The 70723-nt window shown below is 43.3% G+C and overlaps 5 protein-coding genes, 1 long non-coding RNA gene and 4 other non-coding genes across 11 annotated transcripts; 7 read left to right on the top strand and 3 right to left on the bottom strand.

Moving 5' to 3' along the window:
- The first annotated feature begins 15015 nt into the window (after nt 1-15015).
- Nucleotides 15016-15901, top strand: LOC115553672 (uncharacterized). Its single transcript, XR_003978476.1, has 2 exons — nt 15016-15395; nt 15510-15901. It is a non-coding gene; the product is annotated as an uncharacterized LOC115553672 (long non-coding RNA).
- Nucleotides 15902-39325: 23424 nt separating this feature from the next.
- Nucleotides 39326-42786, bottom strand: LOC115546843 (zinc finger and SCAN domain-containing protein 21). The gene is made up of 2 exons (XM_030360617.1): nt 42488-42786; nt 39326-41916 (listed from the first exon to the last, which is right to left on the bottom strand). Exons 1-2 carry the CDS (start codon nt 42666-42668, stop codon nt 40970-40972), a joined length of 1128 nt encoding a protein of 375 aa, XP_030216477.1. The 5' UTR covers nt 42669-42786; the 3' UTR covers nt 39326-40969.
- A 1163-nt stretch (nt 42787-43949) lies between these two features.
- Nucleotides 43950-49069, top strand: gnl3 (G protein nucleolar 3). The gene is made up of 15 exons (XM_030353077.1): nt 43950-44045; nt 44252-44310; nt 44598-44738; nt 44939-45058; nt 45572-45652; nt 45820-45955; nt 46046-46149; nt 46546-46687; nt 46805-46892; nt 47243-47420; nt 47492-47634; nt 47820-47953; nt 48190-48314; nt 48641-48710; nt 48813-49069. The coding sequence occupies exons 1-15, from the start codon at nt 44033-44035 to the stop codon at nt 48899-48901; spliced, it is 1623 nt and encodes a 540-aa protein (XP_030208937.1). The 5' UTR covers nt 43950-44032; the 3' UTR covers nt 48902-49069.
- On the top strand, nt 45090-45176 carry LOC115553825 (small nucleolar RNA SNORA47). Its single transcript, XR_003978519.1, has one exon. It is a non-coding gene; the product is annotated as a small nucleolar RNA SNORA47 (small nucleolar RNA).
- On the top strand, nt 47051-47124 carry LOC115553810 (small nucleolar RNA SNORD19). Its single transcript, XR_003978515.1, has one exon. It is a non-coding gene; the product is annotated as a small nucleolar RNA SNORD19 (small nucleolar RNA).
- LOC115553817 (small nucleolar RNA SNORD19) lies at nt 47674-47751 on the top strand. The gene has a single exon (XR_003978516.1). It is a non-coding gene; the product is annotated as a small nucleolar RNA SNORD19 (small nucleolar RNA).
- Nucleotides 48500-48569, top strand: LOC115553820 (small nucleolar RNA SNORD19). The gene has a single exon (XR_003978517.1). It is a non-coding gene; the product is annotated as a small nucleolar RNA SNORD19 (small nucleolar RNA).
- A 74-nt stretch (nt 49070-49143) lies between the features above and the next one.
- On the bottom strand, nt 49144-53994 carry glt8d1 (glycosyltransferase 8 domain containing 1). The gene is made up of 9 exons (XM_030353092.1): nt 53669-53994; nt 53364-53462; nt 52996-53212; nt 52730-52847; nt 52563-52647; nt 52221-52333; nt 51974-52140; nt 51074-51186; nt 49144-50422 (listed from the first exon to the last, which is right to left on the bottom strand). The coding sequence occupies exons 1-9, from the start codon at nt 53682-53684 to the stop codon at nt 50241-50243; spliced, it is 1110 nt and encodes a 369-aa protein (XP_030208952.1). The 5' UTR covers nt 53685-53994; the 3' UTR covers nt 49144-50240.
- A 248-nt stretch (nt 53995-54242) lies between these two features.
- Nucleotides 54243-55616, top strand: spcs1 (signal peptidase complex subunit 1). The gene is made up of 4 exons (XM_030353104.1): nt 54243-54465; nt 54951-55010; nt 55095-55181; nt 55341-55616. The coding sequence occupies exons 1-4, from the start codon at nt 54430-54432 to the stop codon at nt 55461-55463; spliced, it is 306 nt and encodes a 101-aa protein (XP_030208964.1). The 5' UTR covers nt 54243-54429; the 3' UTR covers nt 55464-55616.
- Nucleotides 55617-56245: 629 nt separating this feature from the next.
- Nucleotides 56246-70405, bottom strand: nek4 (NIMA-related kinase 4). 2 transcript variants are annotated; one of them, XM_030353060.1, is made up of 17 exons: nt 70135-70405; nt 69342-69608; nt 68932-69129; nt 68634-68741; nt 68235-68389; nt 67766-67904; nt 66611-67144; nt 66479-66535; nt 65342-65410; nt 61064-61222; nt 60468-60635; nt 60325-60391; nt 59890-59999; nt 59688-59779; nt 57735-57940; nt 57028-57161; nt 56246-56725 (listed from the first exon to the last, which is right to left on the bottom strand). In XM_030353060.1, the coding sequence occupies exons 1-17, from the start codon at nt 70219-70221 to the stop codon at nt 56627-56629; spliced, it is 2649 nt and encodes an 882-aa protein (XP_030208920.1). In that variant the 5' UTR covers nt 70222-70405; the 3' UTR covers nt 56246-56626. The 2 variants fall into 2 exon arrangements, with proteins under 2 accessions (XP_030208920.1, XP_030208927.1); XM_030353067.1 differs by lacking the exon at nt 65342-65410 and having other exon boundaries at nt 57735-57943.
- Nucleotides 70406-70723: the final 318 nt, after the last annotated feature.

The following is a 70723-nucleotide window of genomic DNA, read 5'->3' as shown; positions in this document are numbered from 1 at the left end:
GCCTGGTCGAGTCCAGTCGTCCTCGTGCCCAAACCTGACGGGAGTTACAGGTTCTGTAATGACTTCCGACGACTGAACGAGGTCTCCGACTTCGACGCCTATCCCATGCCCAGGGTGGACGACCTGATCGAGCGACTGGGGCCGGCCCGGTATCTCACCACCCTGGACTTGACCAAGGGATATTGGCAGGTACCTTTGACCAAGTCCGCCAGGGAGAAGACGGCGTTCGCGACCCCGGGGGGTCTGTTCCAGTACACCGTTCTCCCCTTCGGAGTCCATGGAGCCCCAGCAACCTTTCAACGGATGATGGACCAGATCCTGCGGCCGCACCAGGCCTACGCCGCCGCCTACATAGATGACATCATCATCCACAGCGACAGCTGGGATGTCCACATCCAACAGCTGAGGGCCGTACTGGGCGAGCTTCGGAAGGCGGGTCTCACCGCCAATCCGGCCAAATGTCGCCTCGGGTTGGAGGAGACGTCCTACCTGGGCTTTCAGGTGGGTCGGGGAAACGTCAGGCCCCAGGAGAGCAAGGTGGCTGCCATCAGGGACTGGCCCCGACCGACCTCCAAAAAGCAGGTAAAGTCGTTCTTAGGGCTGGTCGGGTACTATCAGCGGTTCATACCCGGCTTCGCCACCCTGGCCAGTCCTATTAACGACCTGACCCGAAAGACATTGCCAGACCGGATCCGGTGGACGGAGGCGGCCGAGAAGGCCTTCGAGTCGCTCCGGGGAGCCTTGTGCTCCGAACCGGTGCTCATAACCCCAGACTTTACTTCTCCCCTCATAGTGCACACCGACGCCTCGGAGGTGGGGCTGGGGGGAGTCCTGTCCCAGGTCCGGGCTGGAGAGGAGCACCCCGTCATCTATATCAGCCGGAAGCTCCTTCCCAACGAGAGGAATTACTCGACCGTGGAGAAAGAGACCCTGGCCATCAAATGGTCGCTGACTAAACTCCGATACTACCTCCTAGGTCGGGAGTTCACCTTGGTCACCGATCACGCCCCGCTGAAATGGATGGCCGGCGCCAAGGACTCCAACGCCAGGGTGACGCGGTGGTTCCTGGCCCTCCAGGACTTCCGTTTCAGGGTGGACCACCGACCTGGCAAAGAGCACGCGAATGCCGACGCCTTGTCACGCCGGGATGCCTGACTGGGCTGGGTTCCCGGGGACCGGAGGCCTCATCTAACGGGGAAGGGATGTGACAACCCGCTCCCCACCCGGGGGAACCGCGGGGTAGTGGTCGACGGGGTATACCGCCTTCACCCTCCAGTCTGCAGCAGAGCGTGCGTCGGCACCCGGCGCAATCACCGGGATGCAACGCACCTGGCCGGGGGGGGGAGAGTCGGCATAAAAGACGGTCGTGGACGCACACCGGGGGGAACAAGAAGGACCAGCAAAGAACCAGTCGATAGCTGAGAGTCTCACGGAGGCCACCATTGACAGTATTTGCATTGCCTTGTACCCTTTCACCGAGTAAACGCCGACTTCGGCTTACCCTGGAAACTGAGTGTGCTGCATTCCGTGTGAGTTAGAAACATTCGTGAACCGGGATGCCACAATAGTACACACACTAATACATACGTATACATACTCAGACATACGTACACATAAGTACACATACATAAATATACATATGTTTAAATACTAATACATAAATAGATAAATAAACATAAGTACCCATTCAAAGTATGCATACATACACATACATGGTACACATATGTTTAAATGCTAATACATGGATAGATAAGCAACCATAAATACACATACATATACATGAGTACAGACATACATAAACAAACATACATATACATAAGTACGCATACATACGTATTCATAGTAAACATATGTAAAGATACTCATAAAAACATACATATGCACTACATGCCTACACATAGCTAAACATACGTTTAAATACTCATACATACGTATGCATAATCATACAATCATGCATATATATACATATATCCATCTATACATAAATGTAAAAATACATACACACACAAACAAATATACCAATATACGCACAGATAAACATGTAATGGCAGTGATAGTACAATTTCTTCAGGAATTTTACGATTTCTAGTTTGGTTTATTGTTTAAACAATAAATTAAGCTAACCTTCAAGCAACATTTGCATTAATTATGTAGGACGACCAACTCTCACAGTCACAAACACAAACAGTAAGCATTGCTTACATACGTTTCAAGAAGGTGAAGTGAATTCCCAAAGGGGCGCAGAAAATGTGTTTTTATCCCCTGTGCCCAAGGGGCACAGGGAATGTGTGTTTATCCCCTGTGCCCAAGGGGCACGGGAAATGTGTGTTTATCCCACTTCCTCTGCAATTATTCTATCTTTGATCTGTTGATACATACAAGTTACATTACAGTTGTAACAATAAGCACTGGTAACCTTTTTGTGTTTTTGCATTTCCTCCTGTGAGAAAGGAGTTGAGTTAGTTATAGTTTGAAATAAATCGTTGTCACTTTATTCTGCTTTTGGGTTCGGATTTCACACACACCTGACATTACCGACCATCAAAGATATACTCCCTGACATATCAAAAGCCAATGTCTTTACGGTGTGTGATGGAAATCCTGCAACCTGGCAACGCTATTCACTCCATTTGGACGGTACCTTTGGCTGAGTATGCAAATAGGGATACGCCCTGTTCCTGAGACTTTCCAAGGAAAGCAAACAAAAAAAAGGGTTGTGTGATCTTCTTTAAGAGAAAATATCCCATCCAGCTTGTTTAATTATGTCGCAAAGATGGTATTCTCTGCACTGGCTGGCAAAGAGGAACTATTTCTGCCGAAGTTAATAAACATATAGCCAGTTGACTTGACATGATCAATTCTGTGGTCTTGGTCTAAGTAACTATTCCTGCCATATTCAAACAATCAATGGTTGACTACAATTGCCTATACTGTACCACTGCCAATAAACTGTCTAGCAATCATTGTCATTGGTTTCCTAACTTATGAGCTATTTCAACTCAATCTTCCAACCATGAAATATGAAATATCCCGAAAAACTATGACTGAAAAAGCAATCCACATGCTGTCGTCCCCCAACCCCCCCCCAACCCCCCTCTCATTTACACGTCTGCTGGCCAATCCTTTGGGCTCCATTGTATTGTGATCTGTGTTGTATCATCCAAGCGTGATAATTTAGGGGGTGAATGTGCTCTCCCTTCTAACCTCTCCTGCTTTGGATAAATGGAGGGGATTGTTGAGACACTTTAGTGCTGCAACGGTGATCTCAGTGCAGGAGCTAACCTATTAGCCGCCTGCGCTACAGTATGGAATACGTGCCGCCCTGCGCCTTGCTACCCGTCTGCTGGCAGGGGAGTCCAACTCTTTGCTTGTTGTGCACAACCTGACAAACTAACTGGCAATGTACCTACTTAGTGTAGTTCAGTCCAGTCCAGTTTTTAGACTAGTTTACTCAAGTTCAGTCAACTCCAGCTGAATCCAGTTGAGTCCAATCCAGTCTAATCCAGTACGATGTTGAGGATACTTTGGTCAACTTCAGTACAGTCAACTTTTGTCTAGTTCAGTCCAATCCAATCTAGTCCAGTATGATAACGGTATGAAGATTTAAAAAACAATAGGGTTACAATGGTAAGTCTTGTCTCTTTATTGCACACAAGGCTCGTTGAAGTAGGCCTACCACATAGTCCTACATACATGTGGCCCTGTTTCCGGACCAACCTTTGATTGGACTATGTGGTACTTCAACAAGCCTCGTGTGCAATAAAGAGACAAGATAAAGTGCCCTCAGTTCCACAGAGGGCACGTTTTCACCACAACCAAAAGATCAAATACTAAATACTGTACAATGCAGTACTGTACATTACAGTGCAGTAAATAGTTTGAGCAAAAATAAAACAAAAATAAACCCGACTGTAAACACAGAAAAACATGGCAATTGTGCGTAGGTGGGCTTATGGGGCCGTCTGTTGGGGTCTGGCCATAGGATCTCATCAACAACTCAAGCAATGTTTTCTCCCGCTAAGCATCCGGGAAAATATTGCCTTGTGTGCCGAATCCATCCATGGATTGACCCTATGTTGATGTCTCCGCAGGCCTGTTCCATTGTCTGCAGAAGAGGCATGCGAGCATGTGGTTCGCGGTCATATACGCGCCATCTCCAAGCCGAAAAAATAAATAAATAAATAAGTTTAGAAATGGTGTGTAAGGGGGGAAGTATAGGACTTCAAATTGATGATGGTTGGTGAACCAGTTGCGGACCAGAGCAGCCCGATGGAAACTAACATTATCCCAGACAACAACAAACCTGGGCTGCTCTGGTCTGTCCTGTACAGCTGCATCGTGAAGTGCATCCAGAATTGTTATTATATGTTCGGTATTGAAGGGACCTAGTTTTGCTTGATGGTGCAGTAGCCCTTGAAGGCTTATGGCAGCACACAATGAGATATTTCCCCCGCGCTGCCCCGGGACTTGCACAATTGCCCTTTGGCCAATTATGTTACGACCCCGTCGTCTTGTTTTGCTGAGGTTGAATCCAGCCTCATCAATGTAAATAAATTCATGAGGCTGTGCAGCTCCATCCATCTCCAAGATGCTCTGTAACAAAACAAAGTACATGTAATACATATTTTGGATGGCATTACTCAAAACACTCAACTACAATACTACACATACAATACCCCCACCCCATCAAACAGGTATCTGGTACCTCTCTGAATGTATCTATCTGGTACTGATACAATGGCACATATTCAGCTGTAACTGGATGACACCAATACTGTATTGCAAATGTAAAGGACTTTAACACTTACCTGTACATATTCACTTCGAAATATTTTGACCCTGACACTGTTCCTCTCAAATGGGACCCTGCACAATTGCTTCATGGTAATTTGGTGCTTTACCAAGATGCGTCTGATAGTGGAACTGCTTACTTGCTCTATGTTATTGAATACTCCTCTATCTGCAAGTATTTGTTGCTGTAGCTGGTTGAGACTGATGGCATTGTTTGCTCTGACCAGGTCCACAATGGCAAGTTCCTGCTGTACCCAGAAGGTCTCCTAGTCATTTTATAGAAAAAAGCAACCACAAATTGTTACTGTATTGGTTTGCTTATTTTTTACAGTACTGTATATACTGTACTTTACTGTATATACCATAAAAAGTACTGAAACATCTCAATGTAGGTAATCACAGAGTATGTCACAAAACGACCACTTTCGTTCAAAAAGGAGCATTAGCCACCCTGCAATACAGTACATGTGATATGGTACAGTACTGCAAATACTCTAGATACAGTCTGAGTAGAGTAGAAAGTAGAGAGTTGAAGACATACCTGTTTTCCAGTCGGAATGTCCTTATTATGGATGAAACTGCGAAACGGTTTAGATTAGGGTGGACTCTCTGCCCAGCTCCCCTCATAGTCAGACCATGGTTTATGACATGGTCCACCAAAGTTGCTCTTATGTCATCGGAAATAATGTTCCGTGCACGGCCTCTTCCACCACGTCCTCCTCTATGTCTCTGTCCTCCTGTTCCTCCTCTACCTCTGCCTCTTGCTGCATCCATGCTTGCAAAGTTCTCAAAAGTTTTGTAGATATGTAGATTTGGGGAGTGGAGATGCAGCGACCACAGGAGATCTGTTAATTACCTGTTCGGGTTTCACACCTGTCTTGTCAGCAGCACAAGAGACACAGACTTGGAAAAAAAAAGCAACAACTGCTGTTCAGAATGACCTTCTGAACAGGGGTGGACTGGGACAAAAATTCAGCCCTCGCATTTTCTGTCTAGACCAGCCCACTACATTATCAGCACTGGGGGTGGGACGAGACGAATGGGAAGAACCCTGTATGTACTTGATTAGAACAATTTAATCAAGTACATACATCCGAATAATAGTACAGCACTGTAAATAGCAGTTGTTGCTTTTTTTTTCTTCAAGTTTGTGTCTCTTGTGCTGCTGAGGAAATTAACAGAACTCCTTTGGTCGCTGCATCTCCACCCCCCATATCTACATATCTACAAAACCCTTGTTTTTTCAATTGCTTGAACACTATAGACATATGCTTAGACCAAAGTAACACAACTTGAAGTACATGGCTGTCTGAAAACAAGCTGTCCCTCCATTTAGGTCAAACTGAATCAATACTCTTTGGATCAAATCCAAAATTGAGGAAGTCACCTGGATTCAAGCTGGTAGTGGGTGATTCTGAGATCACAGCCAAACAAACTGTGACATACTTAGGTTGCATTCTGGGCAATAAATTAACTAATAATAATAATAATAATAAATGACATTTATATAGCGCTTAATATGGTACTCTAAGACGCTTTACATATTGCCCTATCAAAACTATGTAAGACAGACTAGGAATAAAAGAAAAACAGAGGTTAAACATGAAGAATAAGGTGGGAGTTAGGTGGGGAAGGCTAGTGTGAAAAGGTATGTTTTGAGGGTAGATTTGAAAGAAGAGAGGGTTGGAGAGACTGATGTGGGAGGGGAGTGAATTCCAAAGGGTGGGGGCAGCAACTGAGAAGGCCCGATCACCCCAAGTCCGTCGCTCAGTCCGTGGAACTTGTAGCAGGTTGGCAGAATTGGACCTGAGGAATCGGGAGGGGGCGTGGTGATGGAGGAGGTCAGCAAGGTAGGGGGGGGGGGCTAGGCTGTTGAGGGCCTTGTAGGTGATGAGTACGATTTTGTAGTTGATTCTGTGTTTAATTGGAAGCCAATGGAGTTCACGGAGGACAGGTGTGATGTGTTCTCTGGAGCGGGTACCAGTGAGGAGGCGTGCAGCTGAGTTCTGGACATATTGAAGTTTTTTGAGGACTTTGTTGGTGGTGCCGTAGAGAAGACCATTGCAGTAGTCAAGCCTGGATGAAATGAAAGCGTGGATGAGTGTCGCAGCAGCGGTAGTTGACAGGTTGGGGCGGAGGCGGGCGATGTTTCGGAGGTGGAAAAAGGCAGTTTTGGTAATATGGTTAACATGGGGGAGGAAGGAGAGAGTGGGGTCCAGGATAACTCCAAGGTTACGCATTTTGGTGGAGGGGGTGATGGTGGAGCCGTCAATGTTAAGGGTGAAGTTCAGAGTGGAGTGAGTGAGGGTGTCAGGACCAATGATGAGGATTTCGGATTTGTTGGAGTTGAGTTTGAGAAAGCTGTTTTGCATCCAGGTCTTGATGTCAGTCAAACAGTTGGAGAGGGTTGAGAGGGTGGAAGGACTGATGGTTTTGGAGGGGAGGTAAAGCTGTGTGTCATCGGCGTAACAATAGAACCGGAGTCCATGGTGACGAAGGATCTAACCAAGAGGAAGCTTGTACAGAATGTAGAGGAGTGGACCAAGCACAGAACCCTGGGGGACACCGTGGATGAGAGGAGTAGTGGCTGATTGACAGTTGTTGATGGCGATGAATTGATGTCTGTCGGAGAGATAGGATCCAAGCCAGGAGAGGGCGGTGCCAGTGATGCCAAGGGTGGATTGGAGACGGGAGAGGAGAATGGAGTGATTGATCGTGTCAAAGGCAGCACTGAGGTCAAGGAGGATGAGGATATTTAGGGAGCCAGTGTCAGAGGATAGCAGAAGGTCATTGGTCACTTTGAGGAGGGCAGTTTCTGTACTGTGTTTGGAGCGGAAACCGGGAGGGTTTAACTGGGGAGGGTATGGCTGTGAAGGTTATTTCCAAAATAAATCAGAATAAAATTTCTGGCTAGAATATCCCACCTAATTGATAGGAAAGCTCTGGAGATACTGGCTGGTGTCATGATCCGCCTCTGGTTTTCTCATTCACCTGCCTGCCTTCCTGATCACTCCCAATTAACCCAACCACCTTCACCTGTGTTTCCCCTATATCAGTCCTTTCCTCCCAAACATTCCCTGCCAGGTAGTCTCTTGTGTTTCACAGTGCTTTCCCGCGATTCAGATCCTGACCTACCACCGATCCTGCCTGTTCTCTGATCCCTGCCTGTCTGACTCTTCTGCCGGTTCCTGATCCCTGCCTGTCTGACTCTTCTCCCGGTTCCTGATCCCCGCCTGTCTATTCTCCCGGTTCCTGATCCCTGCCTGTCTGACTATTCTCCCGGTTCCTGATCCCTGCCTGTCTGACTATTCTGCCGGTTCCTGATCCCCGCCTGTCTGACTATTCTGCCGGTTCCTGATCCCCGCCTGTCTGACTATTCTGCCGGTTCCTGATCCCTGCCTGTCTGACTATCCTGCCTGCCGATCCTGTATCCGAATAACCTATTGACACTGTTCCACGCTCGTCGTCAGTCTGTGCACCTGGGTCCTGCTAAACGCCCCCGTTACAGCTGGGGCCCTAGTACAAGGCCACTTTGATTATGCATGCACTTCATGGTTTACAAATCTACCAAAAATCCTCAAAAATAAGTTACAAACATTTCAAAATAAACTAGCAAGGCTGATTCTTAAGCTACAACCTCTCACTCATCTCACTCCTGCTCATTTTAGTAGCCTGAAGTGGTTGAAATTAGAGGATAGAGTAAACTATATACAACTGTGTATGGTGTATAGAATTATTAAAAACGAGGTACCTAAATATTTATGCAATTATTTCTCTAGGATACGAAACACGCATAGCTACTCGACAAGGAGAAGTGCAACTGATCTGGTGTTCAGATTTAGAAGTTGTATGGGAAAGGGCTCTTTCTTATATTCAGCTGCAGTTTTATGGAATGGGTTACCTGCTAGTATGAAGACAATTTTTTCTCTTGTCAGTTTTAAAACAGCCTTAAAGAAATGGTTGCGCAACGGACAGTCACAGGGATATTTATTATGGTGTCTCTTTTACAGATTGTTATGAAATGTATATTGATATGAATTTTGAATGTGTGATTGGAATGTCATGTTTTATGAATTGTGGATGTGCGATTGGAATGTCATTTTTTGCTTTGTTCCCACACTTTCATGTACATTACATTCAACACACACATTACACCTATCCACATGCTGACGCTACAAAGGGACCATAATGGAAATATGCCCATGGGCTTTTTTGTGTCATCCTTTTGACCTGATGTACATTTGTGCACTTGCCTTTGTACATGTGTGTCAATAAAGAATTTCAATCAATCAATCAATCAATCAATCAATCAATCAATCAATCAAGGAGATGCTGTCAAAGAGGGGGATTGATCAAAAAAAGGTTGTCTCAGTCACTACAGATGGGGTACCTGTTTTGCTTACTTGAAATGTAGGCCTAGTGTACCTGTTTTGCTTACTTGAAATGAAGGCCTAATGCTCTTTTTGTGTTTATTTGAAATGTAGGCCTGGTGTACCTGTTTTGCTAACTTGAAATGAAGGCCTAATGCACTGTGTTTATTTGAAGTGTAGGCCTAGTGTATCTGTTTTGCTTACTTGAAATGAAGGCCTAATGCACTTTTTATGTTTACTTGAAATGCTAGGCCTAATGTACCTGTTTTGTTTACTTGAAATGTTAATCTGCGTTACTTTGTCGTAATTGTTTTTCATTGTTAAAAGTAAGCTATTCGGAAATTGAAAATAAATACATCTGAAATTATAAGGAAATATGCCGTGTTGATTGTATTTGACAAAAGTAGGTTAGTAGGAGGTGGTAGGTTAGAGGTTCTGACCTTTCTTGGAAGGAATTTTTAGCAACTAGACCTTGTTCAATTTTAGTTGAGGACCCCTGATATAGAGCTACATACAGTTATTTTTGTGATGTGGTTGTGCTTGACAGTCGCAAAATAGCACAACCTACCTCTGCCTTGGGACCACTATGATCTGTCCTTCTGGAATGTATGAAATACCCTGCTTTAGATCGTCACCAGAATGATTATCAACAATTGTTGACTTTAATGGACTGTTTTTAGCCAATGCAAACCAAATTAACTTGGTTAACTGTGTCTACCAATGTAGAATTAATGTCAGAAATCTTGTGGTAAGACTTCCCAGATCCCTTTTTTATAGTGTTGACCTTCTGAGCAGATGTAAATAGCAGAAGTAGAGGAGGGAACCGAAGTCTGAAAGTAGGGTAACATCAGAGATAAGATGTCCATGGACACAGTAAACTACTGCTAAGCCCTTTACTTCTCTTGGGTGCATAGGCCGCTCTAGAATATCCTCCATTTCACTCTGTTGATGGCTTTTCGCTCAAGTTCTCCCCAGTTGAGCCTACTCAGTTGACCTATTTTCCTTTCCCCGAGAGGGTATAACCCCCTACCGATATAGCCTTCAGAGTCACGGAGGCACGCAAGCAACCCCATCAGGACAAGGTAGCAGCACAGGGGTTGACATTAAAGACACTATTTCTGTTTGTGTTTTAAACATCTGCACTGTAAATAATTTAATAATTTAAGTAGGACAGAAGCTAAACAGCTCTAAGGTCTTGACTCGATGTTGGTATGAAGCTTGTTTGGCAGACTCACTTGGTAAACTAAACAAAACTGATAATCTTTGTTTCATGGGAAAAACACTGTGAAAAATAAGTGATAAGAGGGGGAAATAGTCTTCATTCAGACGTAAATGTTGGTTCACTTCAGAATGTTGCAAGTGGCACCACAATACTTGTAGTAAGTTACATTGGTAGGATTCCACTTTGGGATAATCTTCTATGTGGTGAGAAAACAAACGTGCATTAGGGTCGTTTCTAGGTTTCATATAAACTTCCGGGGCTTAGCCCAGAGGGAGAAGAAAGATGTGCGTGAAGCGCATCACCCTTGTGTACACTCGATTATTACTTTTTCTGTCATAACAATAGCATTTTCTACATTGATGTACACGTTGATTGATATCATGGGATCAATATGCTAATCCAGCCCGATATCATGTGATGAGAGAGAGAGAGAGAGAGAGAGAGAGAGAGAGAGAGAGAGAGAGAGAGAGAGAGAGAGAGAGAGAGAGAGAGGGAGAGAGGGAGAGAGAGAGAGAGAGAGAGAGAGAGAGAGAGAGGGGTGTGCGCAGAAGGGGTGTGCGCAGATAGTACAGTGCACCCTCTAGTTATGTATGTGTCAAAACAACAAATACAACGAAGTGGAAATGCAGTGTATTAGGGATACTCATATTTTTCCGTTTTTTACAGCATACCTCCTCGAAACCCATACCACCATATATATATACATATATATACGGTATATATACGGTATATCTATCTGTCTGTCTGTCCGTCCGTCCGTCCGTCCGTCCGTCCGTCTGTCTGTCTGTCTATCTATCTATCTACATTAATGGTTGGTTTCTGTGTGAAGTGTGGGTGTGTAACGTCATGATTGTATTTATTTACGCTACATTAATGTTATACTGTTTTCATGTTAGAATGTTAAACTGTTTATGATGGGACCGTGACATTGCTTCACTGTGCTTGCTGCTGCATCTAATTCCGCCAACATCAAAGGGACACAAAAGGTCTGCCAAAACCAGTGGCCTCCCATCAGAGGATTACCTGGTGAGGTATCTGCAGGTATGTTCTGGATGTTAACAGTTCTTATGAGGAGATATGATTCAGAGATGCTGCCCTCTCAACACCTCAAGAGATGCAGACCTTACAAAATAGTAATTAGTTATTTACAAGTAACAATCTGTCTGAAACTAAACCTTCTCCTGGTGCGTGGTATTTCAGTGGACTGTATTTGCCACATGTCTGCTTCCTCTTGAACTCAATAAGTCTTCATAAAAAGAAACATAAGGGATTTTCCATTAATCTACATGGGCCTTACAGAATTTATTGATTTGAAGGGAGAGAAGTGTGTGTCATAAAAGTAATATAAGTTAAATATTAAGCAATGAAGTTAACATTTTGGGGTAAACATATCTAAATGCATAGGGTGTATTGTATTCATAGATTCCTTCTAAAGCAGCTAACATTTTTTATTCTTTTGCTTTATTTTTGTTTAACAGGTTGGTGCAAGTATTCCTATCTTCTTGTCCAGTCTCGAACCTACTCAGCCCTTCCTGCTCTGCGTAGGCCAACAGAGAAACAAGATCCAGAAGTTCTACGTCATTGTGGATGGCAAGGCAATACCTTGCAGAGCACAAACATCAGTCGCTGCATTTGACAAGCTGTTTAAGACACACTTTGTTTTTGTTTAGTGAGGCACTTGATGGTTTCTACACATTTGTACAAACAGCTGTCTACAACATAGCTGTTGGTATGATCAGACAAAAGCCAAGAGATAGGGAGCTTAGGGCTAGGCTTCTTAATTTGAAGAAGTAACCTGCTGTACAATTATGTTTACTTGTTATGTTTGTAAACCATCACATCCAAATTCATATTCCATTTGTCGGCATTAGAAATTTCATCAAAGCCTTTATCCTGGAAAATACTTGCACTTGAATTGTGCAGAGAGTGGATGTTCATCAGTGTTTGGAACTTACTCTGGCCTTAAAAAACGTTTAGTTCAGGTTCATGTAAATAAGGTTCCGTCCGGTTCTAGTGACCTAAATGAAGGGAGAAGAGGGAAAGGGGGTCCCTCGGAGTGGCACAGTGGATGTGATGCTGAGGTTCCACACACCTATGAAAATGGGTTAGAAAATCAGTGCTCGTCTGAGTCTGCGATTAATTTGAATGATATGTGCGGGTCTTTAGTTGCACAGTAGTACAGTTCAAGCGGTAGTGGAGGCAATTGAGGAATTGGTTGACAAATCAAAACGAAGGAGACCCTTCTTAGTAATGTTCCATCAGAGCTTTCTGAGACAGTTGAGAGATGTTATCCATCAGTTGAAAATCCACTAAAAAATGTAATACAGGAGCTAAACATCAAAGATACTTTGGAGACAAGTGGAGAATTGTGCAACCAGTAGTAACATGTTCTAGGTGTGAGATTTGAAGGCAGACATGACAAAAAAACTGGGATGTACAGCCAGGTCCCTGTTACAGATAAGTTCATCTATGTCCTAGTTTTACGGGTGCGCGTGTGTGCATGTGTAAAAGAATTAATGAATGCGGGCGCGCGTGTGTGCGTCCATCTGTTTAAACACACGCAAACTAAACACGTAACGCATAATACAGTCCATGGCAATGTATATTAACGGGGGGACACATACATATTAGGAACAGTGTTCAAGATGATTATAATGTATTGCGTATATCATTAAATAGAACCACAGTTACCACATATCATGTTATATCATATAAGATTTCTTTGCCGAAATTTATTTGAGGACTCAGAGGTTGTGGAAGAAAACCTTATTCCATGTGTGAATAAGGCCATATTATTTGGCCATTAACTGAGCCATTTGAAGTTTGAAATGCATGTGCATCTGTCTCATCGGAGAAGCGCTGTCAAAATATCAACTCGTCAGATTCAAAAAAATCCGACCGATTTCCAATTCAATCAATCATAAATATTGTGTTTTACATTTATTTGTCTCGAGGGCTTATGATATCCTCCACGCTAGGCATTTGAACATATACAATTGCTGATCACTACTTTCATTGAATTTTAAGTTGTTTAGTCAACTTTGTAACACCTGTGGTGTTCCCGGTCAAAAATGACCACCAGAGGAAATGAACGGGTGATCCTAGATTGTGTTCATCCATCAGATAGTACACAACCACAAATCCACCACCGCCACCACACGCACACAAACACACACCTACAAACACACACACACACACACAGGGCCGTCGGACTGCGGGGACAAAGGGGACAGTTGTGGGGGGGCCCAAGGCAGAGGGGGGGCCCATGACCAAAAAAAACAAAAAACAATCAACAATCGCTTCACCCTCCCCCCCCCCCCCCCCCCCCCCCCGTCAACAATCGCTTCAGGATTTGGGGCCCAGGATTTGGTGCTACGGCCCTGCACACACACACACACACACACACACACACACACACACACACACACACACACACACACACACACACACACACACACACACACACACACACACACACACTTTCACGCACACACACACACCTACATGCACACGCACACACATACACGTTCAGGCACGCACTCACACACACACACACACACACTCCACCCCACGTGAACCCCTTTCAGACTGAACAATTAGGTGTCCTCTCTTTCCCGTGCTTATGTACCTATCCCCCCACGTGAACCACACTTTCAATACAAAATTGATGATATCTTCACAGATCCCCTATAGATAGCTTGCTTGTGCATTGCTCTTATTTTACTCTGAACACAATGAGTCGGCGCCCAATCAGACGATTTTCTGTCAGAGCTATTTTTTCAAACTGATGAAGAGGGGATTGAAGTTGAACCAGAAATAGAGGAGGAAGTCTCAGAAATAGAAGACAACGATCCAAGATTTTGATCCAGACCATGATGAGACCGAACAGTCAACAGATGGCGAGGAAGAGGCCCCTGAGGAAGAGGCCCCTGAGGAAGAGGCCCCTGGGGAAGAGGCACCTGGGGAGGGGGCACCTGGGGAAAAGGCCCCTGGGGAAGACACACCTGAGGTGGAATTCCAGTCCAAGGATGGCAACTTGCCCAGGACAGAGGAGGCAGAGCAAGAGGGGAAAATATCATTAGGATGACGCCAGGGCCAACACGGTATGCAACATCTGGTGTCGATGACATCAAGTCCAGCTTCCAACTCTTTTTACCAGAGTCCATTGTGGAAATTATACTGGCGATGACAAACCTGGAAGGGGGGCGTGTGTTTGCGGACACATGGAAGGCATTGGACCAGGTAGACCTCCAAGCCTACATGGCTCTGTTGATTCTAGTAGGAGTACATCGGTCCAACAATGAGTCTACAAAAAGTCTGTGGGATGCAGTGTCAGGGAGGCCTATATTCCGGTCAACTATGTCCATGCAGCAGTTTCATGTCCTCTCAAGAGTTATCAGATTTGATGACAGAGCTACACAACCTTTCCGCTGGCGAGACGACAAACTGGCTGCCATCAGGAACGTTTGGGACGGGTGGTTGGAGCGCCTACCACGGATGTACAATCCAGGCCCTGAGATGACAGTGGACGAGCGCCTGGTCCCTTTCAGAGGTCGCTGTCCATTCAAACAGTACATCCCAAGCAAACCAGGCAAGTATATATGCAGGTTTACACAGGGAAACCTGTTACTGGAAGGCCAGAAAAAAAACAAGGCATGCGTGTTGTGTTGGACATGACAGTCGGTCTCAAGGGGCATAATATCACATGTGATAACTTTTTCACATCACATGGGCTCAGGAGCTGCTGAAAAGAAAGCTCACCATGGCGGGGACAGTGAGGAAGAATAAGCCTTAACTTCCCCCTGCACTGGTTTCGACCAGAGGGAGAAATGCACTCTCATCCAAATTTGCTTTCACTGAAACACAGTCTTGTCATATTTGCCCAAGAAAATTAAGAATGTCATCCTGATGAGCACTCTACACAAATACGCCGCTGTCAGCAAAGCAGAGCACAGGAAACCCCAGATCATCCTGGACTACAACAGAAAAAAGGCATTGACTGCCTTGATAAGGTAATGTATATTTTCATCTGTCATGCATTTGATTTACTTGTATCCATGTAAAACATTTTGTGTAAGACAGATTCAATATTGTTTCAAATCTAGTCATTGTTTCTTTCATTGCAGCTTACTGGTACATACACCTGCAAGTGAATGACAGCTCGTTGGCCTGTGGCAGTGTTCCACAACATCCTTGATGTGTCTGCATGTAATGCATATGTGGTGTGGACAGCGATTGACCCAGCCTGGAATCAGGGGAAATGTTTCAAGAGGAGACTCTTCCTGGCAGAGCTTGGGAAAGCTTTAGTGACTCCTCTAATTCAACGGCGCCAGCACCTTCCCCGCACACCAGCCTATGGCAGTCTGGTGAGGAGTCTGCAAGCCCCAGCCACTGCCCTGGCCGCTCTGCGCCCAAAACAGGGGCAGAAACAGAAGAGTTCATGTTGATGTTCTGTGAATTTGGTCTGTTTTGATTTTTCTGTCCTTTTTTTACAATAAATGTTAATTTTGGAACACAACTTTCAATTAGTGTGTCTATTCACTGCAGTTATTCATGTAAACCAGTAGTCTGAGACATTGTTTACAGGTTAAAAGGGCGCTCAATAAAATTTGGTAATGAGGAGGGAGAGATACGAACACGACACAAAGATAAACTGATGGCATGATAAGTGATCTCAAACATTTAATTGTGGATCACCATAGCCTCTTCAAGATGACATTCCCGACCAAGAGATTAATACCCAAGGATCTTTTTATGGTCATTACCCGCGTTGTTTAAGACAAATAGGCCCTCTCCTTCATGTTTGGTGCATGAGGTTTGAGGCCAAACACAATTTTTTCAAATGCTCAGTTAAGAACTTCAAAAATGTTACCAAAACATTGGTGAAAGCACATCAATCACACATGGCCTTTTACTGGGAAACATTTAACTTCCAAAGGTTTGAACATGGACCAATATGTCTAGAGATAGTTTCTTATTTAGAGGGATGTGAAATAATATGTGACTGTCTTGAGCTTAGTGACCATAATGATGCTCATACTACTAATTGGGTTAAATGTTTTGGAAATAAATATCACATGTGTTTATTTGTCTGCTGTGCCTTTGAATCTGATATGCCAGTGTTTAAAAAAATTATTAACATAGTCTTAAAAGATGGCTGTGCATACTTTCTTCTTGGTGAAGTTTTGACATTGGGATTTCATGACCATTTCAGTGCATATTGTATCCAGGAGAGACCTAGTCCATTTGTTATTGTAAGCGTTAAGAGTTGGTTTTACTATGAAGCTTTTGATAAGCAATATGCTTACAATTCTGATGGAAACATGTATTTGATCCCTCACTGTCACCTTTTCTAATTCTGTGCTATATTGGAACCTTCATTTTCCAAAAAATAAGGATAAAGCTAAACTTGTATGTTGTGTCTTTTAAGAGCTAACTAACAATTATTTCCATTAAACGTTGTATTAATTATTTTTGGCTCATTGCAAGCTTTTGGTGGAAAGCATGACACTATTTAGAGTTCAATTAACACTAAATTTGATTTGAAGTTTAACTCTGCAGACTAGTGCAATGAGTTAAACCAACTTTTTCTTTTGCTAGTTTGTAACTCTGCACATATTCATTTTTAACACTATTTAGAGTTAAATTAACACTGAATGTGATTTGAAGTTTAACTCTGCACACTCGTGCAATGAGTTAAACGAATACTTCGTTTTGTTAGTTTGTAACTCTGAACAGATAGATTTTTAACACTATGTCAGAGTTACTTTGTTAATAAACTCCAGGATAGAGTTAAAATTGACTCGGACAGATTCAATTTAACACTATGGATTTTGCTGTGTATGTATCAATACGCACTTGTTTACGACCTATTTAATTTTCTGTAACATCCACACATATATCCTACATATATATGTACATGTTATGTGCACAATATTCTGAACAACCCCCGAACATATTGATTCTAGATTCCTGTGATAGAAGCGGGACGCTGCTGTGATGAGGAACATTAATGTACACAATGTATGCAACATTCACGTTGCAAACGACTTCATGAGCACGAGCAAGCTCCAAACCACATTAACCACGTTAAGTGCGGCAACTGAGCTGCCGTCAATTGTGTTGTTTTTGTCGTAAACTAGGGTCCGCTGGCTAGGAAATCGACAGATATTCCAAGGTGTCCTTCAAAAAATATATCAATGGCATATCTTTCTATTTTCTGCAGTTCAGACTTGTAATTAATAAGTTACTTTTGTAATGAACATTTTTTTTAATTGGTGAGTGGTGGCTAGTTACGTCACTCTGAGAGATGTGCATGGACAGATTTCTTAGTGACACAGCCTATAACCTATTTGTGAAAGCAAAACACCCAGCTCATTTATTTAACGAGGCAGGGTTGTTTGAAACAATTAAGTTATCATGTGTGAGAGGTAATTCCTCCTCCTGAGTGTGCTTCCTATTTATGTCTAGTGTATCCCTACTGTCCACAAACACCCCACAGCAAGTGTTGCCACTTCCCAGTGGTCGTGGTGTCATATGTATGAAAGAGGGCATTCAAATATACTACAATGATCAATTAGGCGGCCGAAGCCCTAAAGGAAGTGATGCAATAGGTGACTCAGTCGAGGACATTAACAAGTAAGCTATAGACCTGGGATCTCTTTTATATCAAAGAGGGTCTCAAAGGACGCATACGATTATCAACTTGGGGGCTCGAGCCCTAAAGGAAAGGCTCACACAGCATCATCAAATGCTCCATTGTAACGCATTGGCAAAAAGCCGTTTCTTGTTGCCAAAAAATAAACTAAATTAGTTGACAAGAGATAGAAACTTGGCAATGAGACATTCAACCAGTCTTGGGATTACTCTGTGAAAATTGTGGGTCTCTGGAAAAAAGCCGGCCCCAACCCAAACCCTAACCCGAAACCTCAGACCCCCCTCCCTGCCCTTGGGGTCCGAGAGGGCCAAGTTTCGGTGTGGGGTTCCCAGTTAGGCCTTAGATTAAGGAAGTCAATTTTCAGGGCGGAAGGACCTTCGTATCTCAAAAACTTTCCACCACATTCTGATCCACTAGATTTTGCAGGGAACACTCCTGAGAGGCTTTGTCCAAAAAACAGTCCATTTGGGAAAACATTTTTTCTGTCGTTCTCGGGACCCCGGGAAACGTGCATTTACATTTTGGTGTCTCTAGCTATCTCGAAAAGGCGGGAAAAGGGGCGTGAGCTCCAACAGTTGAGTAAATGTGCTAGACAGAGTGAGTCCCAATTTTTTGTCGGATGGAGGTGTACATTTGTGCCTTAGGATGTGTAGACACAGCTGGCCTGTGGACAAGTTTTTGAAGTCTGGGGTCAAAAGGTAAAAAAGTGCCGGCACCACTTATGGGATAACAAAAAGTTAATGTGCATTTCTCTTGTAACTTTTTGTCATTATTAAGAGTTCTGTTATTCAGATATGCATGTTTGATCACTAGGGTGTAGGTCTGGGAAGAACTTCAGGCCAAACTCTTGCAAGCGAGCCACTGGGTGAGGTGCAACGAGGTGCGTTTTATGCAGTGGTTCAACGTAGTTATACTACAATCTGGTGTGAGACTGGATTAAGGGGCGTGGTTAGTTTCAGTTTTTTATAAATCGGATGGTCGTTTTGACAAATCAATAACTGGGCATGCACTGCGCAGCAGGCCCGCTTTAGAAGTTGAAAAAGATCTCACGATTGAAATGCATTTGTTTAGTATTGAATTAAAATACATATTTAAATATAAAAATATCTAGTTATAATATTATAATAGGCCATATAGCTTTTATTAAATTATCGTTATAACTAGATTTGTATCTGACCATTGACCATCCACTTCTACCAATCCAATCAACAAAGTACACCAACCAACCCGGTGTACTCTAGGTATAACCAGACAATATTAAAATATTTATAAGGCTATGCGTACAGCATATCATACATTTGACATGTATATAGAGTTAGACTAGATGTATGTATAAGGTTAAAGGCCGGATTTGGTTCAAATTCAGCCTCCGCTGGCCCACAATAGATCGTCTCGTTGTCTCTGTGAGAAAGCGGTATTGAACCCCCAACTCACATGCGGGACGGGACGCAACCAAGGAGTCGACTTGTCGAAAGCAGGAGTTGGCTCGGAGAGTTTAAGGCTTCAAAAGGGTTGCCGGTTTTTTTACAGTGCCGAAAAAGTGCAAAAGTCCAACAAAAGAATACCTCTCAGCAAGCACATTGGGATAGGTGACACATAAATACAACAATGATCAATCATCAAACGCCATCGAAAAATAGCCCCAACACTATGTCTTCATTACACAATGCATACAATTATATACACACACACACACACACACACACACACACACACACACACACACACACACACACACACACACACACACACACGCACACACATACACACACAACACAGTCTTTGACATAAATCACACCAACCATAAAACCGACGTTTGGAAGCACGAGCACCACCCCACCACCCTCGCCATCAGCAAACCAAATGAACTGTCCTGCAACAGGAAATAAAGCTCTGGTTCCCATGCAGCATACGTTTGCCATGGACCAGTTTGCCGGACGGACGGCAATAAGGGTAGTTGAATCGTGAGCGTTATGTTTTGACAAACAAATGAATGCATGGTTAACTGTGTGAAATATGTATCATGTTGAGTAAATAAATGAAGTGGATTAAACTGTGGTGTGTGGTTGTTGTTTGTAGTGTGGTGCTATGTGTGTATGCAAACGGTAAACGGGGCTAAACGGTAGGCCCGTTTAGCCCCGTCACCTTGAAATGTGACCCTCTCTTTTCACAGTCTCATCACACTTTATAAGTTAATTATATTTAAATTGTTATAACCATGTAGCCTTTATTTTCTTGCCGTTATCATTACTTCCTTTCGCGTTATATCGATATCAATTCTCGTTATAACGAGATCTGTATCCGAACATTGACCATCCTCTCTCATTCTATGAATGAAATTCATATTGAAGGTCTGGTACTACTGTATATCCCTTTTCTCGTCCACCCATCTTGAATTTAATGGACCACTTTTTGGTGCAAAAATCTTAAACCCTGGCCAAAACACAGTGGAAAGGAGAAAGAGGGAGCCAAAGAGAGAGACACTGATGCACTACGGAGCCTAGTAGGACTAACTGATGGGCCTCTCTGTATATAATATATGACTATATACATACAATTTATATAAATATGTATATATCGTGAGCATGAGTACGAAATGTTTTTGGGGAGGTCTGCTGTAAAAAACTGGGAAATCAGAGTATCCCTTACCCTTTGATGCACTTGTTGTTTTGACAAATTCATAACTAGAGGGTGCATTGTACTATCTGCGCAAACCCCTTCTGAAGCTCTCTCTCTCTCTCTCTCTCTCTCTCTCTCTCTCTCTCTCTCTCTCACTCTCTCTCTCTCTCCCCCCCTCCCTCTCTCTCTCTCTCTCTCTCTCTCTCTCTCTCTCTCCCCCTCCCTCTCTCTCTTTCTCTCTCTCTCCATTCGTTAAGTAGAGCACAAAAATTGTCTGCGAAACGCTCCCATTCAAAATGCATGGATTTACATTTAATCTTTGTAGCATGAACGATTTGTTTCCGTTTTTGAGGTCTGCTGAAAAATAGAAAATATTGACATTTATATAACTAGAGGGTGCACTGTACTGTCTGCGCAATCCCCTTCTGAAGCCTCTCTCTCTCTCTCTCTCTCTCTCTCTCTCTCTCTCTCTCTCTCTCTCTCTCTCTCTCTCTCTCTCTCTCTCTCTCTGTGTCTCTCTCTCTCTCAAAGTCGGACAATCGTACTCTGGGACACAATTCAATATATTAGCGTTTGCGCGCATGAGCACAGAATCGTGTGATACCGGGTTGGCTAATCCTGAGTCTCTGCTATTCTTCAAACAATGGTAGCCAGGAATTTATTGGGGAAGAGCGGAGCAATATTGGTTGCTTTCATCCTATTGCGTTGGGACGACGTTGGAAACCCAACAATTTATTTGCATAGCATTATCAGGAAATAAGCTATGACATGGGCTATTCAAAGTAGTTGGTCCCTTTCTGCACTGTTGAAACTGTTGAAATCTGCTTGTGATCTGCTTGCATCCAAACAACATCTGTCTTGGCGCCGTGTTTGATGCATTCTGAGGAATTGCACAGCCAGGAATCCATTTTGTATACAAATTAGGCATCAATCCTTGTGTTAGGACATATGTGTTAGGACATACTTGTCTGAGGTTGTTCAATTGGACTTTGTATTTGAAATGATCATGCGTTTCTTCTTTGAAAGATGTAGCCTAGAAGGAAGTGAAATATGGAAAATGTTCACTTGCAACTTTTGCATTCAACTTCCTCTTATATTTCGACGCACCAGTTGGATTTGTTTAACACATATCGGTGGCTCATGGTGTTTGGATGTAGAAAGACTGCCACTATTGTCAATAAAATGTGATTAATTCTCGTAATACAGGGCAAATAAAATAATTCTTCAATTGGTTTGGATCTCAGATCTCTGGCGAGGTCATCTCCATATTATTTATTTTGAAAGGTCCCAGTGGTTGTTTATTTATTTTTTCCAAGTTATCAAGGATTTAGTGCTAATGAGTTTAACCATAGAATTTTGCCGTCTGTCATACTATTACCACCATCAATGGGCGCTTCTGTTTTCTGTGTACCTTTTTTTGTAAACCAATGAGTTACGTAACAGATGCTAATTCCTTTTTTTTCCATATAAATCTATGGGCTCTATGTGTATCACAAACCCTTCTGCAACGCTGGCACACCAAAGCATTATATTCATGGATTTCTTGTGAAATGCTACACTCCTTCTTAATAACAATGGAGCCAGTTCTCCAGAATAGGAAGGTAAGCATTTAGTCAACGCCATTGGAGATAACATTCCAGAGTGCTTTTTCACCTGGGCCACAAAGCTAATGCCATAAATAGAATTTGTCGACATGCCAAAACAGAGACTCAAAAATGCCAAAGGCAATTTGCATATTAGTTGTATAGGTCATTGAATAAACAAGCTAGTATTGGTGCGTTCGAGAAGCATCGTACATGACCTGCACAAGTTGCTCTTGTGACGTAATTACCTGGCTTTTAGCACTTAGAGTATAGCATAGAGTTCCTGTTTGTTTTTGAGGGCATTGCTACATGGCGAGTCAGGAATGAACATCGTCATTGGCTAGTCATTGTTATTGTGAGCTACATTAGCCTCTTTAGCAATCAAGCTCGAAAACAAATAACAAAACTTAACATGTATTGCACGCACAGCTAGACCGGGTTGAAGCTGCAATGTGATGTATAAAATAAAAAGTTTGTAATATTATTTGAAATCGTGATTAAAACGACCAACGTGGGGGGCGCTAGCGAGCCGCAATGGAGTAAGTCGCACTTTTGTGAGCTCCTCCAGAATCTCAATTACAAAGATATATTATTTGACATCTATGCTCGAAAATACAAATTAAATGTGGTAACTGTATAATCAACACTACCCGGCAAAATCAGTGAAGAAGAACCGACGCCAATGGCAGCAAATCTCCGGAAATACAACTACGAAGCACGGGCCAACACAAGGCCCCAAACCTCCTCGGCTAAAAGTCCAGATAAATCCGCCTTGACCCCACCTGTACCTGGAGTAAATACAAGCATGAATACCGCAACAATCAAAGCCGACATCCTTTCCTCATTGAGAAAAGAAATATCGTCAGTTATCAGAGAAGAATTGAAGAATGCGCTGGCGAATGATTTTGAATCGCTGAAGAAAGAAATGATTGATGTGAAAACTGAGATAGCTAAAAACACAGCAGCTATCCGCACAGAGGTTGAGCAGGCGCAAGCTAATGTGAAGGCCGTCGAGGATGGATTGTCAGCGTGGTCGGATGAAGTTGTATCGGTGCAAACTACGGTATCGGACCTCAAGAAGCAAGTCGAAGATTTAAAAGAAAAATGTGAGGACATGGAGGGCAGGATGAGGAGGGGAAACATTCGCATCACGGGAGTGACTGAAGAACCGGGGTCGAGCTCTCCCACCGCGGTCTCCAAACTTCTCAAAGAGGTGTTACACCTGGACAGAGAGGTACTAATCCAACGCTCACACCGCAGCCTGACACAAAGGAGACCCGGAGACAAGCCCCGTGTAATTATTGCGAAGCTACACAACGAGGGAGATGCCTTGGATATTCTAAGGAAAGCCAGAGACCGAGGCGGCCAACTCAACTACAAGGGAAACCCGATCGCTATATTCCCGGACTACACCGCGAATGTCGCCAGAGCCCGGGCAGCGTTTACACCCGCCAGGAAGATGCTTCAGGGGAAACCTGGGGTCCGCTACGGCCTGCTGTATCCGGCCAGGCTCCGCATCACCAACAACAACGATGAGCGGGAGTTCGCGGATGCTACTAAGGCAATGGACTATATAAAGAAACACATCCTTCCAGCTGATGGACCGGAGCACTAAGCGACAGTATCCCTTACTGTCATCAGGTTTGAGAAAAAGAGAAAAAAAAAAAAAAAAGTCTGATACGCTAAATCCGCGACCTTTATGGCAATTTGATTATGAATATGCGATCTATTACGCCAGCTGTTTGAATGAGGGATTGTCACCTGCACATTGTGTAAGTAACGAATAAGTGAGAGATTATCAGCATACTCAAAAGTACATGGCTGCCTGCCGTTTTGGCTAAAGTAATTACTACAGTTACATTTGAAATTTAAGTTATTGAGTTCAAGATGTCTTTATTTTATATGAGGTTCTGGGGCAGCTCGATGTGCACATCTACTGACTGAATAGCCTATAGTTTGGCTTCTGCCCAAACCAAAGCGAACTCTGACTGTTCGCACAGCTGCAAGTTCGAGATGCAGCCTGAAACTGTGCCCCACAGGACCAACCGGACACTTATGTCAGCCGTGTTCTCGGCTATTGTAGTTCTATGTTCAGCTCTGTTTGTGTTGATTCCCATGTTCCCCAGGGATCTAAGAAGAGCAACAGTGAACTTTTCCATCCACATACTCTTTCAGGATAAGAATAATTTGTCAAAGTTGAAATGCTACAAAACATATAATGCTGTTATCTTAGTAATTCTTAGATATCTTTCATGTAGTCTCCAGTCTTTACTTGTACACCTGCTTTATTATTTGCTTGATTTTATTTTCTACAACTTTTTTATCAGTGTATTTTATATTATTTTACTCTTTCTTTTATTTCAATTACATTTGACCCTGCTTTTGAGATATGGGATCTCTTAAGGTAATAAGTTACAATGTTAAAGGTCTCCACAGCCCAATCAAGAGAAAGAAAATTATTAATCAGTTAAAGAGAAATAGTTGCCAGATTGCATTCCTGCAAGAAACTCACCTTTCAGATAAGGAACACGAAAAATTAAAGAAGTCCTGGGCAGATAAGGTATTTTACTCATCACACCCATCTGGTCGGAAAAGAGGTGTAGCTATTTTGATACACAGACAGGTCAATTTTACATCAACCAAAATTCATAAAGACTCGACAGGGAGATTTATAATGATAAATGGATTGATTGATGGAGTGGAAGTTTGTCTTATGAATATATATGCTCCAAACGAGGATGATCCTAGCTTTATTCGTACAATCTTCTCCATAATATTACAGCATAGCTCTGGTATTTTATTGTTAGGAGGAGATTTTAATTGCGTCATGTCCCAACATTTAGATAGACAACCTATGTCTAGCACTTCTACTTCTAGGATGAGCAATATGCTTAGGCATTTATCGACAGAATCTGGCCTGGTGGACATTTGGAGAAACAAACACCCTAAAGGCAAAGACTTTACCTTTTTTTCGCATAGGCACTCCTCATACTCCAGAATAGACCTCTTTTTTACTCCCAAGGCAGAATCTTATAGAGTAGTTGACATAAAGATCCTCCCAATTACATTATCCGATCACGCTCCTCTCGTATTGTCGTGGAACATTGGTAACAGGCCAGCAACTAAACAATGGCGATTAAATGCGTCGCTCCTCAATGATAAAGAATTCATTGCATTTATAAAAACTGAACTAAAAAATTATCTTGACACTAATACTTCACCTGAAATATCACCTCTTACTCTATGGGACTGTGCAAAGGCATATATTAGAGGCCGAATCATTTCTTTTACAAGTGCCAGAAAAAGAAAAAGGGAAGAAAAACAGCGAGAGCTAGAAGACAAAATAAGGCAGCTTGAACAGCAACACAAAAGAAACTCAACCTCAAGCTTATTAAATAATTTGAAAGAAGCACGCAGAGACCTAAACAGCTTAATTAATGAAAAAATAGAGGGCAATTTAAGATTCACTAACCAAAAATACTACGAAAATGGCAATAGGGCAAGTAGGCTATTAGCATTTAGACTTATAAAAACAACAATCATCAAACATAGTACAGAAATTAAAGGAAAATAATTCAACTCTCACAAAGCCGGATGAAATATCCAAGTCCTTCGCAGAATTTTACAAGAATCTATACAAAAATACAGACACCTGCACAAATGATGAGGAATTGGCACAATTTTTAAAAGACATCAAATTGAAAGAGTTACCTGAATCTATGGCAAGAGAACTGGATGAGCCAATTAAGGACCTGGAAATACGTCAGATAATCTCCACACTGAAAAGTAATAAAAGCCCTGGCCCGGATGGGTATATTAACGAATTTTATAAAGTTTTCATAGAGAGTATATCACCTTTATTGCTAGACGCTTACCATCATGCATTAAAATCTGGAACCATGGCCCCCTCTTGGAGAGAGGCTACTATAGTAGTGATACATAAAGATGGCAAAGATCCCACCAAATGCCAATCATACAGACCTATCTCATTATTGAATACAGATCTACGAATCCTAACTGCTATTCTGGCAAGACGTGTCAATAAAATGACTACAGAAATTATCCATCCCGATCAGACAGGGTTTATAAAGGGGAGATACTATGGAGACAACATCAGAAGGTTATTCAATTTAATGACACACCCAAAAGTTAAAGAAGAGGAGTCAATGATATTATCCCTAGATGCCATGAAAGCATTTGACCGAGTATCCTGGCAATACCTTATTCAAACTCTGAAACGATTCCAATTTGGCCCGAACTTCATCAAATGGATACAAACCTTGTATTCGGATCCACAATCCGCAGTTAAGGTGAATGGATTTCTCTCAGACCGTTTCACTCTGGAACGTGGATGTAGACAAGGTTGTTCACTATCTCCTCTGTTATTTGATATCAGTATTGAACCATTAGCACAGCTGATTAGGGATAATGATAATATTAGGGGAGTTACGATAAACGGAGAACAGCATAAAATCTCAATGTATGCTGACGATGTATTGCTGTACCTTACAAAACCTGTAACAACAATACCATGTTTAAAGGACATCATTTTAACTTATGGATACTTCTCGGGCTACAAATTAAACGTGGACAAAACAATGGCCATGGATATAGGCGGCAACATCTCAGATACAACTAAATTGCAGAGTGGGTTCAATTGGCCAATAAATGGCATCAAATATTTAGGAATTCATATACCACTGTCATTAGAAAGACTATACGATTTCAATTACAAAAGTTTAATTCATAACATTAGTAAGGACTTAGACCGATGGTCAATATTGCCCCTATCTCTGCTGGGCCGCATTGAGAGTGTCCGTATGAATGTGCTGCCTAAATTACTATATCTGTTTCAAATGTTACCTATTGACATCCCCAAAACTACATTTGACAAATTGGACAAACTTATTTCAATATTTATCTGGCAGAGAAAGCGACCAAGAATTAGACTAAAAGTGTTACAGTTATCTAAAGCAAAGGGAGGGCTCAAACTACCTAATTTGAGATACTACTTTTGGGCTGCGCAACTAAAACCGCTAATAATATGGCTTCAGGACTTATCATACACACGCTGGCTCAATATTGAAAAGAGTTTATGTGAAAGACCTATACAGGCCTTGCCATTCTTAGATGTCCATCCAAGTAAAATAAGTATGGGTGTCTGGACCAAAATTACATTAAAAATATGGAAGACAATAATATCTACATTCGGGCTACCTAAAACAATTTCAGCACTTACAAATATTGGATATATGAATGATTTTGTGCCCTCTAAATTGGATACAGGCTTCAGGAAATGGTCTGAGTATGGACTCACCAATTTACATGAACTCCACAATGCTGGCAATTTTAAATCATTTACACAGCTGTCGGAGGAATTTAAGATACCAAGAACAGATTTCTTCAGATACTTACAGTTAAGGGATTTCTTATTAAAACACAAAGACTGGGACAAAGTTACTAAACCAACGCTAATTGAAGAGTTATTGATTAAAGTACAAACAAAAAAATGGGATAAGAAAATAATAAGCTATTGTTACCAAATATTCCTGAGCATGAATTTGAATAATACTGCACAGGTTAAGGAGAGATGGGAAATTGAAATTAATTCCAACATATCACATGATATGTGGGAAGAAATTTGTACTGAAGTACATATGGTAACTAATTCAAATGTATGGAGAGAATTTAAATGGAAGGTAGTCATGAGATTCTTTCGGACACCTGAAATTACAGCTAAATTTAGCACAACACACTCAAATAAATGCTGGAGAAACTGTGGGCCACACATTGGTAATCAGACCCATATACTCTGGCTATGCCCAAAACTGGAAGCATTCTGGAAGGAAGTGTTTGAAACACTTAATAAAATATTTGATGGAAATATTACAATGGACCCAATGGTGGCCCTACTAGGTCTATTACCAAGAGGCATGGAAGGAAGAGCCAAAAAATATCTCTTACAGATACTACTAGCAACAGCAATTAAATGTATTACAGTAAGGTGGTTGAAGCCTGACCCTCCAACACACAATATGTGGACTGAAAAAATAAAGGAAATATATCAAATGGAACAAATAACATATTCCCTGAGGCTCCAAAAACATATATTCACTAAAAGGTGGAGCCCTGCTATGGGTATACTGATATAATTTTATTTCATCTTGTTTTATTCTATTCTGTTTTATTTTATATTTTTCTTTGTCACTGTGTCTCCGTTTCCTTTGTTGTACCATAACTGTTACCTTGTGTATGAAACAGCAGATATGAGGAGTAAGATTCTGTTTGATTTTGTATGAAACTCAAATAAAAATTAAGTTCAAAAAAAAAAAAAAAAAAAAAAAAAAAAAAACGACCAACGTGATACAAATGCAAAGAAAATACAACTCATTACGGGCGCAGCCATCTTTGTTGTTCGAGTCATAAGGTTAACCTCGCTGAACTCTCAGGAGCCCGAGCAGATGCGACCAAAAGGAGGCATGTCGCCGTGAAATATCGCAGGAAAGCTGGGAGGTTTCCCACTTTGCAACTCGTGCGGGTGGTGTATGATGCATATCAAACGAACCATAACTAGTTTCACTGGGGTGAGACGACACTTTAACAGCACAGAGGACTTTTGGTTTGCGGCCGTTGATAACACATGTAGAGGAAATTTTTACAAGACATGTTCATAAGACAATTTTACCCCTTAGTTATATCTATAGTAACCACATCCCTGTTTATACTATTATCACCCTTGAGGGGAACTGAGGAAGCATGAGTGACTCAGACGCAGCAATTCCCCTGAGCTACTTCCTGAGATGGCCCAATGGAGAAGTGGCATGGCTATCGCTATCCCTATGTGCCCTCAAGGACGTTTCCCAACACTCGAGTGTGCCTAGTGTTCGGGGAACACTACAGTGTTTCAACCTTTATATCGTCACCCTCTTAAAGTAATGGCCTAAGTCATATTTTCAAGTTGTTCAGAAAACAGAAAAAACTGAACCATATATAGAGTATATGATATTTATGAATCATTTCAAACACAAAGGTTATGACAATAGATTACTATTGATATAAAAATAATGATGTCAGTCAATTGTGTAACATAAGAGGATAAGATGACTTAGGCCAATTTATGAACATGCCTTTGTGATTTACTAAATTTTGAACCTGTCTTGGGCCGAATTAATTCTGGAATAAGTGAGGCAAAACAGTGCATTTCTTTTTTTTCCCACTACTGTAACAGACCATGAGGAAGGGTAGGCCTATGTCACTTACCAGTATGGAACGAGTCCTGCATCATGGCAATAACCTCACTAGCTTGGTAGACTTTCTTTTTTTTGGAAGTGGCCGCCATCTTGAAACGCTCATAAAATTGCCTAAGTCACTCTTGTCTAGTGACTTAGGCAAAATAAATTGGCCTAATTCACACTCTTGACATAGGCCATTACACTAAACGGGTAGGATCACATGATCTGTTCAACTGAGGATGTTGGGGATTTTACCAGAGGTGGCTAGCATCACAAAGAGCTGATTTAGGCAAGAAAATCATTTTGGCAAAAAGGTGACTTAGGCCATTACTTTAAGAGGGTGACGATATGCTTGTGATGTTGCCTGGCCTCTCTGCTGAGACACCTTTTTTCTTATACTTGTTGAGTTATTATGTCACGACTCAGAACGGGAATCAATTGCAGATCAAAAAGGATTTATTCACAAACAGTCCAGCAGGCAAATCAGATTCCAGGTACAGGCAGGGTTCGTAAACAGGCAGGCAGGCAGACAGATACAGACGGACAGGTACAGGCAAGAGATCCAAAACCGATAGGCAGAAGACTTAATCAAAAACAGGCAGGGTTCAAAACCGGGAAGAACAGTAAACTATAGCTTCTCTTTAAAGAGCTTCGCGCTAGTCTCACTCACGTGGCAGTCAGGTAGCAAACAGAACATACCGTGACAATCTGACAAAGTGAACAGAAAGGGCAGTGTTTATAAGACCCTTATTATATGCTTCTTAAAATTAATTGGCGTTAATAAGACTATCTATAAGTGTTAATAATAACACAATAAACATTTTTATTTTGAGATTACAAGACTTTTATAAGCACTTACTAAGAAATAAGAAATAAGAAACTTGTGAACCATTTATTGATAGCGTAATAACATTAATAATAGTCTTATGAGTTTTTAATAGTTGTTAATAAAAACATTACTAACCCATTTATTGAGCCAGCAACGGTGAGGATAAGGGAGGTTCACACCAAATACACTCACAATTAATTACAAAAATAATTTAGAGAACGTGCCTAAACCACTGACAGGCACTAATGCAAAGTTTGATGTTATTGCATGGCGAAAAATGTTTTCTCTGATGATTGACAAACAGTGTGCAGAATTTTTTGTTGGCTCCGGGGGCCACTGAGTCACTAATAATGTCTGTCATGCTGCCAACCAAGCCTAAAATGAGTGGTCACAGCACTGTCGTAATTACTGCGGTGGGTAACATTATCAAATAATGTTAAACATCACCATTGGCATGTGAGAATGATTACAGTGGATCTCTTAAACACAGTTTCCTGTATTCACCTCACTGCCAGGTCAATTTGATGAAGATTGAATGTGTAAATTGTGCATCTGTCTGGTATGAACTCCAGATTAACTAATCATCCAAAGGTACTCTGATTGCCAAATCACCATACTTAACATTGTTTCACCATACTATGGTGAAACAAAGCCCTGGGACATCATTGTATATTTGTCAATGAAACCTTGTCCCAACCACCGCCCCCCCCCCCCCCCCCCCCCCCCCCCATCAACAAAACTCTAGTTGAACGCGTTCAGGCACTAACTACATGCTAGAAACAGATGCATAGGACACTACAGCACTTCAACCTTTCTATGCTTGTAGTGTTGCATGGCCTCTCTGCAGAGACTACTTTTTTCTGATACTATCTTTACCCTTTTATATGATAAACACTTTCTATGTTTCATGACATTGTCATTACAGATTAAAGAAATGTCTCCACACACCCCTTGGAAAATGCTACCTCAAATGGCTCTGCGGAGCGCGTAGTCCAGACATTCGAGCCAATGATGAAGAAGGCAGGTGACGGGAACCTCAACACTAAGGTGTTAAGAGTGCTGTTTAGCTATTGCATTACACAGTCCACCACAGGGTTGTCACGTGCTGAAGGTTGCAAGGCATGAGGTTATGATCAACATTGGACCAAATTCATCCAGACCGCCGAACAAGGGTGGAACGAAAACAAATCATCCAAAAGAAAGATCATGACAAGAAAGTTTCAGAGAGGAGTTTCCAGGACGGAGACGCAGTGATCAGAAAAAAAATCAGTCATGGACCTAGGTGGACTCCCCGGGTCATTACCAAAATCACAGCGCCTGTGTCCTATAAGGTATTGCTGGGAGATGGCAGCACAGGAAATGTCGTCGGGGAGATGCTGTGCCGGGGGATTTTTAAGGAGGCCCACCACTCTGGATGCTGTTGAATTTCCGAGAGCAGAAACAACGCACTAGTACTTTGTATCAACAGAGATTGTTGTGTGGTCATTGCTAGCTGAAAATGTATAACCTATATCTTTTAAATGTTGTGTACTAGTGTGCAGTATATATGAAAGACACCTAAGCACACATTCTACAGCCTGAGACAAAGTCAGACACACAAAAATCTAAACGAAATCTTAGAATCAGATCATTCTATTTCAGTCTCAAATGCTACACAGCAAAGATTCTTTGGAGTTGAATGAGCCTTACACAAAATATATTTTTTTAACCAAGCGTCCGCCTGTCCACAACCTTTCCGCTAATGGTTAAGTCCATTAACATTTGACACTTGCTGATGTATTAAGCTTGGCGACTGATTTGATATGGGTTCTGAAGTGCAGGAATAAGGAGCTGTAGGGGTTAAGGATCCCTGTCCCAGCATATCTATCTCAGCCAGCAAGCTAGAAATCTTTGTCCTATTCACACATGCGCACACACACACTTACACAATCACTCGCACACGCTCGCATGCACGCACACACAGACACACACACAGTCTTGCAGTTATGTGATAGGATTTGTTTGAGCAAATAAATCAACAATAACCGAGTAATACTCTTACTCCCAAAAATACTCTGATACCCCGGGCCTTTACCCTTCCCTTTCCAAAGAAAAAACATTTAATAGTTGCAAGAGGTCATTAGAGGTCGAGTCATGGATGCAAACAGTCTCGCTATTGAATCTTCATGGAGGCCTAAACATGACATCAATTCCTATTGCAACACTCTCTAATCTATATTTGAATTTATTTTGAGATGCTAACAATTAAAGTTGCAAGTTGCAATGTAGGCGGGAGACTTCCAGAATTGATAAAACTCAATAACTGTGTTGTGTCTTCTCTAATTGGTTGTGTAACTGGGACAGGAATAGTTCCTGTCCCATGTACCCAACCAGTTTCATCTTGCTGGGTGGGTGGGTGGGTGAGTTGGAGGGCTTTTGGCAGTTTCGATAGTAAGATTCTTGTCACCAAAGTGAGGTACAGGCTGGCCAGCACATTTTTTTTGTAATTGTAAGATCTGATGTTATTGATACGATTCTTAAAATCAATATCGATCAGCATCTAAACTTCCCTCTCCCGGGCCAAATTGATCAGCTCTGACGGGGGGATCCCAAGGCGTTCCGAGGCCAGTGTTGAGATATAATCTCTCCACCTAGTCCTGGCTCTTCCCCGAGGTCCCCTCCCAGTGGGCATCCCTACGAGATGCCCGAACCACCTCAACTGACTCCTTTCTAAGCAGAGGAGCAGCGGCTCTACGCTGAGTTCCTCACGGATGGCTGAGCTTCTCACCCTATCCCTAAGGGAGACGCCAGCCACCCTCCTGAGAAAACCCATCTCGGCCTGCTTGTTTCCGCAATCTCGTCCTTTGGGTCATCACCCATCCCTCATGACCATAGATGAGGATAGGAACGAAGATCAACCGCTAGATCGAAAGCGTTGCCTAGCGGCAAAGCTCCCTTTTCGTCGCAACGGTGGGGTAAATCGAACGCAATACCGCCCCCGCTACTTAGATTCTCTGGGCGATCTCACGCTCCATCGTACCCTCACTTGCTAACAAGACCCCGAGGTACTTGAACTCCTTCATTTGGGCTAAGGACTCATTTCCTACCCGGAGTAGGCAATCCACCGGTTTCCTGCTGAGTCATGGCCTCCCATTTAGCGGTGCTGATCCTCATCCCAGCAGCTTCACACTTGGCTGCGAGCCGATCCAGTGAGTGCTGAAGGTCACAGGTCGATGATGCCATCAGGACCACATCATCTGCAAAAGGCATTGATGAGATCTTTTGACCACTTAACTGCAACCCCTCCCTACCACGACTAAGCCTCGATATCCTGTCCATGAAAATCACAAACAGGATTGGTAAAGTGCAGCCCTGGCAGAGGCCAACACCCACTGGGAACGAAACTGACTTGCTGCCAAGAACACAGACTCAGCTCTCTCTTTGGGAGGACAGAGATTGGATGGCCCTGAGGAGAGACCCCCTCAGCCCATACTCCCGCAGCACCTGCCAGTTTCTCCCGGAGGACCCGGTCCTACGCCTTCTCCAGATCCACAAAGCACATGTAAACCAGATGGGCATACGCCCAGGCCCCCTCCAGGAACCTTGCGAGAGTGAAGGGCTGGTCCGTAGTTCCACGTCCATGGCAGAAACCGCATTGTACCTCTTCAATATGAGGTTGGACGATCGGCCGAACCCTCCTTCCAAGCACCTTGGAGTAGACTTTACCAGCGAGGCTGAGTAGTGTGTTACCCCAGTAATTAGCACACACTCTCTGGGCCCCCCTTTTTGAACAGGGGAACCACCAACCCGGTTTGCCACTCCTTTGCAATGTTGAATAGTCGTGTCAACCAAGAGAGCCCCTCAACACCCAGAGCTTTCAGCATTACTGGCTGGATCTCATCAATCCCCAGGGGCTTTGCCACTGCGGAAATGTTTGACTAGTGACTTCCACCAGGGAAATTGACGATGAACCGCCATCAGCCTCAAGCTCTGCCTCCATCATAGAGGGAGTGTTAGTCAGATTCAGGAGTTTCTCAAAGTGTTCCTTCCAGCGTTTGACTACCTCCTCAGTTGAGGTCAACGGAGTCCCCTCCTTACTGTACACGGCTTGGATGGTTCCCCGTTTCCTCCTCTTGAAGTGCCGGATGGTCTTCCAGAAACACTTTGGTGCCGACTAAAAGTCCTTCTCCATGGCCTATCCGAACCTCTCCCACACCCGCTGCTTAGCCAACACGGCAGCACCTGCAGCCCTTCAAGCCTGTCTGTCGGTACCCTACAACTGCCTCAGGAGTCCTCCGGGATAACATATGCCGGAAGGCCTCCTTCTTCAGTTGGACGGCTTCCCTGAGCACCGGTGTACACCAAGGTGTCCGAGGGTTACCGCCCCTTGAAGACCTTGAGGCCACAGCTCACCGCCGCAGCTTCAGCAATTGAGGTTATGAACACTTATCCACCTTTATAGAGGGGCTTGTGCATCCGTTGAATGGAGCCATCCAATCGGAAGCCTCTGAGCCATTGAGTCTTAACTCGGGCCAAGGTCTGTGTGTCATCATAGACCTCCATGTACCCCATGTGTCCAGCATGCACCCCATTTGTCCAGCATGCCACTCTTATACGTGAAAGATAGGCTTCCATTCATCTCTATTGTTTTTGTGGTTACAAGCCACCGTGGATCTTAATATGGAGAGACAGACAGAGAAGAGAGAGGCTCTGTTTCATTTGGGAACACGGTAGGATGACCAGGGGTGTGGGAATACCAGACATCCGAGTGTCCAGCAGACTTATGGCTCCCCTAGAGCCTCTGACAAAGGTGGACTCCACTGTAGAACTAGATTGCGTTTCGTCAGCGCTAACGTCAACGCTAGCATCACCACTGCCTGAACGTCATAAAAAGTAGTCAAATTCAGCGGGAAAAAACACCCAATCTGGCAACACTGCCTGCACGTCCTCAACTCTAACCTCAGCGTAAACCAATTAGACCAACCTAAAAATAAGCCGATAAGTAACTTAAACTCTGATTCTGAAAAAAAGTACAAAAGTAATCGAAGGTCGGTTTCAGATTATTGAAGACACAAGTGCGTTGATTTGTTAAATGGTTTGACCGAAGGTTGACCAAGTTACGATGTCTGAAGTAGTTGAAGTGTCAGAGAAGGCTCTACCGTCGGCCCATTGCCATACATTGTAAAAATAAAGCAGAAGATTTTTGATAGTTTAAAAAGTTGAAAGAGTTGAAAAACACATAGATAGCCATCATGTCGTTAAATAGCTGGACGTTTTGATAGTTGAATGGAAGGGAATTAACACAACTTAATAAGACAAGCAGATGGCAAATAGGTAGCAACCACACTAATTAGTAGGCTGGCGTGGGAGTGTGTGTGTGTATGTTCGTGAACGTCCTTGTGTGGATGGAGATGGAGGTTGAGATGTAGAATGATATCAGAGAGAGAGAGAGAGCTGAAAAAAGGTGTAATATCCTGTTATCACTGAAGAGATATACTGATTAAATAGTCAAGTTTAAAGATGTGAAATAGCAGTGAAGATGATTTCAATATAACATGACATGCACATATAATTGTATGTTTTATTTTGTCAATGTCAATATGTTTTGAAGTATGTTTTACCTTAGATGTTGTGGCATCCCTCCACTTAAAACTCGGCCCGGACCAGCCTGAGGGTTGGTCCGGGATGGCCGATACCACCGTCACCAACCAGCCGGCGACGGAGAGCACCAACCGAACCCCAATCAGCGGGATGGGAGACACCTGGCTGGACAGCCAGGGAAAGACTTTAAAAGGCACTCGGGAGCAGACGGAAAGGGCCGACGAGTGACGAGACAGAAAGGGCCGAGCCAGCCCTACCCTAGAGGTCCACGGAGATCCTAGGGGTAGCCGACCTGTCTGATTGCAAACCCTGTTTAAATAAATGCCTTGGATGACTTAACCCTCACTAACAAGCGTGATTTATACGTGGAACCCGGCTCATTGGGGTAGCGGGTTGCAACATATGGTGGAGGATGCAGGCAAGCTGAGCGATCCCACTACGCCACCAACCCACGAATTCGGAATGCAGAACCCGGACGGGACAGACGCTGCCACCGCAATAGACGACGCCGCCGCCGCAATAGACGACGCCGCCGCCGCCGCAAGGGACGCCGCCGCCACCGCAAGGGACGCCGCCGCAAGAGACGCCGCCGCCGCCGCCGCAAGGGACGCCGCTGCCGCCTGCGCCGCAGCCGGCGCAGCAGCGGGAGACGAGGCCGCAGCGCGAGACCGGGACGGGACGGCGCCGCCGGCCTACGCGGACGTGGTGACGGGTCGGCCCTGCATGCTGGGGACCTGCTGGGCGCAGGGGACGTCCGGGAGCCCGACCGTACTGGCGCGGGTGATGAGCAGAGACACGCAGGCCCTTCTGGACACGGGCAGCGTGGTTACCCTCCTTCGCCCCGTCTTGGCGAGTGGGAAGGCGGGGGAGCCCATGGAGGTGGCCTGCGTGCACGGGGGGACCCGGACCTACGAGACATGCCACGTGGTCATCCGGACCCCGCACAGGGTGTTCACGGCTTGGGCGGGGATTGTACCCAACCTCCCGGTGCCGCTCCTGATTGGGAGGGATTGCCCGATATTTCGCCGGCTTTGGGACCCGGCACGAGAATCCCGGGGCAGGAGAGATGCGGTCGCCGTCGCGGCAAGAGATGCGGCCGGGGCCGCTGCAAGGGATGCGGTCGCCGCCGCGGCAAGAGATGCTACCGTCGACGCGGCAGAAGATGCGGTCGCTGTCGACGCTGCGAGAGATGCTGCCGCCGTCGTTGCGAGAGATGCCGCCGCGAGGAACGCAGCCGCCGCCGCAGGAGAGACCCTGTCACGTCGAGATACCTGCCTGGGCGGGTCCCTCGTCTACCCGAGGCTTGGAAAAAGGGTGGAGGAGTGTGGCATCCCGCCACTTAAACCTCGGCCCGGACCAGCCCGAGGGTTGGTCCGGGATGGCCGATACCACCGTCACCCACCAGCCGGCGACGGAGAGCACCAACCGAACCCCAATCAGCGGGATGGGAGACACCTGGCTGGACAGCCAGGGAAAGACTTTAAAAGGCACTCGGGAGCAGACGGAAAGGGCCGACGAGTGACGAGACAGAAAGGGCCGAGCCAGCCCTACCCTAGAGGTCCACGGAGATCCTAGGGGTAGCCGACCTCTCTGATTGCAAACCCTGTTTAAATAAATGCCCTGGATGGCTTAACCCTCACTAACAAGCGTGATTCATACGTGGAACCCGGCTCATTGGGGTAGCGGGCTGCCACAATGTCCTTGTTTGACACTTGTATTGAACCAAAGGAATATAAAGAAAGGGACATAATAGTTAATCACAGACCGTTGGTATTTCTTACTGGATTTACTAATCTTATTTTAGAAGATCTATTCCTTTTGATCCCTATAATGAAACATAAAAAGGATTAAGGAAGGCATAATTACTTAGGCTGGCAATAAGTGTCTTAGCTTTGGAACATTTCGATTGATAAATTGTTTGGTCGTTGGATACGTCATGGTCGTCATGATGCTGACAGACTTGTGGTCCTCATTCTCAAACCTTTAATGCCTCCTGCCCAAACGTTTCCCATACCTCTATAAATTCATGGACAATCTTAATATTTCTTTTGCAATGTTGAAATGTGATGGACAGAGTTTTTCTGGACAGTTTGTTTACACAAGACTATGACTATAGTGGTTACTCAGAGTTGAAGATTGTGCTGGTATGTGTGTTTTGCTCTGATTGCATTTACTGTATGTGGTACAAAGGGGAAGATGTTTCCGGACAAATATGACACAGCTATGTTTGATGGGAAGCTGTGACATTAAGTTATAAACAACACTCTTACTCTCACTTTTGGTGGAAAGTTAGTTGTTCCGCAGGTGATTGTACCATCACAACACATGAGTTTAAGGGACACAAGGTCACAATGAGGTATTTCATCCGGGTATGGAGCAGATACAAACAAATGGCCCATCCCTGGGGTCCCCAACAGGACTGTGGTTGTCGTGGTGTACTTTGTTGTACACTCCGTACTGTACTTTGTAGAAAATAATATATTTTCAACAAAGTATATATTTTCATAGTTTCTACTCTTCACAATCGCCAATCCAGCTTCACACCAATCTTTTTGGATGAAAGCTGTGACAATCTTTACCAAACATAATAGCAACACATACATGTAAAATAGAGAAAACCAAAAGGCTAGAAGCAGGGTTAAATAAATGCCACTCTGCTGTTGACATTTTAAAAAACTTCGGAAGGCAATTACATAAATTGATTTCTTTACAGACACAATAACATTGTCGATTCCTTTGGTTAATCTTAGACGTCCTTTTCAATTACATGAAAAACCTTTGGAAAAGGTGATAATGTTCCTGCGATAATGTTTTAAAATTGAATAGTCTCAAGGAAATCTGTCTTTGATCATTTTTATCAGTATATCCTAGCGCAAAAGCCTATTATTGTAATCATAACACATAAATGTATTTCTGTACAGCACACACTCACTGACTTCTGTTCAACTGGTTTACTGTGCTTCAGTTAGACCTCATTTTATTACATGTTGCTTTGTACTTGTCTTTCACTGTCACACATCCTTTGTTTGATTGCAATCTAATGATGTTCTCTTAAGAGCATGAGCACATGTGACAAACATTAGGCATGTTATCTGAAAAATAAATCAGATTTGATTTCAGTTCATATCAGTTTAACAAACATTAAAACAGCCACTACACCATCTGGTGTTTCCATTTGTTTCTACAACTATCTGGAGCAAAACATTAAGTTTTTAGCGTGTGTTTAGAATTCACAAGTCACTGCCCGCGTAGGAATGTGAACTTTGAATATCCATACATCCTGCATGTTTCATGGTGTCATCGGCATTAAAAATATTGTGAATCTACCAAATGGCAAAAACTCTTCAGCGCAGAGGAGTGAAACAGGTTTGGATTTTGATTAGAATGAGGCAAAATAGTTTCCCTCCTCATCATTTGGTAACCTAGTATAAACACCACTTGATTTATATTCATACTCAATAACTACTTTATTAAAAAATAACATTTAAAACACAATGATACAACACTGTATACAGTAATGTGTGTGTGTGGGTACGAACTGTCTCCCCCAGGTGGACTTAAAAAAGATTGCTGGTCGGCTCGGAAGTTTTGCAGCTCAATCGTGCTGCAGTCAGGAAACAGAGGGGCACTAAAAACCGGACATTGTATTTAAAAAGCTATTCCGTACTCCTCTCATGAATTACTTGGTTGAAATGTTACTTTAAAATGTTTTGACATGCATTGTTTAGTTAATATGCATTCTGAAATTTACAAGAACATCCCTAATTTTTTTTTTTTACTTTGGTTGAAATTGAAACTGGCAAAAAAAACGAGTTATTCAGATTCATTCATGTGTAAGGAGAAATCAGCTATTCCGGTCAAATGTGTTTCACAAATTACCCCCGACCTGACATGAATGCAGCATTAGACCTGAGAGAAGTGAATTCCTTTGTTGAAGAAAGTCGAGTGACGAGTAGACCAGGTACTAGACTTCCTCAAAACCCACCAATTCATTTGGATTGGCCATAAGAACAATTATGTTTGAGAGAAAGGTTGTAGAAACATTGGTGAATACACAATCAGCACAGACTGAGCCTCTAGAAAAACGACCCCACATAGGTAACACTGGATGGTCTGGTTTGAGTACAATTCCTTCATTTTGGAGAAATGCTATTATATAGTGCAGGTTATAAAAACTAGTGGTATTTGACAAGATACAAATATCTTACAAAACGGTATAGATTTTCCATGAATGAGGTGGTAAATATAAAGTGATAATGAGCTATTGGGAGCGCTGCAACAATGCAAAATAAAACACAAAGTCCATAGTTACTAGGGGCTCATGGTTAGCATTGACACGAGTCACCCATCACAACCAAAACGGCGGAAAACTAAACAGAAAACTGTTCAATCAACACATTCAAGACTCTATCTCTCTTCCAAACAGACCATTGACATTGTAACCAGGTCTGAAAAAGACACCTAAATGTTGTTTTTTATAAACCCAATGAATAGTCTTGCAAACCAACCAACGACGACATCATCAAAAGCAAAAGGAAACCAGACCAATACAATAACTTGTATTATTACTGCAAAGTGGATTATTCAACGAATGGATCATCAAGGCGTTTGATTAGTAGTCAATTCTGTCACTTTGACTTCTGCAACCTAAAGGATGCAACCAAAAGTATTTAGTTGGGAAATGGATGAACAAATTATTGAATTAATTTCAGGTTCAAGGCATGTGTGGAAGACTTTATCATGCTAATCATATTACTAATGAAAGACTAAATAATTCAGAAGCCTAGCTAATTACTCAGAATCGAGACTTAGAAGAGTTTATATGTGTGAGAAGTTAAAATGAAAGACGTCTTAAACAGACTAATACACATCCTACAGCAGGGACTATGGCATAGATACCACCGTTAGGTCAAAAAAATAAAACAAGAAAACACTAAGGTTTGTACGTTTCTAGTTCTTTGAAAGTATGAAAAACGTCTCATCCGGCAGCAACTTTAGCTTTTTCTCTTAAAAAGTGTTCAGTTTCAATGTGATTCACAAATTTCAGTTGGTTCCAACAAAAACCACCGTCACCCTGAAAGGGGTCTCATTGTCCTGAGAAGTAGGTCCCCTCGCGGCTGTGGGTCTGGAGGTGGCGCTTGATTTTGTCAGAGCGGCTGAAGCACTTGCCGCACACAGGACAGCTGTAGGGCTTCTCCCCCGTGTGGATCCTCATGTGCACCTTGAGGTGGGCCATCTGGGTGAAGCCCTTCCCGCAGATCTGGCAGCGGAAGGGCTTCTCCCCCGTGTGGCTGCGCTGGTGCTCCTGCAGACGGCCAGACGAGCTGCAGCACTTGCCGCACACGCCACAGCGGTACGGCTTCTCCCGCGTGTGCACCTGCACGTGCACGTGGAGGTGACCCGCGTGGCTGAACGCCTCGCCGCACACCTTGCAGCTGAAGGACGACAGGTGGCCTTGGAGCGGGGACTTCTGGAGAGAACAGTCCGCGTTGGCGCTCGCGCCGCCCTGGCTGCGCATGTGGGAGCCCTGACCTCGGCTCCCCCCGGCGCCTCCCTTGGAGCCCGCCATCTGTCCGCCGTTCTCCGCCCCTTGGATCTCTATGTTGTTCTCATTCGAGCAGTTGGGGTTGACCGGGGCCAGGGGCTGGGGAGCGCTGCTGGAGGGGGTGGCTCCCCTGTGGCCTCCTCCGCCACCAGCACCACCAGCAACGCCCTCTGCCTTCACGTGTCTCGACGAGGCCCTCGGCGCCGGCTCCCTCTCCCGGTTCTCCACCCCTTGGCTCTGGGGGATGCTGGACGTGTGGGGGGCCTCCTGGGGGTACTCGTTGCAGACGCGCGGTGGTGTGAACATGGACTCTGGGGTGCTGCACGACCCGTGGGGGCGGAGTTGTTGGTCGTCTCCCTGGTTGGATCGGAGGTCTCTCTTCTCCTTGATCTGGAGGGGAAGGCGTTCCTCATGCCCCATGCTGGGACTCCACTCCCGCCTCGGGTGCTCACCCTCCTCCTCATCCAACAGGGCCATAGATGGACGGTCTGGGTGCATAACAGCACAGGGGAGTTTGTTAGTTATCATAGGAGTCATCATTTAGACACGTCATATTTTTCTCTAAACATACTCATATTTGGGTTAATAAGAATGTGTTCCGTAAAATTATTTTACGAATGTAAGTTGTTGTAAAACAGCAAAGCTGAACACAACCGCTGATTCACATGCTGAACATGGCCTGCATGGGGCAAATAACAGCACATTATATATTTAATATAATATCACGATATCGTTGCTAACGGTAGCTAGCTAACGAACAAAGGTTGCTACCTAACTAGCTAAGAGGTTAGCGGAGGCTCCACAACAGCTGAAGTTAATTGCTAAAGTGAGCCATCTGTACGTGGAGGCGTGCTAGGAAATGCTAAACGTGAAACCAGCTCTTCAAAACTAAACATTGGCACAACGGTTCACACATTGAATTTGAGCGCCACGCTTCCAATTTAAGCATGGTTTTCATACAGCACGCATGTTACGTTAGCTCTGGGTAGAGAGCTAGCAGCTAACAGTAGGAGCTAACCTGGCGTTAGCTCTGGGCAGTAAGCTAACGGCTAAGCTAACCTGGCCATATCTCGATCCCTGCGTCCCGCAGCCGCCGCCTCAGATGGTCATTCTCCCGCTCTCTCAGCGCGATCTCCTCTTGATACTCCAGGATGGTGTCCTCGACAGATTTGTAGATCTCCTGCGCGGCGAGCATGAGCCGCTCAGTCAAAAACACGTTTAAAAACTGTAATTTGGTCATTTTCAAAGGTTGCAAGGTTCACTTTGTATCATCCAAAATGGACCAAAAAGATGCTTTACGGAGTCACGTGACGCGGAGTGCCTGCTGCTTACCGTAATGATGGGAAAGGAAAGGAAATGGCCCGTAGAAAATAGAACTACCGTAATTATGGTAAAGGTAAGATCCCTTAGAAAATACGACTACCGTAATTATGGTAGAGAAACGGGCCCTTAGAAAATAGGACTGCCGTAATTATGGTAAAGGAGATGTCCCTTGGAAAAATAGGACCGGTGGGAGATTTAGGTTTTCACCAGCAATGGAACAGAAATAAGCAAGAGTGTATGCAATATGTTTACTATTTAAAACTTTTTTACAAATGACGAATTCCGGAAGAATACCAGGAATCGGAACCAATAACTTTCCATTAAAATAATTTGCAATAAGAAATGGCCACAGGTAACATTACTGTGTGACAATATATATATATATATATATATATATATATATATATATATATATATATATATATATATATATATATATATATATATATATATATATAATTATTATTTTTTATTGCATATCTACATAGAATATATTGGCTGAATTAAAAGACAGAAAATAAAACTACAGAACGATGGAAAATAAGAATGTTGTCTTAGCTACATTGAGCGTTTTCAATTCCGGGTTGTATGCTAACTCTGAACATTTGTACTAATGTTAAATGGGTGATATCTTGCTTTTTCCCTTTGCTTTAGACTGCGAAATGATGTATGTATACAAGTTTTAGGTCTGCTGAAATTGACGAATCTAGGTCCAAGCAAGGGGGAGTATTCGCGCCCTCCGAGAACGCCCCTCAATACCTGAAACAGCTGTTAGCGTTCAAACTTTACTTCTTTATTAGTGTCACGTAAAGTGCCGGCTATCCGTAATGTTTACAACTTCTCGGGGTTGGGAATTTGCTGAAGCACGCGCAAAACGTCCGATCAATCGCAACAGACTGGACTACTCGGGAGGGGGGCCTTAAAGCGACATGATACAAATCAGAACCTTTCTGAAATTGTTTTTGAGGAATGAACAGTGTAAGAATAATAGGTATTTCTAAAATACAGGCATGTAACCCTATTCTAGTAGTAAGCCCAAATGCAATTATTAAGACTAAAGAAGCATGATATGGGATCTTTAAGTTAAGGTACTTTGTACAATTCAAACGTTGAAGCATCAAGAGTTGTGCCCTTAGGGACCGGGACTCCCCCGGTCCAATAGGGGCGCCCCACAGACGGTGTTGCCCACTGACCGACTGAAAGAAAGAGATAGAACGGAAGCGGATATGAGGACCGATATGTCGAAGACCTCATTCTACCACGTGCAGAGGTACAGTCAACATGAAGCGTCCCAGTGAGTACAGATAACAGACAATTTTTGTAGTTCAGCGTTGTTTACGGAACATTTAACATTTAGAAATGAATTAAGTCAAAGTCATCAGTTGTTATTTGGTAAACGTGTGGTTTCAACTTGTATTCAGTAACTGCACATGGTGTAGAGGCGTCCATGTGTCGGACGGTACATTACTGACACCAGGCAAACTGTTCTGTTTAATCTAGAGCTGAAGAAGGCGAGTAAGAGGGTCTCCTGTTCCCAACGTTACAAGATCCAGAAGAAGGTGAGACACTAATAGAATAGCTGCGTAAAGATGATTGTGTCAGATTTAAACAGCGTGCTTGTAGTTTGGTGTCGTGTGTGAACAGGCCCACGCTCCGGTTGTGACTGTTCATTCCCCCCCCCCCACATAACCCTTATTGTGCCGGTGCGGGTACACATAAATGCGCATTTAGAGACAGGCAGTGTACTTTAACATAAATTGTATGAATATGTGTTGAATGCACATTATCAAATGTAGACAATATTAATTTTTAATTTTTAAAACTCAACATTTCATTTATCTTCAAGGTTCGAGAACATCACAGAAAACTCAAAAAAGAGGCTGGCAAGAAAGGAGTGGGGAAAAGAGCGAAGAAGGATCTTGGCGTCCCCAATATTGCACCTTTCAAAGAGGAGGTTCTCAGAGAAGCAGAACAGAGGAAGCTGAAGGTAATGTCTCAATCATCATTAAATATAACATCGAAATATATTTAATGATCTAAATGTGTCAGATGTTGGCTTTTTGATGGTCGCATCACACAAGTTGTATTTCTCAGACCGTCAAGGCTGGCGTTACAATAGAACATCGGATACAGTTTACAACTAACTCACTCACATTTTGATGATGGAAACGTTGTTGCTTTTTACAGGTTGAAGAAGAAAAAGAGAAAAGGAAGAAAGAAAAAATAGATGAGCGAGCCAAGAGGAAAAAGGAGAGGGATGCGCCGCGTTCAGAAAGCGAGAATCCAAAGGCCAAGAAGGCTCGAATGGTAAGGGACCAGATATAGATCAGTAAACTAACGGAGGACTGAGAAGGTTACGCAGCCTGTGCCGTGCTGTAATAACTGGTTTATACCTCCAAGAGAAACTAACGGAACGCAACATGGTGGCTCTGGACCCCGAACAGGGCTGCTTGATGCTTCGGTTTTACATTGTGTTTTGGGATCTCTATTCGTCAACTTGCATCTTAAAATTGTACCCACTAGAGAATAGTGAATCTTGGTAGGAGCATATGTCACCTAATGATGTAGGTACAAAGGGTGCCAGATTGCCACTCTGATGCTGAAAAGAAAGGGCTTTCATTTAGATATTGACCCCTATTTTTCTAAAGAGAAATAATGCATTTCCTCATGAAAGGATACGTTGTCCCCTCATACGAGGGGGGAGCCCTAACCGATCATCTCCCCATCAAGCTCTGTTTGACCTGTTAAAAAATAAAAGTACACTAACTCTTGAAGCCTTTCAAAAATATATTGAGCTAATTCTACACTTTCAATTCTTAGGACACGGATGAAAAGGAAGTGTCAAAGAAGAGTGCCATCAAGACATATACAAAGCAGTTTCTTTGTAGTGAAATAAACACGGTAAGTCTGACCTGCTTGTTCTTCCACTCGCTGTGATAAGGCAAAATCAAGAATACTGCTAAAGTGTTTTTTTTACATTGGCTTATCATTTTCTGCCTTTAAGTCTGGGATTGATTAACTTTATTTGAAAGGCTACTGGTTAAGTTTATTTTTTTCCCCCATTTCAGGTAATTGATCAATCTGATGTCATATTAGAAGTGTTGGATGCCAGAGATCCACTGGGCTACCGGTGTCCACAGCTGGAGGAAGCGGTTCTGACGAGGCCTGGCAACAAGAAGCTGCTGCTTGTCCTGACCAAAATAGGTTAATATGTAGAAATGTGGCACATTCTACAGATACCGCAATAGATACATTGGCCTTTTCGTTCTAACTTGGGCAAAAATTTCTATCAAGATTTGGTGCCTCAGGAAAATGTCGAGAAGTGGATCCAGTGTCTTGAGAAGGAGTTTCCAGTTGTGGCGTTCAAGGCGTCTACACAGCTCGTGGACAAAACCGTGGTAAGGATTTTCATACATGAAGTCTGAATATCACAAGGCTGTCTGCATAACACCCAAACTACCGAAACAAGCTATATTTGAAGGAGGACTGAGAAGGTTACGCAGCCTGTGCTGTAATAACTGGTTTATACCTCCAAGAGAAACTAACGGAACGCAACATGGTGGCTCTGGACTACCACAGTGCTGCTTGATGCTTCGGTTTGACATTGGGTTTTGGAATGCCTAGTCCTCCACTTTTATCTTAAAATTGTATTAACAAGAAAATCAAGAATTTTTAACAATTTGTTGAGGACATTGGGCGGTCAGATTGTTTAAATGAATATGCCACTCTGAACTGCTTATGTCAAAACCGTTCCTTTATCATAAAGCTGAAGAAAAGGCTTTATTCTTTTTCAGCAAGAGAAGAAGCGGAGATTTCCTGATTCGCTTGACAAATCCCGAGCTTCCCTGTGTTTCGGTAATGCTTGTCTCTTCGCCCTGCTGGAGAGCTACCAGGCCACCTCCAAACCCGAAGGGACACTCAAAGTAGGCGTAGTCGGTGAGTGGGTGTCATGGCTTTCTTTTGAAACCCATATGGCAGGTTATTCCAGAATATAACTAAATGGTTGGGTGCATGTTTTAGCCTATAATACTCATTTTAAATGCTTTTCCCCAGGCTTCCCTAACGTTGGAAAGAGCAGTCTCGTCAACACGATGAAGGGGATACGAGCGTGCAACGCTGGGGTAAAGAGGGGCATCACAAAGTGAGTAGATCTTATCTTTGGTATGTATCTGTAAGAGGGGGTATTTAACAAGACTAACTTTCCACATTTGGAAGATTTCTTTAGTATAGCTTTGAACCAGCACTTGATGGCGTCCCTTACAATATATGTAGGCCTTAAAAATAATCTGGATTCCAGCAAGGAAATGAGGAAACAAATGCAAGTCTCGATTTACCATGAAGACTACTAATCCAACTCTGATCCTGCTGACATCCCACATCAATGTGACAAAGTCCACCTCGGCATAGCATTGCCCTCTTGTAAATCCAACCCAATGACCTAAGTGCTCTATATTATGTCTAGACCTCACTCCTCTTGTTGCGTCCCACCAGGACCATGCAGGACGTGTTTATCCAGAAGAATCTAAAGTTGTACGACAGCCCGGGCATCGTGGCGTCCCCGTCCAACCCACCGGCCTCCATGGCCCTGCGGAGCCTTCAGGTGGAGGAGGGAGAGGAGAAGGCTCTGGAGGCCGTGAGGACGCTGCTGAAGCAGTGCGACAAGGTCCAGGTAAGCAGGTCAGGAGTAGAGGATTGGCCACATTAAAAGTCGATATGCATTTTGACTTTCTTTTTTTTCAGGTAATGCTCCAGTACAACATACCAGACTACAGAAACTCTTTGGAATTTATAACGTTATTGGCAAAGAAACGTGGCTATCTGATGAAGGGTGGAGTTGCTAACATGGAGCAATCGGCGAACACTTTCCTGGATGATTGGACAGGGTAAGGGCTTATGTTTTTTTAGCAAGTCTAAATGAGTGCGAGGAAATGAGGACAATAACGCAATGTCTTGAATATATTATGAAGACTTCTAATCCAACTCTGATCCTCAATGACGTGTGTTCATGTGAGGAGGAACAAAGGAAGCACATCTTTTAACATTGAATCATTGTTCCAATACTCCACAGGGCCAAGCTGAGTTATCACTGCAGGGTAGAGGGCCTCAGCCTGCCCCCCTACCTCTCTGAGACCGTGGTTACCGAGAACAAGAAGGGCCTGAATCTCCTCAAACTCCAAACAGGAAACGAGGCAACTCTTCAAGGTATGCGTCTCCAACAGATAATTTGAATTGTTGAAATGATGCATCCAGGGTTATTAAGCCTTTAAGGGCTTTCTATAACTGCCTTCAAGCGTCTGTTTTATTGTACATTTAGGCTGGAGTCATTGCCTCTTTTAAAACCAACTAAAGGAGCTCAAAGAGGTGTTCATGGGGTTCTTTATGAAATGACTTTAAACCACATGTTATTTGTATTGCTGATGACCTTTTCTCACCATCAGGTGTTAAATATCCCAACAAGGCCAGTAGCATAAGCCTGATCTCTAAAGGCCCCACAGCCGGTCTGTTGAGTCCCACAAACGTCGTCCAGAAGCCGGTGCCAAAACCGAGGGAAGAGGTGAAAGAGGTAACTTTTATCGCAGTGCATCCAGTCATTGTTCTTTTTAAAACAATCTATAATAATGGAGTGTATATATATATATGCAAGACTCGAGTAGCCACATACTTGATGTCTGTAATGGGGCTGCAACAGACCATAATGACCCTCGCAATTTAGATGTATGCCTCTTTTTTAATGTCTGGATCCCAAAAAGGAAATGAGGACACTAACGCAAGTCTGACTATAATGAAGACTTCTAATCCAACTCTGATCCTGCTGGCCAAGACACCCTGTCAAAAGTCATCTTGAGCCAAATGTGGTTCATGAAACCTAAGTCCTTGTACTCTTTCCAGCTGGAGGTGCTCAACAGAGAATCTGGACCAGTGGAAGATACCAAGGATGTACAGAAAACTGCTAACAAAAGTAAGTTAATATCCAACCAGACTGTGTAAATTACTATCCTACAATACAGTCAAGTAAATTGACGGTTCCTTAAATTTTAATTTTGTGGCATTTATTTTACAGATAAAAACAACAAAGTCCAATTCCAGTCAGTTCCAGTTGGTACCAGCCCAAACAACGACACCTATGACTTTAACACCGATTTCAAATGAGCACCAGTTTTGGTTTCCTTTTGAACCCAAGATCGCCCACCTCTTTACTTGCATACAATCTAATGGATACTGTTCATGGAGTATGTCCTGTGATAAACGTTTTGAGTTGATTTATAAACTTCCTTCAGATTGTGTATATAGCCTACATTTAATAAACACTTAATGGATCTCATGTCTCCAAAAAGCCTGAAACTCCCATCTTTCAGAAGTGTAGGTGGGAGAAAGAATCTATAAAAAAAATATCTAGAAATTGTTACTTTATTGAAGCAAGTAAACAAAATAATGGGTACAACAGTTTTTGATAAATGCTACAAGAACAGAATTGATAGCAATGGTTTGTAAACGAATTCTGTGCACATTTCCTGTTGCTGGTGGTCTGGTTAGTGGTTTGCCTACTTTAAATCCATGAAATGACCACCTGGTTATTCTTTCAAAGAAATGTTCATGAAGGCAGTAAAAAATTCAAGTTACAAAATTCCATTTTTCAGAACAGCCAACTACAAAAGGTATTTCCACTCGTATAACGTTCCAAAAGATTAGGGACATGAGGCTGTATGAAATCAAATGTCAGCTGATACAAGATATTGTGGATAAATACAAAATGGGTAACAAAGCTGCAAGGACACCCAACTACTGCAATTCCTTCGTGAAATTGGTCCCAATAGATTTAATGACATTCTGATAATTTGGCTACTTAAGAATATAGTGGCATTACTGGTGGATAAGGACTGGTTGCTGATTGGACAGTTGTTCCTTCAACACGAATCCCTTTGTCATTCTACAAAAGCATAGGATTGATATAGCATGATAATTTTCTTACCATCTATACAAATATTGAGACCCATTAAGAGTTCGAGGCTTTAGACAAGGAGATAAACACCCATAGTCCACTGTAGTGCTAAAAACAACAGCATTCATTTAAAAACAGTGAAGAAAGTGGATGAATCATGAATGGAAGGCAATATGTGACAGGGGCCTTGTGTAGAAGTCGGACATACGGACAATACCTCAGGTCTATTAGACTAAATGATTTGGTAACTGAAGCCCTGACGGCAGGTTTATGATGTAGTGTGCTGGGGGTTCTAGTATGTCCAGTAACGCTGATCAAGATATATGAACATTCTGGATGAGTTGACCATTTACGGTTGTTATGGGCGTCCACATGTCGCAACTCCCAATTGGTTGATTATGATTCATCAATGCATGTCTAGGGTTTTCTAAATGAGGTCCATGGCATGTATGAGGGGCAACTAACCCACAAATGAACGTTATTCCTGAGATTTCCTCAGCCATGGTCCCTTTGCTAGAGCAGGTCATTCATCGTGCGTAGCCCTAGGCGTTACTCTCCCGAGTGTCTGCGAAGAGGACTGAACTTCCCTGTGGGGTCCGGGATGTACCATCTCTCCCAGACGTCAGAGTAGGCTGACTTCACCCCCCAGGGCTTGTAATGTCCGTTCCAGTGGAGGAGCTTTGCTGCCTTCACAAACTGGGCCGAGTATCGCGGGCCAGCCCCTGTGGAGCCTTAAATATGCAGTATATTAAATACACAATATATTATTATTATTATAACTTTATTCAAGACACAGGAAGGTCCACATAGACAGCACACTATATATACATACACATATATATGTATACGCACACACACACACACACACACACACACACACACACACACACACACACACACACACACACACACACACACACACACACACACACACACACACACACACACACACACACACACACACACACTAAAACATTTAAGAAGGAATGCAAATGAGGCATTATCAATTATAATACAAACATAATTAAAACAAATACAAACATCGGGTCCAATGTTTCCAGAAGCAAGATGAGTACCTTGTGTCACTCTGAGAGATATCAATTAGAGACACAATAATCGTGTTCAGCACAGTCTTATAGTGTATTAATGTAAGGTGTCCTTTAACTAGGATTGAATGTAAAAGTAGTGGGGTGGAGTGTAATATTTGATCACAATATGGGCCTGTGGCAGAGAGCCTTTCATCTTTAATTTAGTAGACTAGTGATGGACAGCAACATTTGTCTAAGCCAATCTGAATGTTCTGAAAATAAAGTAGTTTATTCAATAGAAAAGCCAGTGCAGTTGAACACAGATTGTTTCTCGTCAGTGGCTGAAGTACTTACCAAGGTGCCTGACGTGCCACATGGGGTCGATGGAGGAGTGATGTTTATAGAACACGACAAGAAGTGGAGGGGTGGTGATGCTGTCTGCCAATGTGTTGCTGTAAAGATCCTGCCTGGAAAACCAATTGGCATTCGATTCATTCATTAGATTGACTCCTGAAAATACTTTAGTATTCAACCTTAAGTAATTACGGTTGCACAATTGCGCAGTAATGCAAAGCTTGCCACACAAAGCAGAATTTTTGCGTTGCTTTTTTTTGTGCATAGCCAAATAAAATAAAAATGTGTTGCAATGACACAATCAGTGCAAGTCTAACACATTTTTTCCCAAACCACTTGAAGAAGAGGTAAATGCAATCCCCATCGAGGTACCTGATGGACAACCCTACCCAAAGCGTCACTATAAGCACGCTTCAACAATCTACAAATGGAAATGATCCCAAAACGAACGCCAACTTGTCCCAACCAAGCCAGACAGGAGCACCTGTTACGCCCCGTGCCCACTACATGCGTCCGTCGACTGATCCCCATTGACTTTCAATGTGGACGGACGCGCAATGCATTGTGGATCCGTCCGTTCCGTTGGAGTCGTCGGCTCAGTCATGGCTCAGTCAAAAAGTTGAAAATTTTTCAACTTTTTCGGCAGCGACGGATCCGTCATCCAATCAGATCGCGTATGCAAATGTAAGCACTGTGACGCGACTCGGGCTCTGACGATACTGGAAAGCGGGAAAGCGGGTCATCTTGCCTCGCAACAAGCAGGAAGAAGCGGGAAGAACCCGGCGAACCAATTTGATTGGCTGACGGATGCATCTGCAAAGACTACTCCCCCATCAGTCAGCCACGCCTTCCCACATCAGTCGACGGACGCATGTAGTGGGCACGGGGCATTAGACTCACTGTGCGTTGAGCTCCATCCAGTGCTCCAGCTGGCCGGAGATGTTCTGGTTCCTCCACTCGGTGAGGTTCGCTACGATGACCCCGGGGTTGAAGGAGCACGTCTTGGCCCTCATCCCCAGCTTCTTGATGGCTTCCTTCTTGAAGTCCAGGAAGCCGATGTAGTAATTCTGATGGACACAGTTCAGTTCAGTGAGGGGTGGGTTAAGGAGCGCCGGAGGGGTTTACCGGCCGTCGGGTGTGTCCTCACCTGGTTCCCAGCCCCGTGTACGATGCCCTTGGTGGAGGCTGAATCACAGTCATCTGAAAAGGCTGCTGCGTGTCCCGGTTTCAAGCTGGTTTCATAAAGGTCTTTAATATCTCCTAAAGGCAAAGATCATATGTAAGATGCAGTTATTACGAAGCAGAGCACAGCTCTTGAACAGGATTTCTATTTGGACTAATGATATTTCTGGTACTTGATAAACTGTAGCGGATTTTAGCGGATAATTTGTGAAATAAGAAATGGCAGTTCTATTATGAACCCTTGAGTACGAAAGCAAGGTAACAAGAGAATTAAGGCATAAATAAGGAATCATTCACTGTCTTTTACCTTGCACAATGACATCATCGTCTAGATAGATGGCTTTCTCAGCTTCAGGTAAGTAGAAGGGCAGATAAAACCTAGCAAACGTTAACTGGGATAACATAAAGTTTGCTTTAAAAGAAAAAGTGGATTCAATCAGTTCCCATTGTCTTTAGTAAGAGTGAATGTGTTACCGGTTTCACGGTTTCCAGTCTCTTTGGATCTTTTGATATCTTGCCATTTAGGACATCAGGTTTGAAAACGGTTATCTTGTACTTGACATGGTTGAGCCTGGTCCTACTCAACCACTCCCTGAAGACAGATACAAAGGATTAATGCCAAGCCAAACATGCAAGCTATTTATGCCAATGTAAGTCGTTTTTAGAAAAACAATCGTTCGGTTGACCTAGATAGTATTGGCATGACAGTAGGCCTACTGCACGTTTGTGTTTTGTCTCACTGTAGATGATCCACTGTGTCGTTGAGGGCCACTATGTTGAACACCACGTTGGCTTTGGTGTTTTGATAGATGCTGTTTATTGCAGCAACCACAGCGCCCAGTCTCTCCTCAGAGGCAGTGATGACAACAGGGATCTCATCCCCTGTCCTTATTGAGTCTGCTCTGACACTAGGGGACACATCCGATTCAAAGGGAAGGATCACCCCAGAAACTGAATCTAGAGAATATGAAATGATAAAAGTTGAATTCGATCATCATCGTCATTATGGACATGAGAGTAGCCTACCGCATAGAAAACACAAAACAACTTAGAAGACAGAATCAGCACATTGAACACACAAGTTCTAATGGCCACAAATAAAACATACCTGGAGTTTCTTTCTTTAAAAAGTCATTAAGATTTAAGAGATTTCGTTGAATTACAATCAAGAAGGCGACTACCAGCAGCACCAGAATCACCACATTCACTGAAAGACAAAACCACAGGTAAACTGAAGAAAATACAGCCGTAAATGATGTTACATTGTGTTGGGGAGTAAAGACATTTTGAATGAACCCATGTGTTTAATCTGACATAATCCTTACTAAGAATTTAAAATTGCTCCAATACATTGATTTTAAACGCGGAAACTAAAACTAAAAGTAAAAAAAACACTTTACGGTCTTAACTTACCTCTCCTCAATGTCATGATGTAAACAGTTCATTACCCGTTAATCGTGATCAGTAGGATGAAAGACTAGTGCAGTTATATTATATTATGATATTATATTTCCCCAAACCGTGGATCGCCTGTTGCGAAGCTTAGTCTAGTATCTGCATCGCGCACAGAAATTAGCCAATAAAAGATGGCTAAATTAAATTAAAACTGGCCCAACTTAATGTATGATTGGTATGGTTTACATGCTCCCGTTTTACTAAAATATAAACAGACGCACAAAGCAAATACTGCCAAATGCCAACTCAACCTCAGGCTTATTCCAAAACTGCAGTAATAGATGGCTATATCCTTGCCTGCTATAAATATTATTCAATACAGCTGTTGTATGTAATATGAACATGAGGTAATTCTGAATAAGGTAGATATTGTATATTTACATATTTTAATATTCTTTAGAATCGGGTCAAAATTATGACCCGATTTATATTTTAATGCGTACATTTTGCTAAAGTTGTGCAGTCTATCGGACGACCCGAGGAAGCGGACCAGCCACCACAGACCTCTAGCTAAACGGAGTAGCTTCAGCCCATGGACCTATGCTTCAGCCCTGGTTTTTGTCATGCTTTGTACACATCCTCAGCCAATCCGAATAGTTAAACGATCTGCGAACCTGCGCAGTTCTGGTTTTCGTTGGTCCTGCACACAGTTATACGTATCGTTTGGACACCGGAAGTAAAATATATTTTTGCGAGAACTGTTGTTATAATTCATCGCTATGTTTTCAAAATTCAACTCCATTCCAACACATATGGTAAGTTTTCAAGTGCTCCTGAATGTTATATCTGCTCAAATATCTAGATCCATGTTATTTTTGTGCTAAAGAGTATAGTACTTACCATGCTTTTTTGTATCTCATTTTTGTTTAGCCAAAGCAGACTCTACTATTATACTATTTAGATGATCAAATACATTCATTATACATACATTCATTAAGCACAGCCAAGTACACTTTACTAATGTTGAATACATTCCTATCTTTCTTTGGTTGCTCGTTCTGCACCGTGCAAACATCATTCTGCTCCATGTGTAGATAGTTATTCATCTATGTATCTATAAACCATATATATTTGACCGTATTTCAATGTTTCTGGGACGCATGCCACTTTTGTATGATTCCCATGTTCATAAAAATCTAGCAAAGAGCCAAAACTACTTTACATGGCTATATCAATTTATTTGTGAGCTACGATTACTGCTGTGCTTGTTTCATACCAAATATTATGTATTAACTTCCAGGACTATAAAGGCCAGAAGTTGGCTGAGCAGATCTTCCAGGGAATAGTGCTTGTATCTGCGGTAAGAAACCTATATTAACACCTGCATTCCTGAAATGTGCATGCATTGAATGATTAATCCTTATGCTTATGGGTTTTCCTCCAGGTGATCGGGTTTGTCTATGGTCTGGTTATTGAACAGTTTGGCTGGACGGTTTATATAGTATTGGCTGGTTTTGCTATATCTTGTGTGGTAAGTTATTTTCCCTTGTCTATTTAAATGTAGTCTCTTCAACCCCAAACTTATTTGAAGATGCAACATTTCGAGCCACATATTACAAAGTATTTGACAATATTTAAACCAACCAATAATTGAAATGAGGAAGAACTGTGTTCTCTGTTCTCCTTTCAGCTGACCCTGCCTCCGTGGCCGATGTACAGGAGGAGCCCTCTGGCTTGGCAGCCGGCGCTACCAGAGAGCCCTGTGGAGGCCGCTCCGAAACCAGAATCCCTCAAGAAGAAGAAGCACAAGTAATACCTCCCCACCCGATGGCCCCCAATACATTGGTTTGGTGTGATTTTGTAAGGGATGATATTTTGATTCACATTTGAAGGTGGACTTTGTTACAATGTTAGTCACTTGGTGATGAACTGTCTGTCAAAATGAATAAATCCATGACTGAAAATATTTGTGTAAAGTATCCCTGTTCAATTATATTATGATTTTAATAATATACAGATCTTAAAGAGCTCTAGATATGAATAGCTATAATTGTCGTTTAATTTGGTCAAACTGCCATATCTACCACCAGCTTTAGTATTCATGAGTGAAATGAGCTGAGGCACATCTCTGACAGAGCAGAGCTCTTCCCTGACTCGCTCAGGGAGTCCATCTTGGCTCATCCTCATCTTCAAAACCGCTCATCCAGGGTCGGGTCGTGAGGGCCAGCCGCTCTAGCAGGGGCCAAAGACTTCCCTTCCCCGGGCCACATTGACCAGCTCTGACTTTCCGTCACATTCACACATACAGCAGTATCATAGCTCCACCACAGGTGGAAGAAAAGAGTTCTCAATTGACAACTGAAAAGCTCAGAATAACCCTCTAGTTGGCGCCCCACGTTTCTTGGCTAACAGATCAATGACGGCTGGCAGGTGAGTTTTGTCTACCCATCCAACCAACCCCTTGTGCTTGTTTAGTCGTTTTGGCCCACTACTGCTTGGATGATGGAGAAATACATATAAAGAAAATACCCCAAGGTGTTATTGCTGCAAAGTTTTCAGCATGTAAATGTGTTTAGTTGCATTCTTAATAGGAAAAAGGTAACAAATTCCTAAAGTTTATTTGAGACTCTTGTGAGACTTGTAGATAATCACAGAACACCTACATAACTTGAAAAGCAGCACAAACGTGATCTATGCCCTTCATTAAAAGGTAAAGCATTCGGACAATAGCTTGCATTCCAGCCTTAATTATAAAATTCTAAACTTTATAGTAGCACATATTGCTGAAGTTGACACTCTACCAAAAACAATCGAAAGATTCATAATCGTTGCATAGTTATAATACTAAACATATCTCAGAAGTTGTGCAAAAAATGGGATACAATTAAAAAAAATATTAGATAACAGTTACACATCTTGAACATAGGAACAACTACACAACATCATCTTAGGTTAGACATGGATAGATTTTGTTTTTCATCCCTTGAAGGAAATGTCTTCAAAGAACTTCAGCTGCCTCACCATCACAGCATAGGCTAGGTACTTCTCTTCTCCCATTTGTTCGCGAAGGCACACCTGTGAGAAAATAGTTCAAATATTTTTTATACAATATGAATTGTGATAGATTGACATCGGGGTATATAAAATAATTGAGAGGACTACATTCTCCATTATGTTTTTAAACGGTACACGCAAAAGTCAACCAATTGAACCCCATCTTAACACCCCGTTATTTAATACAAAGGCAAACTTCAAGGGATTTAAATTAAAACATGAATTTAGGTATGCTACTTATATACAATACTTAGTATAAGTGTAGGTGTTCGTGAAGGTTTGTCGGCGGCGTGTCATATGAGCTGCTTGGTTCCAGTCCCTACTTGTCGTTTGTGGTCATCCTCCTCATCCATGAGCTCCAGGACTTTGTCCAACAACTTGACCCCCAGGCCCTTCACAACATCCGTCCTCAGGTACTCGATGGCCCTCCGAATCTTTGCCGGCCCTGAGGTGGTGCCTACAACAGTTACATTTTAACTTTACTTTGAGGTTCAAGCCCCAATGTACCTGCTAATTTAACCAAATAAAAAGCAGTTAGTTATAGCTGACGTGTCTCAGAAAAACGGATCCCTATAATAATATCACAAAATGAGATAACCTTTTTTACTTTACTTCTAGTTAGAAGGCATCTGTAAAAGGCACCTATTCTTGCACTTAGAGATAGCTCCCTTCTTCTGTACAAATGAAATCTCCTGACTTCTCTCTCTATTCTTGCAGACATGTCCACTCCCCGATAGTGTATTGCAAATAAACTCGGCCTCTCCTGTCAGCCACAACCAATCCATGACTCATGACGTTCTGTCGACTCACCTGTGTTTTGGTAATATCAGACCTGGAATCCTTTCTTGTTCCTGCCCAGGATGTGAACATTTCCCTTCATGTAATTATGTCAGCCCATTGTCTCTCTGAAGACTATTTTGAATTGCTGCCTGTGTGCCTTCCCATTACCATGCTCCATTAAATCAAATACTTTGCTGACTACAACACAACACATGTGAGGGCATGAGAATAAAGAAAGCATCAAGCTTACCCGACGGTAAATCATTGAGTGGAAAGTCGGTTTGGTCCCAAGCCTTCCCGTGAAGCACCAGCGTGTCCCTGTACTTCCTGTTGAGTTTAAACTCTGGCAAGGCAGTGCTTTCACACATGATGTCGTTAACACGTTCTCGGCCATCCATTCGTAATGTCTGCGTCATCATCTGAACCAGATCATGCATGTCGGTAGATTCAGTCTTCCTGCTTAGAAGGAATGAAGGAGGAAAAATATCGTAAATGTCTGAGTCAAAAAATTCCTAGCTGAGTGGTGGTTCCAACCTTTTTGGGCCTGTGAGCCCAAATGAACCCATATTAACCCACATTAAGGGCCCCAACTCCTTAGAGTTACCGATCAACATTTGCCTACAATACCAATGTAACAGAGTTTAGATTCTCTGCCCGAGCACAAGCCCGACCCAACCCGGGCCAATATTTCCCACCACTATCCTCGGGCCGGGTCGGACCGCCATATACATTGATTGAGCTGATTTAGAGAGTGTCTCTTGCTTCAAGTTCCTCGATGTGTTCATCAAAGATGACCTCACCCGGTCCAGGCCGACTCAGCGGTGAAAAATGGTCAGAAGCACCTATATTCTTGAGGAGACTAAATTAGTTTGGCATGTCTGGAAAAACTCTCTCAAACTTTTACAGTTGCACCATTGAGAGCATCCTCTCTGGCACATCACTGCCTGGCGTTCAACATTCTTGAAAGAGGAGCCTCTGTTTGCATTTGCACGGACATTTGAGTCCGATTCAGAAGACCACAAACATGAGGTTCACCAAAGCAGACGGCTTCTCCAGAGGAGAGAAATGTGGAGTAGACAGACCATCTATTATACTTGATTTTGTGGTGTTTCTCGAACCTTATAAAGATGTCTTCCACAAGTTAATCAGACTTTGTAAAATTGCAGTTGTTATTCCAGTCAGTACTGCGTCCTTTGAGAGAAGGTTCTCTGCTTTTGAAACAGATTAAAAACCACCTCAGGACAACATGGCTGATGAGAGGCTAAGTCACCTTGGCATACTTGGTATGGAATCAAGGAGGGCACATACCTCAACATGAATGATTTTGTAAAACATTTTGCCAGTTCTCACAAGAACAGAAGACTTCTAAAGCTATCCGGGGATAGTTAAGCACTTTGCTGTCCATATCTTGGTGCCTATGGTCATGTTCAATGTAGACCTAGATGGTGGTCATGTTTGAAACCTACCTGTTGTGTAAAATTGAAAAGATTTTTGTAATTGATTATGTTTTATAATTATTTGGTTTGTATAGGCCTTTTGCCTGCACATTTTTTGAAAATTATAGCATGCAACATTTCATAGATTTGATGTCAAATAAACTGCAACGTATTTCATCCACTCATCTCCTGTATGCTTGTGCTTTACTTGCTTAAAATATTTTCACTTGGTGATCCAGAATCAGAATGTTAATGTAGAGAGGGGGACCCATGTTTTGCTGATAACTGCTTTTGTGATCACGATAGTGAGTAAGAGAGAGATATCTGGGTTATGAAAAAATAAAAATAATAATAATAGTATTATGATACATTTGATGTGTAAATCACTTTTCGTTTGTACAATCTCAAAACGCGTACAACTGAGTGCCTGACATTTTTTTAAAACAATACACAAAACAACAAGAAGACTACCGGAAGGTCTGTTAAGGGGTGAGTTTTACAGCTGATAGGTTTGGTGGCTCAATGGCCGATAGGGCTGGAGGTTGAGTGGCCTATTGTTTAGTTTTTTTAAGTGGCGCACTATGAACAGTTATTGAGGACCCCTGCTCCACAGCTTTTAAGTCAGCCAGTTGCCAACCTCGCATTTGGCATACCAGGTGACCCCAGTCTTGACCAAATCCAGAATATTAGCCTGAGATGAAAGCTATGAGAAAAAAAACACTGAGGCAAGCCACTGCAGTCCTTCCCACTGTGTTAACCGCCCTTACCCTTCTCTGCCATCGCCCTCAGAGCGCTCTGTGGAGCTTGTGGACGAGCTGCAGTCGTCCTCCTCTGACCGCTGGTCATGTAGACGCTCGTTCTGAAGGAAAACACAACTGTTTACTTATGAAGGACTAAGAAAGTCCTGTTATCAGATATCATGTCCATCAAAGTCTTCATCGACACATGGAAAGATCTGTAGACGTCTACCTGACCGAGCGGGTCGCCGCACTCAGAGACCGATCTGCAGGCTCGGACATCCTGCTGCCTGCTCTGATAGGTTGTGACGTCGTAGGACGCCCGTCTCACAGCATGGACTACTGTGGAAGACAGACAACGGCGTGAGCACAAAGAAGTACACCTCTGGATAACTAATCGGATGGGATTCATTGTTCTAGCATCCATAGCAAAAGATTAGGATGATTAAGGCATTTTTGGAAACGAGTTGAATCAATTATTGATTCTAAACCTCACACTGCTTAGGAGGTTTGGTTTTAACTTTTCCAGGTTATATTTTCCAACAGGGTTTTCCACCATTGACCTCCTGCCAACGCCCTCCTGCTTTCTACCGGACCGACACGCTCTACTGGACCAGCCGTTTGAGGCTCTCTTTCTATACTTCCACATGGATTAAAGGTGATTCACCTGGCTGGATGGCCTGTTCCTGGGACTGCCTCAGCCTTCTTCTCTCTCTGGCCGACAGAGGGGGCGCCTAAACAATAACAAAACGGTTATAATCTCCACCATCCAGCGGCCCCAGGCCCGCTCAGCTTAAAGGCCCTTCTTACCTGTGGAAGTGCCAGTAGTCCACCACCGGAGGGACTAGTGGAGGACGACGAGGAGGTGGCCGTGGGGGTCTTCTTCTTCTCTGTGCTCACCCTGCTCCTCTTCCTCCGGTCCCCCACTGGGGTCTGGGCCGGAGGGGGGGGCAGCGGCCGGGCAGAGAGCCCCCTGGACTAATGATGGAGATATTATAGATGAATATGCTAATATATATGCCATGACATACACTGCCACAAAGCAATTGAAGCTATCGAAGATTATGATGCTTAATGGTGTTTGATCATTTGACCAATACCTTTAATAGAATGCCTCCTAATCTTAGAATGCATAATTATGCATCCATAGATGCTATCTTCTGTGGCATTTGGCAGAATCTGAGACGTTTTCATTTGAAATGCATTGCATTGATGATGCGAGAGCTTATTGCATGACACAAGTACATGCCGGTGGATTGCTTTGGTGGACTTTTCAGCGCTCACTTGTAGGAAACTTCTTATTCGATAAAATAGTTTTAAAACATTTTTTTCCTTTTTTAGTTCAAAACTCATACCCAGGCAAAGCGTACCGAGGCAGATATGTTGTGAAACCCCGGGCTGAGTACCTTGAGCTGATCCACGAGCATGCGTCCGTCTTCCCTCTGTCTGTGCTGCTGGGACATGGAGGGCTCCAAGGAGAGGTGAGGACCCACGAGCCCCGGAGCGCAGCGTCCGTCCCACCCAGATACTGGATGTGAGGATGGGCTTGGGTCTTCATGTTGTTCCTAAAAAACACAAATACCTCGATATTTGTTTTCCTTACATTGGTACAGTGTTAATTTTGTCAGCTATTTTAGATTTAGTCAAGGCTGCATCAGAATACTTAGTACATACTATTTCTGTCCAGTGTCTACTACTTGACCATACTACACTTGACTATGTAGTAAGGTGCGTAGAACGCCTCCGAACAGAGTAGGGTCTATCTGCAGCCGGAGCCACTTGCCAAACACGCCCATTGCTCTGCCAGACACGCCCATCGCTCTGCCAAACACGCCCATTGCCAAACACGCCCATTGCTCGTTCTATGGTGGCCATTAAGGATGAGTCGGTCACGAGTCTCGCGACCGATTAGTTAAGAACGAATGAATCCCGAAGGTGAACGACATGAACTGGTACCCCAAAACAAGAGAACTGGTTCTTTGAATCTTTTTTTTTTAACATAAAACCAAAATATGGTCACGTAAATAAAATATACAAACGAACAGAGCTTCGTCTCCCCGCGACCTTATATTGATTGAGTCTACAACGTTCTCAAAGATTCAGCCAATGAAAGGTAGCAATGGTGTTGCTATGGCACCTGGGTAAACAAATGACAAGGTGGTACCGTCCGCCACACACGTTAACTAATGATCGCTAATAATAATAATAATAAATTAAATTTATATAGCGCTTAATATGGTACTCTAAGACGCTTTACATATTGCCCTATCAAAACTATGCAAGACAGACTAGGAATAAAAGAAAAACAGAGGTTAAACATGAAGAATAAGGTGGGAGTTAGGTGGGGAAGCCTAGTGTGAAAAGGCTTCAAAATCGCTTGTAAATCCTTCCACTGTCAAACATATTTTGCTCGAATTTGCGCGCTTTCTCTGTCTGACGTATCTTGGGTCATGCCATTCGACGTCGGGCCACTCATATATCCCCCTACATTTCCGAAAATAGACTTGACCTGTTTGGCAGAGCAACGGGCGTTTCTGGCAGAGCAATGGGCGTGTTTGGCAAAGTAATGGGCGTGTCTGGCAGAGCAATGGGCGTGTTTGGCAAGTGGCTCCGACTCTCCTAACCTCTCTATGAGAGTCTGCAGTGCTGTCCTTTCAGATCTACTAAGGTAGTACTAGTATTAATACACATGGTGACATGAAGTAAAGACCATTCCACTAAGTCAAGAAACAAAACTTTCTATATTTGGCCAATGTGGTTATGTTTATTTTCTAGAACTTCAAAATGAACACACATAACACACAAACACATAAAGCAGAATTAGGCTACTGAATCGGATCTCGATTCAGTTTGAGGAAAGCGCTTCTCTCTAAAATGACTCTTGCTCTATTTCGACGACCACGACTGAGGTCACCTGTAATGCTAAAAACTCGCTCAGCAAATGCTTGAGATGCTGGCATTGCCAGGAGATCGCAGGCAAGAGGTTTTAGGCTTGGATAAACGGAACCTTGTGTAGCCCAATACTGAAGGGCAGTCTCTTCGTTTATCGGTTCAACTTCTGACAGTTGCCCCATGAATTTCTGAATTTCCTGCCTGACACAGGGCTTTGAGAGGCTAGATGGCCGGCGGCTTGCACTTGCTTTTGAGAGGAATCTAAATCTCGGCCGCTTTGCCTCTGGTGCCTCTCCTCTTTCTTCTTCCTGCTCATTTTCATCAGCCTCCTCCTCCTCCTGTATTACTGGTGACACCATTTCAGCAATGTAATCTTTTGCTTTTCTCAGAAGCTCCTGAATTTGTTCGTCATCATTTTCAATGAGTGTGAGTGAGACTGTTGGGTCGAGGAAGCCTGCAGCAGCAGTCAGGGGTGAGAACTTTGGATCACTTGGATCAAGAAAGCAGCTGAAGCGTTTGTCCATGTTTGCCTTCATCTTGTGAGCCAGGGAAGCTAGGTCCCTGTAGCTCGAATCCTGGGGGAACTCACACAGGTGAGCGCTCAGGTCCAGGAGGACGGGCACCACGAGGGATAAGGTCATTTTGTCACTCTGGAGCATCTTGGTGTGCTCAGCAAAGGGGAGGAGCAGATCTCTGAGAGCAGTCAGCCTCAGCCACTCACTCGGTAGAAGATAGTCCCAGCCCATCCCATCAGCTACCTGAAGAATTGAGTCCTTCACTTGGACAAGGCGTGATATCATCAGGTATGTGCTGGACCATCTAGTGAGGCAGTCTTTGACCAGAGTGAGTCCACACAGCTGCAGCAGTTGCTCAATCGCCACAGACGACTTGCGGAAGAGCCTGACGAGTACTCGAGCTTTGTCAAGGAGTCGATTGACACTAAGATCTTTCCGGATCATGTTCACCACGAGTTGCAGTGTATGTAGAACACAGGGGGTCCTCTCCATGGCTCCGTACCTAGATAGATAAGACAAACAGAGAAAAGGACAGATACTTTATTAATCTTCTAGAGGAAATTCAATTGCCATGAGCAACACAATGCAATAAACAATGTGTAACACACATCTTTAATGCTAAAAGACAATAAGCATAGCTCAATAACAGACATAATATAGCCTACTACTGAAAATGTTAACATCTACAAACTAATAGAATTTACCTTTGTTCCTCCTCGACAACGTCAGAGTCTTCATCACTCTCCTCTGAGTCCTCAGAGCTGCTGGGCTCATGTTCATCGTTTTTGAACGCTGCAACCATGTTGCTTCCATTATCGGTTATGACTGTCAGAATTTTGTCTTTTGGTATTCCCAAGTCCTCAGTGCATCGGTCAAGACAAGTCTTTATACACTCTACAGTGTGTGGGTGGGAGATCTGGTCAAGCTTCAACAATATGTGCTGGGGTTTGTTCTCCTGAGTACAAAAGTAACAGGCACTAATTGTGAGGAATGACGCTGTAAGACCTTTTTTTGTCCATATGTCCATACCGATTGTTGTTCTGCGTGCCGTGGCGAGTCTCTCTTTAAATCTTTGTTTTTCAGCAATATATAGCTGATCGATCAAGTTGTTTATTTTAGTTTTATTCGGAATGGTCAGCCTCTTGTCTATGGTCTTCATCATGAGGACGAAATCTTCATCCTCAATAGTGCGGACAGGTAGACCTGTGCGTGCAATCCATTGCGCAATCGCCTTTTCTTTAACACTTAGTTCCAGCGAGTCAGTTTTATATTTTGATATTGAGGTGAACACTGCTGGGATCGATAATTGCACCCCCACATTTTTTGCACCAGTTTGCTGTTTAGGAATACTCGTCTCTGGGATCTAGGTGAGGAAAAAAATCAAAAGATACAATTACTCCTGTAGGCTAATCCCTTTAAGATATTACTTTGCTAATAAGTTCCAGTCAAATCGTATGTTCAGCCTTCAAAACTAGAGCTGGTTAATTTTGAAAAATGCAGTAAACTGTAATCTGAAAACGTGGTTATATGCTAGCATAGACCCTATAGTATCTGTGGTATAAAGGCTGGAACGAGTTTCAAATTATAAATATGTACAATGCATAACGTTAGGTCTCTAGCTGAGCGGACTACTCAGGCGTTACCAGGGAAACTAAATTATGGCTTGTGAAAAACTTTATATTTGGATTGTAAAACGCATGAAAATATAAATGAATGGTCTTAATTTATTTTCTTTGGCAAGTGACATGGTATAAGCGGGCTTTGACTCCGAACTTCGTTATTCAAATATAATTCGAATATCAGAAGATAAATCAAAATTCGAACGAATTTTAGGCAGCCCTTAATATTCGAACCTGGTATGGGCAGGCCAAGAAGGAGAGATGTCGGAGAACCCGACTCAGTCTACTCATAATATTGTATTGACCACGGAAGAGGCAGTGAATGAAGTATTGATTAGACAGCGATTTATTAGAAACCTAATAAACCGTTGGAGCACGCAAGACCGGTAACCATAGCAACACCGGTAAACAAATCCCGCAAAGCCCAATCCAGGTCTTACTGAAGGCATTTAATGGTCAAAATATTATTAATAAATATTCAAATATATTTGAATATTAATATTAATAAACAAACAAACTTCGATATGATTTTTGGCCAAAAGTCAAAGCCCTACTCGGACGGACATTATCCCTTACATATAAGAAGATATCAAGTATAGATTTTGAAGATTCAAATTATGTGATTGTGTGATGTTAACATTACATTTAACTAACTTACCTTGTCAAAAATATCAGGGTGGTGCGCCTTCAAGTGTCTCTTGAGGTTGGTTGTGTTCTTCCCACCTAACTTGAAGCCACAGGGCATCTCCCGTTAGTACGGTGCATTGAGTTTTTCTTTCTGCTGAGTAAAGCCCCGTGCCCACTACATGCGTCCGTCGACTGATCCCCATTGACTTTCAATGGGGACGGACGCGCAATGCATTGTGGATCCGTCCGTTCCGTTGGAGTCGTCGGCTCAGTCATGGCTCAGTCAAAAAGTTGAAAAATGTTCAACTTTTTCGGCAGCGACGGATCCGTCATCCAATCAGATCACGTATGCAAATGTAAGCACTGTGACGCGACTCGGGCTCTGACGATACAGGAAAGCGGGAAAGCGGGTCATCTTGCATCGCAACAAGCAGGAAGAAGCGGGAAGAACCCGGCGAACCAATTTGATTGGCTGATGGATGCATCTGCAAAGACTACTCCCCCATCAGTCAGCCACGCCTTCCCACATCAGTCAACGGACGCATGTAGTGGGCATGTAGGGTGTACGCCTCGTGCCCACTAACTCCGTCCGTTGACTGATCCCCATTGACTTTGAATGGGGACGGACGCGCAATGCATTGTGGATCCGTCCGTTCCGTTGGAGCCTTCGGCTCCGTCGAAAAGTTGAAAAATGTTCAACTTTTTCGGCAGCGACGGATCCGTCATCCAATCAGATCGCGTATGCAAATTTAAGCACTGTGACGCGACTCGGGCTCTGACGATACTGGAAAGCGGGAAAGCGGGTCATCTTGCATCGCAACAAGCAGGAAGAAGCGGGAAGAACCCGGCGAAGCGATTTGATTGGCTGACGGATGCCTCTGCAAAGACTACTCCCCCATCCGTCAGCCACGCCTTCCCACGTCCGTTGACTGACGGTGCAGTGGGCAATGGGCATATAGCGTTATAACTAAAGTGCGTCCATATATCTAATCTTTGTTTCCGACCAAATGCTTTTTGTGCTGAACTTGCCATCATGTGTTAACTGGTTGTCGTAACTTGCCGTCGCTCTGATATTCGGACTGTATATGAAACTTGACTTTATCAATCTTAACCTTAATCTCAATATACAAATATTGAGATTAAGATTCCTTAATCCCTTAATACTCACCATAGCTGCAATGGCTGGAAATGGCTCCAGTAGCTTTTCAGTTGATTCTAGGATCTCCTAAAGAAGCAGAGGTGGAGCTTAGGTGAGTCTCAGTTCTGAATAACCAGGGTCAAACAAACCGGCCACACTCACTTGGCCATTGGAGGGGTTTTCCGCCGCTTCCTTCTCTTCGTCTGCAGAGCTGTGGACCCCCGCAGCGCTCAGAGCCGCGCTCGGACCCAGCGGGGGGTTCTCCAACGCCGATTCTTTCAGTAGCTCCATGGTGTCGTCCATGTCATCTGCAGCCGAGGGCGGTGGCTTATCGCTTTGGGCCTCCACCGCGTGCGAGGGGCCGGGCGACCCCCTGCTCCGTCCCTCCTCCTCCCCTTCCCCCCGCCGGGACGGCTCTGGTTTCCTCTTGTGCTTGCGGTCCCTGGGGGCCGCGTGGGGGCCGGGTCGGGGTGCATTGGGGGGGCCGGACACTGCCGAAGGGGGCCGCTGGGCTGGGCTCTCCGCCGGCCCCTCCCCTCGGCCCGGCGGCTGCTGCTGCTCCACTGGTTCAATATCAATAGTGATGCTGCTGACGGTCGCCAGACTGCTGGAGAAGGAGCTGGCTTCGGGGGCGGGGTCAGGCGAAGGGGACCGGGCTGGGGGAGTGGGGGCGTGGCCGTTCTGATCGCCGTCCCTCTGGGGAGAGCAGGGGCTTCATTTTGGTTACTTGAAAAGACAAACTTACATCGGCTGAAGGCTTCAAGCACTCGGCACAATCTACATCTGATTCCTAAAATGGAATTTTAGGAATGGATTAAAATAGCAAGTGAAAATAGAGAGAATTATATTATGATTATAATTATATTTTATGAATCTAATATTATCCTATGTAGTCATTTATTTTTCTGGAGTATTTCATAGTATTCTGGATAGGGCTGCTCGATTATGGGATAATAATAATAATCACGATTATTCAAAAGATTATTTTTTAGTGTAAAAACATGCATTTATTCAGCATGTCTCTCCGAATTCTTTTTTTGTAAAAGAACTTTGAAATTTCGCCTTAAAAAAATACACAAAATGGTCCAAAAGAAAAATTTCAAATCTAAAATGATAACCAGATATGTGTCCAGCTGTTCTGCCCTTTCTATAAAAAACATAAAATGAAAATCGAAAAACTAGATTATGTTAATTTTGTGATAGTTTGACGCAAAAATCGAAATTGCGATCAAATTTCGATTAATCGCCCAGCCCTAATTCTGGAGTATACTGGAGTATCCAGGAGTATCCTGGAGTATCCTGGAGTATCCTGCTCACCCTAGGGGGCCGGGGGAGGGGTGGGCCGGGGGGGCTCTGTGGCGGTCTCTTTGGCTGAGGGGAGACACCTGACCCTGCCCTGCTGCCAGCGGCGTCACCGGCCCCATCCACAGCCTTCCTTCTGGACTTGGCGGTTTTCCTAGAGTGACACAAAGTACACAAACCGGTCTATGATGGACCCCAAGGGCCATTATTTTGATACAGCAGAAAAAGAAAGAACAATAGAGAAAATAAAGATGTTATACAAATTAGAAGAAAGAAATTAAGAATGAAAACTAAAGGAAAGAAATAAAGAATGAAAGAAAGTTACATTGTTTACAGAGAAACTGTGGATTACAACCATGTATTACACTAAGTGAGGAAATATACTAATAATAATAACACTAATAAAGAGAGAGATTCATGGCTGATAGATTCTTGGTAACATCAGGAGAGAAAAAAGTAATCCCGGGTTGAGAGCTCCACCTACTCCTTGGTGGCCTCCAGGAACATGGCGATCTGCCTCTTGATGTAGGGCTCTCTGAGGATGAGCTTCACATCGGGACGCTCCTCCGGCCTCTTGCACAGCATGCTCCTGATCAGCTCGCCCAGGAGGGGGTCGTACTGACCCGGCATCTGAGGCAGCTGGCGGCACATCCAAGGGAAACCATGAACAATGAATAGTCAAACCGTGACGGGCTGCATTACGTTATTAACTCTGCGTTATTCATTAACGCCAAAGCCCAAGGGGGGGAGGGAGCAGGGAGAAAAGAGAGAGAAAAGGGAACATATATTGGTCAACATTTCGAAACTATTTGATCACTGTTTCTGGGCATTGTCATTCAGACTAAACTAAAGCTGAACATACTATATGTAACACATTATTTACCTTCCCTTGGACAATGCGGTAAACCAGCGAGTTCATATCCTTGGCATTGAAGGCGTGCTTCAGCGTCGACATTTCATACACACAGCATCCCAATGCCCATACATCTGACTGGAGACATAAACATTATATTGCATGAGAGAGATCATACAGATTTTGAAACAAATCTAAAAACTCATACACAATATGTCTAATCCACATTTATCAAACAATATCTTAATAACACAATAACACTTAATGTGTGTACCCATTAAAGAAGACATTTATGCACCCCGTTAAGAGGCGCCCTCAGCCTCTATACCTTGTGATTATAGGGTTTATTGGAGAAGAGCTCAGGGCTCATGTAGTACGGCGTTCCGATCAGGGTGCTGGCCATGTCGTTCTGGTTCTCCAGGACCCTCGCGATGCCCAGGTCTCCCACCTTGATGATGTTGGTCTTGGTCAGGAAGATGTTCTGGGTCTTAAGGTCCCGGTGAAGGATGTGCTTCTCATGCAGATACTGTTCAATCAGACAGTATGCTTAGAAACATATTAAGAGGAAACACATCTTATCTGACTTTTTATAAAGCACTATTAAAGCGGGGGGAGTAGTTATGCAGCAGGGGTGTACAGGAGTGATTTAGAAGTTATTTTTTTGGTTTATGCAATAACCCACTTCACTGTAATGTATAAAGTACGCCACAAGCTAAAGGCCTTTAGGATATAGCCTACCTGGAGTGCCATGGCAATCTGGACAAACCACTCCACCACCTGCCTCTCAGGTAGGAGGTCCCCCTTCTGCTGCTTGAGTCTGTGGTAGAGGTCCCCGCCCTCACAGAAGCCCATGACGATGTATAGCTGGCAGTCCTCGCCCTCCCAGGACTCCCGGTAGGTCACGATGTTGGGGTGCCGCAGCTGGGACAGCAGCTTGGCCTCCTGCTCCGCGGCACGCCTCTCCCGCTTGGTGGACTTGGTCAGGTTCAACTTCTTGATGACGTACTGCGGGCGGATAGGGGGGAGGGAGTAGTCAATGAACCAGAGGAAGCAAATCATGTTGATTCAGGTTGGATCTGCACATTTTCAGGTATTACCACTATGCTGGATGTAAATTCAACGTTAAAAGCCATTTTCGAAATTATTTCAGTGTCGTCACATCATTATGATTGATGGTGCTGATACTGTATGATTGATGGGTCTGATACTGTATGATTGATGGGTCTGATACTGTATGATTGATGGGTCTGATACTGTATGATTGATGGGTCTGATACTGTATGATTGATGATGACGTCATTTGGAGTTCAAGCTCATTCTAAACCAAGATGGTTTGTTCTATCTAGACACCGTTCTGTCATGTAAGTGCAATTTATATATATATTTATATTAATTGATATAATTCCAGTTTTTGACCTGTCTGGGAGATGTCAGCCAACACAGCGTGTTGTTAATCATATTCTACAATGTGCAGATGCTAGATGAGCAATGATCCTCGAGGTATATATAGGTATATATCTTTGGTTCTTACCTGTTTCCGATCTGCTCTGTGTTTCACCAAGTTCACTTCTCCATAGCTCCCTTTCCCCACCACTCTGATGAACACATAGTTATTCATCACTCCTCGCAAACTGTAAGGAAACCGACCTTAAAGTTGATTCACAGTCCAAATAAATGCAATGGCTCTCCTAAGTATGTATAAGTACAATTGATAAAGCGCGTATGCATCATTGCGAATAGGATTTACTCAATCATCTGTCTGCCTGCAAGTCTTCAAAACACAGGAAGTGTTCAGTCTCTCGTTTTCCGTCACTAGGCAACTGGTTCTGCATGGCCACGTTGGCTGGAGGGGCTTCAAGACACAAATACAAGTCTTTACTGGTATTGCGCCCTCTAGGGTCCACACGTAGAACCGTTCTCGGGGGTCGAGGAAAATCCATACAGGATAAAAAAACCTCGTTTTGGTACAACCTCTTTATCAATTCAATTCAAATTCAAACTAAAAAAAGCTTAATTGGCATGAGTAACAAACATATACATTGCCAAAGTATAAAACGCTGATTACAAAATACATATCAGATATTACACTGTTAAATAGTCAATATAAAAAAAATAAAAAG

The sequence above is a fragment of the Gadus morhua genome, chromosome 1, assembly GCF_902167405.1.
Source record: "Gadus morhua chromosome 1, gadMor3.0, whole genome shotgun sequence".
NCBI classification, from domain to species: Eukaryota; Metazoa; Chordata; class Actinopteri; order Gadiformes; family Gadidae; genus Gadus; species Gadus morhua.
The sequence above is the reverse complement of the archived record's forward strand: the minus strand, read 5'-3'. Positions and strand labels throughout refer to the sequence as shown.

Coding starts and splice junctions, on each gene's coding strand:
- spcs1 (XM_030353104.1), top strand. CDS start 54,430: ATGTTTTCAAAATTCAACTCCATTCCAACACATATG. Junction 55,011..55,094: donor GAATAGTGCTTGTATCTGCG/GTAAGAAACCTA, acceptor GTTTTCCTCCAG/GTGATCGGGTTTGTCTATGG. Junction 55,182..55,340: donor GTTTTGCTATATCTTGTGTG/GTAAGTTATTTT, acceptor TTCTCCTTTCAG/CTGACCCTGCCTCCGTGGCC.
- nek4 (XM_030353060.1), bottom strand. CDS start 70,221: ATGAATAACTATGTGTTCATCAGAGTGGTGGGGAAAGGGAGCTATGGA. Junction 68,742..68,931: donor ATAAACCCTATAATCACAAG/GTATAGAGGCTG, acceptor TTATGTCTCCAG/TCAGATGTATGGGCATTGGG. Junction 57,941..59,687: donor GAGGGCGATGGCAGAGAAGG/GTAAGGGCGGTT, acceptor CCTTCTAAGCAG/GAAGACTGAATCTACCGACA.
- gnl3 (XM_030353077.1), top strand. Junction 46,893..47,242: donor GTAAAGAGGGGCATCACAAA/GTGAGTAGATCT, acceptor GCGTCCCACCAG/GACCATGCAGGACGTGTTTA. Junction 48,315..48,640: donor CGAGGGAAGAGGTGAAAGAG/GTAACTTTTATC, acceptor TACTCTTTCCAG/CTGGAGGTGCTCAACAGAGA.
- LOC115546843 (XM_030360617.1), bottom strand. CDS start 42,668: ATGACCAAATTACAGTTTTTAAACGTGTTTTTGACTGAGCGGCTCATG. Junction 41,917..42,487: donor AGGGATCGAGATATGGCCAG/GTTAGCTTAGCC, acceptor TTATGCACCCAG/ACCGTCCATCTATGGCCCTG.
- glt8d1 (XM_030353092.1), bottom strand. Junction 53,213..53,363: donor TTTAAAGAAAGAAACTCCAG/GTATGTTTTATT, acceptor CATATTCTCTAG/ATTCAGTTTCTGGGGTGATC. Junction 52,334..52,562: donor CGATGATGTCATTGTGCAAG/GTAAAAGACAGT, acceptor CTTTGCCTTTAG/GAGATATTAAAGACCTTTAT.